The sequence below is a fragment of the Sceloporus occidentalis genome, unplaced genomic scaffold (assembly GCF_023333645.1).
Source record: "Sceloporus occidentalis isolate IW3139 unplaced genomic scaffold, rSceOcc1.0.p SCAF_2, whole genome shotgun sequence".
Taxonomy (NCBI): Eukaryota; Metazoa; Chordata; class Lepidosauria; order Squamata; family Phrynosomatidae; genus Sceloporus; species Sceloporus occidentalis.
Window position 1 is genome coordinate 159,570,956 of NW_028316982.1, and position 72,089 is coordinate 159,643,044.

The 72,089-nt window shown below is 40.8% G+C and overlaps 1 protein-coding gene across 1 annotated transcript; it reads right to left on the reverse strand.

The window, feature by feature from the left end:
• Nucleotides 1-15,545: 15,545 nt before the first annotated feature.
• Nucleotides 15,546-36,832, reverse strand: SLC10A2 (solute carrier family 10 member 2). The gene is made up of 6 exons (XM_089507989.1): nt 36,405-36,832; nt 26,438-26,556; nt 24,547-24,635; nt 23,937-24,112; nt 18,038-18,195; nt 15,546-15,712 (listed from the first exon to the last, which is right to left on the reverse strand). The coding sequence occupies exons 1-6, from the start codon at nt 36,830-36,832 to the stop codon at nt 15,546-15,548; spliced, it is 1,137 nt and encodes a 378-aa protein (XP_089364115.1).
• Between the last annotated feature and the right edge of the window lie 35,257 nt (nt 36,833-72,089).

A 72,089-nucleotide genomic window follows, 5' to 3' on the forward strand; every position in this document is an offset into this window, starting at 1 on the left:
CTTGCTAATGGATGTGCACAAATCAAAGGAGCTATAATCATAGAGCATCAGCAGCTGATATTACCATAATGCTGAAGATGGATGGAACAAGATTATGACTAAATCAGTGATAGCAATGGGTGATCTTGCTAATTCAGAGAAGGCTTGATGGGCTTAATAACATTTTAGGAGCATATTTCACGTTTCATGCTACTTATTAAGAAGTGTTTGGCTAATTTTGCTTTTTTAAAAAACTTTGTTTTATGCATGCATCCTTTTTGCACAATAGTTTGTAAAGTATTTTTTTTCTTTTACAAGTTTTTTTTTTAAACAGCAGGATACATAAAATGTCAAAGATCTGATGGGTAGAGTCTTCAGGAGCATGTGACAGTGTGATGGGATGTATGTATATGTGTGAAGTCTGGTGGATCTCACATTTTGTTAGGGTTCCACTAAGGAAGAATTGCAATAGACTGCCACCATCTGGGTTGAATCTAACCTGGAAAGCATGTATGTTGGGTGCTGAGGAGGTCAGATAAATTCTTCCAAGAAGAACTCTTCTGTTAAGATTGGTTTCAGAAAGAACTAAGCAGAGCTTTAGATCTACTTTCCCAAATTATAGAAGATACAATAACCTACCAAATCTCATAAAATATTTTTAGAACACAGGGAATAGCTGATTTAACTACAAATACAGAATATCAGTTTAATAGTCTAATTTAGCTAGTTAAATTTTACTTGCCTGAGTACAATGTTGGGTTCAGAGTTCCTTGCATAACAAAATATGATCTGAAACTATTGCATTTAGCTATCTGGTTTTTATTTTCATGGTTCAAGAGTGGATAAATAAGTAGGGTGGTCCACCACATATTTATGGGAGTTAGACATGGATGAGGAATAGCCTAGAACCTGAGATACAGTTTGAACCAGTGGTGGAATGAACTCCATCATTGATGAAAGTGGTCAAGATTGACACCATTTTAACTGCCATGGTTCAGTGCTATGGAATTCTGGGATTTGTAGTTTTGTGAGATATTTAAACTTCACTGCCAGAGAGCTCTGGTGCTACAACAAATTACAAATTTCAAGATTTTATGGGATGGAGCCATGACAGTTAAAATGGTGTCAAACTGCATTAATTCTTCAGTGTAGCCGCAGCATTAATTGGAGACAGAAAGTGAGTGTGTTGTGCATCTATCTATCTATCTATCTATCTATCTATCTATCTATCTAATCTATCCATCACCACCATAATCTAGCTTTCCTGCTTTTCTTCTGGCAAGATAATCTAAGGTTGCAGTTTACAGGGCTCATATCCTAATCTATCACTCCTGGGGAGAAAGATGAATGCAGAATGTTTATTCAGTGTGATTTGATGTCTCTGGGTTATTTTGGAGCATATGCATAACAATATTTGTAGTAGAAGGCTACAATTAAATCACAGTCTCAAACAGAGTTTGGAAGGGACCAAGAATATATATTTTTGCCCTTCTGGTGCAAAAACTCTCTCTTTTTCTCTCTGACTTCATTCTCTCTGAATGTGAACACCTTTTACTTTGGGTTAATTATTTTTATATCAACATATTATGTCCTTTTGGCAGTCTTTACATCATTATTCTAATTACCCCACAGTACATAAATTAATGCTTGAGATTTTAAAAAGAAAACAACAAGTGCCCATGCTAAAGAATGGGATAAACTGTGATATTGGCCTTCTGGAAGTGTGAACTCTGCAACAAGAGCCAAGTTGCTAAAGGGCACAACATTTGTGTATCCAAAGTAAATAAGGACCCAATTGGTGCTAACTTGCCTTTTGGAGCTCCTGAATGTAGACTAAGTGTGCCTTCAGGGGCAAGTTATTCTCAACCATGTCATATTTGATTTGGTTGTTTTAACAAGCCAGCTACTTTCTGCCCTGGCCACTGGTGTAGACATCACACTTTTAGGTAGTTGAAGTTGTGGGTAGCTTTTATTTTTGTACAGATCTAGGATGTTTGATTTAAGATTATTATGTCTGTGTTTTGGTGCATGCCCTGCATTCATTGAATAATTTTGTATGACACAGTATTCTTATAATCATTTGTCATTATTCTTATACCTGAGGAATTCTGTTGTTTGCAAAAACATGGCTCAAAAACAACGGACATTGGCTATTACTATAGGGAACAGGAAGGGATATCTAATTTATCACCTTCATAACAGTCAACAGACCATTAAGTAACACACCAAATACCTATCAGAACAATACAGTAAAAACAGTGGTATTAAATATAACTACTATCAGAGCAATTTAATACAATATAAAAATGCTGCATATTAAATATTTGAAATCTATTACCATTACCACTCGTTTTGCAGTTCTTAGCCTATATGTCAAAACCTATTGATTCAATATGTAGGTCTTATTAATGTTACACAAACAGCTTGGTGAGCACATATTTTGCATGCTGAGGTTCCCAGGTTCTGTTCCTGTATCTTTTGTTAAAAGGATAGGGTAGCAGGCAAAGGGGAAGCTATACCTTAGGCTCTAAAGAGTAGAGGATATTGAATTAGATGGACAAAAATTTGAGCTAGTATATAGAGAAGAGCGAGCATGGTGTAGTGGTTTGTAAGACTGTAAGGAAGATTGAATTGTTAGGTCAACTGGTTTCTCCACATAGCTTGGAAAAGTTACTTTTCTGGTGCCACAATTGCCAGTAGCCACACTAGCTGGGGTTCTGGGCACTGTAGTCTCCAGAGATAACTTTTCCAAGCAATGCTTCTGAGCTTGGAAGAGGAGGGTGCACCATCTGGTCTTTTGCCTCAGGAAGTAAATGTCTCGAGCCAACCCTTACTAAAAGAAAAAATTGAAGCGAGTTATGGTGTTGCCCTTGCTTCAGAGAGATCAAGGTTGCTTACTGGGCAAGAAGTCTAAAATTCAGTCTAATTGCACATTCATTGGCGTAACTTAGATGTTAATGGATGGAAAAATGAATAACTTGCATATGGCAGGCAATTAACAGGAAGGTGTAAGGTTTTTAGCATTCTTTCCTCAGGCTCGTTTCCATCACCTAAAGCTTTTAAAATATCCTTCCATCATGTTTTACAAATTTAGACTTTGATTTTAAAATATACTCCATCTAATGTGTTTGTGTTAAATCTGAAGTCAAGGCCACAGTCTATAGAACTCTTTTAAGAGTCCAGCTGATGATGATGGCAACGACGATGACAATGATTTTCTTTACCTTAATTCTTAGAATAGTGGCCACTCTTCAGCAGCATCTTTGCTACATCACATTGATCTTTATCATGGACAAAGGTTTTATTCACATAATGGCCCTGCAAGAGACACAACAGTAGTTATCCTGCTGATAATAAGCGGCGAGAGCTGACAACTCCTATCTTAATGTGAACAAAAACTGCTCCAGGTTTCAGTATGAATTTTCAAGGAGGTATCCAATGTGCTGAACCTATTTTGTGTAGGTTACTTTAAAGTTGGACTCCTTGAAATTTTATAATAAAACCTAAAGCTGATTCACTACCCCCCGGATATGAAAGCCACCAGTCACCACTGCCTTGCAGTCATCCTGTTGACTGAAGGTGCATCTACACTGTAAAAACAATGCAGTTTGACATTACCACCACCACCACCGATAATGTTCTTATGCATTTCTCCCCTAGGCTTGAGACAGGACACAACGTAGATTTATTTAAGTGCTGTTGCTCCATTGTATGGAATCCTGGGATTCGTAACTTTTTACAGAGTCTTTAGTCTTCTCTGCCAAAGGTTGTTGGTGTCCCACAAAATCGCAAATCCTAGGATTCTATAGGATGGCACAATGGCAGAAAGTGTCAAACTGCATTATTTCTACACTGTAGATGCACCCTTAGTATCAAGCAGTATCAAAAGTATCAAGCAGTATCAAAAGTTCTTCAGATGACTATCCCACAGTAGGAAAGCCAGCACACCAACTTTTCAGATTGGTACAAATTCCAGTATGTGTAGTGGTGGAGTTTGGTTTTGGTGTGGTGTTTCTCACATTTTCAGCATGTAAAGGGGACGTCTGCCATTTCCTAGGACTCTGAAAAGTCCTATGAGGAAGTGTCACAGATGTCCCTGACTCAAAAGGGATGCGTCATTTATTTCATACCTTATGTAACCAGCCCACGCACAATTATTTTTCCAGTTTATAATGGCAATTCAATTATACCTGATCTGCTAAATCATTAATCCGTACTAGAAAACTATGTTAATATGAGAGCCACTCTTTTATTTTTAGTTTTTTACTCCTTCTGTTTAAGGCATTTGTAGCCTCCTAAATTAGAACAGTTCTGAGAATGAGTGTACAGATTTTATTGGTTTGTTACTTGGCATGCGCCTTGGGAAGAAGACTAGGGAGGAAATAATTCCACAGTCCTGATAGCCTTCTTCATGTGATCTTCTGAAAGTTTGAGGGCTTAAACTCTTGTGCGCACTTGCCAAGCCCCCGCCCTTCGGGTTCAAGACAGCACAGTTGGACAATTGGGGGAGAAAGGATGCATGTAGAGATAGTGTGTGGGATAGTAGTGGTTGGTGGTTGTCATGTCAGTAAGATGGTGAATCTACTCTAGGCTCCAGACTTTAATAAAGGCTTCAGGGTGCTGAACCCCAACATCAAAAATAGATGCAGCACTTTGGACAGTTCCTTTAATGCAGTGCTTCTCAATTATTTTCTGTCATGCTCCCCTAGGAAAAAGAAAACATTTCGCGCCCCCCGCGCGACTGTAAATAGTATCATTTGTCTATAAAATTGTTATAAGTACACCTCTGCATAACAGAGCCTCGCGCCCCCTTTACGGAGCCTCGCGCCCCCCCTGGGGGGCCCGTTCCACTATTTGAGAAGTACTGCTTTAATGCTATCTGGAATGGATTCAGCCATGGTGGGGAAATGTGAACATGTCTGATCCCATCTTCAATTAAGCCCTCACACATTTAAGAGAATGAAGAAAGAAGGCTGCATTCTGGACTACAAAGGGCCCTTGGTATCTCCTGGGGTTTGGTTCAGCACTCCCCATGGATACCAAAATTGATGGGCACTCAAATATTATATACAATGGTGTAGTATAATGATAAAAGGGAAAGGTTTCCCCTTTGACGTGACTGTCTAGTCATGTCTGACTGTAGGGGGTGGTGCTCATCTCCATTGCTAAGATGAGGGAGCCTGTGTTGTCAAAGACGACTCCATGGTCATGTGGCCAGCATGACTAAACACTGAAGTGCATGGAATGCTGCTACCTTCCCACCAAAGTGGTAACTATTTATCTACTTGCACTTTTACATGCTTTTGAACTGCTAGGTTGGCAGACACTGGGACTAGTGATGGGAGCTCACTTCATCATGCAGCACTTGGGTCTCAAACTGCCGATCTCCCAACCTTGTGGTTGTCAGAGTTGGCATCTTAACTGCTAAGCCACTGCATCCGTTAGTATAATGATGCCCCTTATATAAAATGGCAAAAATCAAGGTTTGCTTTCTGGATTTTATTTTATTTTTGAATATTTTCAGTGGCTGAATCCATGGGTGCAGAATCTGTAGATATAGCGTGCAGACTGTATTTGTATTTGTTATGCATTGCAGTTCAGATAAAAATTTATCTAACATCTAAGAACCTCAGCAGAGGCCCTTCTTTGGTGTCCCTGCTGGCAAGGCTTATGTGGATAGCTACTGCAGAGGTGCACCAAATTTGTGAGCCTCTCCCTCTTCACAAAAGGTCAGTTTAGCAGGCACCTTCCCTATTTTCTTTCTTTCTCTGACAATGGTTGAATAGTTGAGCTTGCTTTGGTGTTGTCAGTACAGTACTGGAACTGTATTAAATCATGGTGATGTATTTCATCTGTCACCTGTACTGTGTCAATGCCTTTTCTTGCAGTTTGGTGCTTTTGTTTGTGTATTTGTTTTAAATGTTTTATTAGTAGCTGTCTAGTAGAGACCCTTCTTGGCAAGAAAGCCAGCAAGTCTAAATAAATAAACAAACACACATAACATTCACAGAAAAAATAAATCCCAGTCCTTATTTTCTTGACTGCATTTCTCTTACTAGGGTGGGAGATGGCCAGGTGACTGTTGGGTGACACCACTGATTAGGATTACCTTAGGCAGAATAGTCCGTCCAGAACTCTTCTGAAAGAACACAGATTCACCTTAAGACACTGGATGAAGATGCCAGTATCTAGCTCCTGTAGTTTCTACAATGGAGTAGTGAGCCTCTTTCAATTCTGCTTTTTGACACCTGCATTCCTGTAGGAGAAGAAGCAAAGCCAAAAGTGGACAAGCCAAAGCCACACTCTTCCCTAGTCACACACCTGCACACGCACACTCCTCTCCCATTAATATCCATCCACACTTTTTCTTCAGCTCTTTCTCTTATTCACGCCCAAACTGTTTCAATGCACTGTTGTTGTTGGGTGCCTTCAAGTCAGTTCCGACTGATGGTGACCCTAAGGTGATCCTATCATTGGGTATCCTCCGCAATATTTGTTCAAAGGGGGCTGGCCATTGTCTTCCTGTGTAGGTGAGAAAGTCTGACTTGCCTAACGTTACCCAGTGGGTTTCTATGGCTGAGTGGAGACAGGAATCCTGGACTCTTGGAGTTCAAGTTCAAAACTCACACCACCACACATGCTGGCTCTCATTTTAATGTACAAATGCTTCCTTTGTTTCCTTTTTGATTTAATGTGAAATAACTTTTCAACTATTAAACAACTCCCCCCTTTAACGGTACAATCTGGGAATGCCTACCCCACATGGGATTTTCAGAATAGGTAGTTAAGTTTTATGTCCTTATATGCTCCTCTTGAACATAAGATATGGTCCCAGTATTTTGAGATATTGGTTCAATTATGGTTTCTTCAGACAGAGTCGACAGGACCATCCCTCACACAGATCTATGGAGCTGAAGAGTAGCTGAGAAGCAGTGGACCTAGTGGAATGACAAATCACGGTCTGTGGGACAAATGAGGACTCCCAGAAAGAGATGGCTTTAGTGGGGATGCTAATAGTAGAGAAGCACCATTGATTTTGGTAGGGCTATTGGACATGAATACTTTGAAATGTGACCATGGAATTTGCCTGTGGGCTTCTTTCAGCGAACACATGCATATCAGAAACACGGCGTAAGTAAATGATTTCTACAGAACTTGAAAAATGATTACAAATGTAAATACAACTTCAGAGTACGTTTTTTCAGTATTGTGAGCAATGTTTCTAACCAGCTACTCTTAACAGAAAACTGTTGGTAAGTTTTATCTTATGGGAGTTACATAAAGCATAATAGCCAGCCAGTGCCTTTTGTGTTCAGTTGTGGCTTTAGTTCTGTGACAGAATTCAAGCATTTGTCCCATAAGCATGACTGATTTGTATCATCAGCATTTCCAAGCATGTAGTTTTTTAATTGTATAAATGTGAAGTTTGAAAAAGAAGCTATAGGAATTTCCTTAGCATTCTTTTCAGATGGAGAGCCAGTGCAATGTCCAGTGTATTTGAAATCCAGGTTTTATTCTCCACCAGGCCTTGGGACTCTCAGCCTTACCTACTTAACAGGGTTGTTGTGAGAATAAAGTGAGAAAACAAGGCCATGTACTCTGCTGAGCTCAGAGGGGGAATGGTGGGATATAAACATGACTAATAAAGAAATAAATAATAAAATGTGTCCTATGATGCAAACCATGGATGGGAGATGTGGCCCTCCAGATGATGTGGGACTATATTTCCTGTAAACTCTTGCCATTCACTGTGCTGGTTAAGGCTGATCTAGAGAGCCATATGTTCCCCACCCCAGCTGTAAATGAAAGATAAGACATCTAGATAGAAATCAAAGAGTACCTACCACTTCATTTGAAGCACACCTGTCCTTAACAACCTATCAGATAAGTAACATAGATAAGGAGATATGCACTTTGTATTATCAAAGGTACAGTAGGCACTTAATGCAGTGCCAAGATAGAGGAAGGTGTCTTGGTTTTAAACCTCCATACATAGCCATACATGGGAGGAGACCCTATGGCTGCATTCCGATGCAGGGTTACTTGGTCATAAGTGCCAGTGATCTCCGTGGGACTTATTCTGAGTAAATACACAGAGAGGTTGGGCTGTAAATATTTCTCTCTCTCTTTCTCTCTTTTCAAGAAGAAGTAGATGATTCTTCAACTTTGCAAACTCCATGCTGAGCAGATTTTGCCCTTCTGTGATGCCTTATTGCTCACTGAATAAATTGGCCCTCATCTAGAACACTGAGACAAGAAGCATGGATCAATTATAGATATGTTCCTCAGTTTTAATCTCATGCACAGTGATTCAGGAGTAAGTTGCTGTGTAAATCTGCAGTTGGTAACCAGGCAGTGTGATAGGTTGGAATTTGGTTTAAATGACCTTTCAGGAGTCCTTTGCATCACAGAACCTTTGCTTGCAAAGAGATTTGGGATATCCTCTGTCTATCATTCTTGACTGCTAATATTTCTTTATGGGTGCCTGGAGGTGACACCTCTTAAGACCTGACAAAGGGACAAGAAGGAACAAGTAAATTCTATCTGTGTGTAGAAGGTAGTCTGTATTGGAAAGGGGACTAAAAGGGAAGCAGAGAGCATTTCTTCTTGTATGAAATCTTACAATGTAGTGAGATCCTATAGACATCTAATGGGCAACATGAATCTGCTGTGGAGGGGGGGTGTCTAATGTCATTCATCCTGCATGTGTGCATAAATCATTGCATGGACCTCCCATGTAAGAAAAGTGATGCTCAAGATTTTAACAATAAAGACTTTTATCATATATAGACCAAGAAATTCCAGATGTCCAAGCTGGGTTGAGAAATGGAAGAGATATAAAGGATCACATTGCAAACATATGTTGGCAAATGGAGTGCACCAAAAAATTTCAAAGGAAAATCAACCTATGCTTTATAGATTATAGCAAAGCCTTTGGCTGTGTAGACCATGAAGAACTGTGCATGAATCTAAAAAAGAAAAGAAAAGAAAAACTACATTTGATTGTCTTGATATGTAATCAATATTCTGGATAAGAACGAGGGATAAGAATTGTCAGGAAGAATACAAAAAAAGTATCTTATGTAAATCAGGGTTAGACTAGGAGGAAGGAGGCATAAAAAATTGAGGGAAGGAACATCAATAGTTTTAAGATATGCAGATGATGCCATATTATTAACAGAAAATAGCAAAAATTTGGAATGGCTATTGAGGAATGGACAATGACTCTGGTTTGACTCCCCATTTGGTCTTGAACATGACTGGATGACCTTAGGCAAGTCGCATGCTCTTAGCCTCAGGGGAAGGTAATGGCAAGCCTCTTCTGAAAAAAATCTTGCTATGAAAACCTCATGATAGGTTTACCGTAGGGTTACCATAAGTTGGAAATGACTAGAAGACACACAACTGCAAACAAAAATCGAGGAAAGTCACAGAAAAAAGTAAAAAAGCAGGTTAACAGCTGAAGATTGTGAAAATAAAAATAATGACTTCATTTCGAGCATTGCCATAAGTTGAAGCTGACTTGATGGTAATTAACACTAGCCTATGAGTAAATAAACTTTATATCACAGCAATGGTGCCAGTGTCTGACAACTTGCTTCTGAGGAAACTCCCTGGGTAAGAGTTGGAAGTGCATCTTACTGCTTGGAAGTGGCGGGCCTTTCTGTCACTATAGCACTGTCCCAAGATCAGTAGTAGCTCGGAGCGTCTGTGTCAGTATGTGTAGGGTGACTCCCTTTCAGGTTTTATTGTGAAATTTAAATAAGTTATCCAAGGTGCTGAACCTATTTTGGAGTTCAAATTCAGCACTTTAGGAATCCCATTTAAAGTTTGGTCTAAAACCTAGAGTGAAGTCACTACTCCATGGACGTAGAAGCCAGCAGCTGCCAGTGACTTCTTCAAAATGAACTTATGGGGTTTCTCTTCCATTATTAACATCACTTTCTTGGCTCTTCAGGGGATGATCCCATTTGGTATACCACCACATCTGTTCATTGATATTTTGCTTATTGGAAGGAGTGGAGCCTCCTCTGTTCTGGTGTCATATGTTTTATCATGCATCTCTCTCTCTCTCTCTCTCTCTCTCTTTGTGTGTGTGTATATATGAATGTGAGAGTGCATGAGAAAGTGTGAATGTGTCCCTGATATCCACACATGGTCATGCAAAAATCAACCAGGTAGCCTTCAAGATGCTGCTTTTCCTTTTTATGCTGTGACAGACTATCTGTTTTTTTTGAACATTCTTGATATTGGTTTCTATTACCTATTTACAACCTAACTTGTTTCGTTGTGATGCCCCCTTCCAATCTGTTTTATTTGTGTGTTTGTGTGTGTGTGTGTGTGTATGTAATAGGTTCATCACTATATCAGTGCTATAAAGTCCCATATTAGTGGCACTTTACTGAATCCAAATAGAGGGCAATTCTCTGCTGCAAGGATGTAAAGTTTATGAAGGCACCATGTATTCAGTGGTATCCTTCAAATGGGTTTAGTACATTTGGACATTTCTTTTAAAGTTTGGACTAAAACCCAATGCAGATTAACTGTCTCACTGGCATGAGAGCAACCAGCCACCACTGAGTTGTAGGCTTTGTTTCATTATGAGCTGCTGTACGTGGAAGTAACCTTTAGGAGCCTGTATGTCAATTTGTTGTTGTTAACCACCCTCAAATCGATCTTGACTCATGGCAACCCTATGGATGAGACATTCCCGATACTTCCTATCCTCCCCTATTCTGGCAGATTCATACCCGTGACCCCGTTAATTGAGTCCCTTCATCTAGCATGTGGTCTTCCTTCCTTTCTATTTCCTTCCATCTTTCCTACCATTATTATCTTTTCTGATGATTCATGCCTTCTCACAATGTGGCCAAAGTATGACAGCCTTAGTTTAGTCAACTTGCCTCCAGAGAAATGTCAAGCTTGTTCTTTTTGCTGTCCATGGCATCCTCAGCACTCCTCTCCAGCACCACATCTCAAATGAATTTATTCTTTTTTTGTCCATACCTGTGGACAGCTCTTGCATCCATACATGGTAATGGGGATACAATTGCTTGTACAATTCTAACTTTTGTGCTTAGTTGTATATCTTTGCTCTTTAGGACTCTAGTTCTTTCATAGCTGCCCTCCCCATTCTGTTTTCTTCTGATTTCTTGATTGCAGTCCCTGTTCTGAACAATGTTTGATCCAAGGTATAGGAACAGATGGGGACAAATACAGTTGTGAGCGGAGCCAAAGCAATAAAAAAGAAAGAAAAAGGGGTACAATCTCCCTGAGCTAAATATCTTAAAAGTACAAGATCCTGACTGGTCTTCAAAGCTAAGCAGGTGAGCCCTGGTTAGTACTTGGATGGGAGATTGCCAGTGACTTACAGGTTCTGTAAGCTATGTTTCAGAGGAGGAAACTGAAGAAACCATCTCTGAATATCCCTTGCCCAATCCCCCCCCCATGAGATTCATGGAGTAACCATATGTTGACAGATGACTTGAAGGCACACATACACACACCCTCTCCCACCTTAACCCTACCCTCTAGAGAAGGGACAGACCACTTGATCACTCTGAATGGAATTTGAGAACCAAATAAGCTCCACAGACAATATTAATCTCAATTGACCAATAAATTCACAGCATATAAGGTAGTCTTGTATAATTATGTATGCTCTCAATTGGTTGAGTAATTTGTATGTGATATTTATGAAATCTTAAACCCATAAACAGAAATTGGAAAATATTTTAGATAGGTCTCTAAATATCCCAGCTAGCATTGTTGCAATTCATGCTAGCTGGGGGATTCTGGGCATTGTAGTCCCTCCAAAATAATATTTCTAATTTCTGTGTGTAACTATTCGAGGTCTAGGAAACATTTGGGGGTCTGTGAAAGCTCATTAGGAGTTACTCAGTGAGAAGATCAGTGAAGATGGGCAAAATTTCCTAAAATACTGTAAGAGCTTTGAAAATTTACTTTTTTGGATATAACTCCCAGGATGTTACAGTCAGCATGGTCAAAGTATATATAGCCATGGGGGAGTATTTGGGCGTGTGACATGTAGCAGTCTCTTGAGAGAACAGATTGAGCCACTTTAGAACGTGCCTTTGAATTCTATGTAAAGCACTGCAGTGCCATGGCAGATGGAAACCCTATGTCTTGAAACTGCCTCTGAAGCTAGTATAGCTTCCTACAACCTGGTGCCATCCATATATCTTCCTATTCAACAGCTATCATCCCAACCCACAAATGTGGAGAGCAGCAGGCAGGAGGAAGGCTTAGTGGGAGCGTCTTGAAAACACTATTATTCTTCATTCTGATAAAAAGTGGGGATTACTCTTGTGCCTTTAAATGTAGCACGACCTACACCCTGAAACTAGGCTGGTAGTCCAGATACCACAGGGAAAGGGGCGGGTGCAGCCCGCCCCAAACGGGTGGTCTGTAACCCGCCTAAATGAGTCCACATGAAAGCTGCAGTTAAGTATACATACTAGGATCTCTATGCATGGCTCTTGCTGTATAGGCTGATCAATTCCCCCCCCCCCCTCAGTTTCTTGACATTGCTGGTTATTGTTAGGTTTTTAAATATTTTTAATATAAAGAAACATTTAAAACATTGAAATAACCTATAAATATAGGTGGGAAAAAGTAAGAAAATATAGTCTAGAAAATATAGAATAACAAACAAATTAAAAAATCCCTTCAAACCCTCTCCCCAAATTACTTCCAATTTTCCTACCCATGGTTATTAAAAAAAACTTATATAATTTTACTTCTTCCATTTTTCCATAATTCATGCTGATATGACTTAGTTATTTCTAATAATTATCAAAACATATAGTTAATATTTTATCTTTAAATTCTTGTATGAAAACAATCAATGGCTACCAAACTTTCCTAAATGTTATCAAAGATTTCTCTCTTAACAAAGTAGATATTCTATCCATTTCTGCTAAGTCCATCAATTTTGTTAACTAATCTTCTTGTGATGGAATCTCTGCAATGTCCCATTTCTGTGCATATAACAGTTTTGCTGCCATAATCATGTAATTTTCTATGCTTCTTCTCTATTTAATAATCCAACAGTCCCAACAGAAACAATTTTGATTTCATCTGCAAATTCACTTTCAAAATCTTCAGAATTACTTATCTGTTGCCAATATTTTTTTGCTTTGTCACAAGTCTACCACATATGATAAAAAGCCCCCATTTGTTCGCATTTCCAATATAAACTCAACATGTCTTTATGCATTTTATTCATATTTTTTGGGAGGAAAATGCCAATGATTCATCGTGACATCAGTTGTTATTGTTAGAAGCCCAGGAAATTGGCAAGTTGTTGGATGAACACATAATAGGGAGTTGTTTTTCGCTCTAAAGAGTTCAAATGAGAATTAAAGTATGTAAGGCACTTCAAGCAAAGGTGGCTCTGTCATATCTTCTCCTTAAACTCTCCTAAAATCTACTGTACACCAGCAGTGTTTGCAGCTACAAGCTGGATGACTAAATACTGAAGTATGGGGTTGCTGAATCTTGGTTTTAGCCTAAGCTTTAAATTGTTGAACTTTATTCCACCAAATAGGTTCAAATTAAAGCCCAGGGAAAATTCATTGCCCTACTGACAGGGGAACCACTAGCCATCTTTGGGTTGTGCATGTGTGTGAGTGTATAGTGGCAACCAAGGTAGGAAAATCTCCAAAATCATCTGCAGAATCTACAGCTGCAAATTTATTTTCAAAGTTTGTCATGTTAGGTTTATAAAAGGGCTGGTGAATACCTGCCTTTCCAGGTATTGCTGGATATCCATTTCCAGCCAGTAGTATAAGTGGTGAGAGATTATGAGAGCTGTAGTTGAACAACATCTTGAGGCTGATATATACTCTAGCTCTGGTTTATAGGGCACAATCCAGCAGATGTTCATCATTACCATTAGAAATAGTGGCCCGTTACAAACGGGCAGGAAAGTACGCGCAGAGCGCGTACTAGGGTTAGAAAGGGGCGGTGCTTCCGCACCCCCTAACCCTAGTGTGCACTCTGCGCGCACAAAATGGCGGCAGCCGTTCCACACGGCCGCTGCCATGACGACATCACAACCGCGCCGCCTCTAACGTCCTCGCTCTGCGCCAGGGCACTTAGTGCGCCCTTAGCGCGGAGCAGGAAGGAGCTCCGTTTTGGAGCTCCTTCCTGGTTTGGTCCGCTGGGTGCAGCCTTCACACGGCTGCGCCCAGCGGACCAAAGGAGAAAGGGGCCAAGCAGCCCCTTTCTCCTCCTCCCCACCGCCACGGGGTGTCCTTGGGGCTTGAAGCCCCAAGGACACGCCTTTCCAGGCTGCTGGGAAGGGGCTTTTTGCCTCTTCTCCGCAGCCTGAAAAGCGGCGGATCGGGGCCTCAGCGGCTGCCGCTCTAAACACTGAGGCCCTGATACCACAGGGAAAGGGGCGGGTGCAGCCCGCCCCAAACGGGCGGTCTGTAACCCACCTAAATGAGTCCACATGAAAGCTGCAGTTAAGTATACACACTAGGATCTCTATGCATGGCAATTTACTTCCAAGCATATACAGTATATGCTTAGGTTTAGGCTATAAACCCTGCTTCATTTTTAAATGGGCATGCCTCCCATTTCTGTTCAGAAGCACCTCTCAGTTTGTTTGTTCTATACATTTTGTTTCCAGGTAAGTATACACAGAATTGCAGTGTCATTAATGACTAACCTTTTCATAATATGTACAGAGTAGGCATTGACCTGGTGAGCTGATTTCTCTTCAATGTGGACTACTATAGATATTTCAAGGGAGCAAATTATGTAGAGTCCTTTGTAGTAATTTGGGAATGAAGGTGGAAGGGTTTTTCACACTTTGGCATATGATGTAAAATACTTTTTTTTCTTTGAACATTTGGCAGACAAACACAATTCATCCTGCTCCACATTTGGCATAAACTTTTTATCCTTCATCATGGAAAAAATGTATGCCTGGTGCTTAGAATTCCTCATTCAAGTTGTATTTGCCAAGTGCTCTGTCTCCCCCTCCCTTTTAAATTATGCAAGAACATACCACATTAAGCTACGGCACCCAAAAATGGGATAATTGATTTTTCCATGTGTCGGAGATTTTACTAAAAACTACTCAGCCAAATATTCCCTTGTCTATTATGGATAAATTTCTTGCTGTAAAGGTCACAGATTTGCATGTATGATGAACTTGGTTGGGATTGATTAGCCACCATGTTTCTCTCTCTCTCTCTCTCTCTCTCTCACTCACACACACACCCCTCCATATCATAATTGAAAATGCAGCACAAACACAAATAGTGAAGAGTATTGATGTTTACATTAACTACTTTATTGTGGTATACATTCCTGTAATGGACAAAATATTAAATCAGAATCAATTAAACACAAAACAACCCTTGCCTTTCAGGTTTCATTCAAAAGTAAGAGAAAATGTCAAAGTCTCCTTTCTTAAATGAATAATTTACAAGTAACATACTTTCTGTAGAAAAGGACACTTCACTATGCAAAATATTTCCCTTTAAGCAACAGATTTTTTAGAAGTAAGAGTTCAATAAAATCCACGGTATTTATACTTTTCCTTTCACTGACCCAGGGGATTCTACTGCTTCTTCCTCCGGTGTAAATCCTCCATTCATAGTTGAGTATGTTGGTGCTGGGGTGGATTCAGATACATTTTCTTTTTCTGTTAAGTCTGTCTTTCGATCAGCAAAATACTTTTTGTGTACCTGGTAAACTAATAACATTGGAATGGCATGTCAATGGCTGGCATTGCAGTAGGCATCACTGAAGAAGCAAGTTACAGGAAAACATTTTGTTTCCTAACTTTGGCATTGCTAAAGAAAAGCTATCCTGTTGTGTCAAGAATCAGGGCATTCTTGTGGGACCTACTTTGGAACAGATGTGCACTTGCCACTTTTTGTTTTAGAGAATCATTTGCTAATAATGAAATGTGTTCCGAAGAGGGTGATCAGATCAAAAAGAGGATGGGGTTCTTGCTCCTTTAACAGTTGTGTAGAAAAGGGGGTTTCAGCAGGTGGAGCTTGTATGACATGCTACATTTGATGAAATTCCCTGTTCTGCACAACTATGAAAAAATACAGGAGCCCTGGCTTCTTTTGCATTTGGTTACCTTCATCCTGAGTTGATAGTACACCTGCAGGGTGGTTTTTGTTTGGCCTGCTGGAGAAAAGTAGGCAGTGCTGAAATTGGAACAGCATACAAGAAAGACAGTGGATTTGAAAGAAGAATCTATGCCACCAGTGTAGAACGCAGAAACCCACAGGCCAAAGGCAGCCTCCAGACTATTTTCCAGACTTCAGAGCCTCCTGAGCTTTACCCAATTTTCCAATTCTTTGTGTGTGCACAAGAAACTTGAAGAACCTTTCATCCAGAAGCCATCAGGAACACTATTCTCCTTCAAATCCTTACCACTTGTGTTAGCCAAGAAGTCTCTAGCGTGAAAACTTGAAACTGTTGTATCTACATTTCGCCAGGAGGGGCTTTTGGTTCAGGCCAATATTTTCTGAGGTTGCTTATCCCAATATATGATATTGTTGTTCTTGCTAAGTGGCAAGATTTGTTCAGAGAGTGTTTGCCTTTGCCTTCCTCTGAGACTGAGAAAATGTGACTGGTCCAACTCTGGTGTGTTTACATGACTGGATGGCGATTCAAACCCTGGTCTCCCAGAGTCCTAGTACTGCACTCAGACCACTACATTATACTGGCTTTCTTTATCTATGGTATAGGAAAGATGTATAATTCTGGAAGAAGGCAAACTGTTTGTTATGTGGGCCTAACCTTCTTCTCCAGGTTCAGTTTGTGCTTGGTCAACAAAGAGGTATTGCAGAGCTACTGTAGCTTTTTGGTACTCTCTCATTGCAAGGAAGGAGGAGTCATAAAAAGACTACCTCTGACATTTCCTACATCTCATGAAGCAGACTCTCTTTTTTTAAATTAAAAAGTAGATGTCAAAAGTTCATGCACCGATTTTTAATTTATCAGATGCTCTTCCTATGACATTTTAAGATGTTAAGTCCTTCTGTAATAATTTATGACTTTTAAAATAAGATTGAGACAGATATGTATGCTAATCATTGTTATTTGTGTTAATTCTCATGATACACCATTTAAAATATTCTTCTTGATGGGATAGCATCCTATGTTCAGAGTTTGACAAACTCTGCATCACATGATTGTGAGCCCTCAATGACTGGAGATTGGAGACTGATAAGATTGCCTCTTATCAGCGAAGGAATTGTTTAACAATTGGAGCTTAAGCTAGCACTCAAGGTACCCTGCTTTACCTTTACTGAAGTGAGATAGCCTGGGATTCAGACATGGATTATAAACATTCACTGCAGACACTATGTCTGCTGCCACACAGAATTAATGCAGTTTAACACCACTGTCATGGCTCCATCCTGTGCAATCCTGGGATTCCTAGTTTGTTGTGACAACAGAGCTTTGTGACAGAGAAGGCTAAATAGCTCACAAAATTACAAATCCCAGAATTCTATAGCATGGAGCCATGGCAGTTAAAACATTTTCAAATTGCATTAATTCTGCATTCCCAACACCACAAATTCCTCCTTTCCCCCCAAAACACATCTTTTTTTGCCCTAAAACAAGGTGTGCAGGGAGTGTGTATCTTGTTTTAAAAGAGAATCATGCCAGTTTATATTTTAGAATGTTGGATTTTTTAAGACTGGAATGCTTTTGTGAAGCATGAGGGCAGTAGCAGGGACTAGGAAGCACGAAGTCTGAGTTGGGTCACTATTGCTGCATGATCACAGTTTGCTTTTTTTGTTGCAAAGGAGTGATGTGAGTCCAATTTGTGGTCTAGCTGCTGTGTGTGTGTGTGTGTGTGTGTGTGTGTGTGTGTATACAGTCTATATACTCTAAAAAGCCTCAGGTTTGCTAGCTCAATTGTGATCAATATTGATCTATCTGGAGTTGTTGTTTTTCTTAGTGATAATTCTTTCTCATAAGTCAATGAAGAAAAACCTTTCAAACTCTTTCTGAAGGAGTTCAGAATAGTACATGCATAGGGTGGTCTTACCTCCCAAAATCATTGCTGCAAAGCCAAGCTGGAAAATACTATAGATGAGTGGGAAAGTGAACATCAGTGCCAGCTGCTCAGGGGAGAAAGAGAGTTGCACTATGGTTGTACAAAGCTGAGTGTTCTGCATCCCTGTTTCAAGAGCCACTGTACGACATCTGAAAAAAGGGTAGCAGAGGAAGGAGTTTGACAGATAGGTATATGCCTCATACACACCCTACACAACTGGCATCCTCATGCTCCTCTTCATTATTGCTCTCCTCATTATCCTATCACTTAATTTTAGCACTTGGAAAAACTCATTTGAATAACCAGATCTTTCATGACTCTTGTCCATGCTAGCCAGGGGATTCTGGGAGCTGTAGTCATAAAGAACAACCTTTGAACCCCTTGTTGTTTTTTAAAGTATAAATTGTCTACAGTTATGAGGTATTGTATCATAAATGGATAAAATAGCATTTTCGAGTTCCATGGTCTCCCAATCTGAAATAAACTGACACAATAGAAAGGATAGTGAAGGGGGAAATTTTTTTTCCAGAAAATCCAAGCATCTTTTCCTACTTCACCAAGAAATGTATTTTAGCATTGTATTCCTGTTCTCCCACACAAGACTCTACAACATAAGAGTGCCAGTGAAGATGAAGCCCCTCCTTTGCACACTTTATATAGGTTTTTCTTAAACTTTTGGACATGGAAAACCAAATGTACGTTAAAATTGCTAGAAGATGTTTTCAAAACTTTTGTGATAACATATAGCAAAGGTATGAGCAGAGACACTTAATACTGAACCATTTATCATGTACTAAAAGTAAGGCTAAGTCTAAATTCCATTCTTATGTTTATATTAGCACCAGTAGACAGAGAAAAAGGCTTCCATCAAGGATGGTATCTTTGCTAGATCTTTGTTGGAATTAACAACAGAGAAGTCATGATTTTCCTATAGCAAAGTGGATGAAAGTAGTGGTCCAATTTCATTATGCTTCCTTCCTCACTAACTAAAGAGTAACACTGAAATTGTTTAGAAGGCAGGCAGTGAACTGTATATTCTTTATGCATCCAGAGTGAACTTCCCCACTGAGCCACCTATCCTCCAGTTGTTCACCTGCATACTGAATGTACATGTTTGAATTGGCCATGGGCAGTTTCGCTGGCGCTGATCTGGAGCCAATTACACAATGCATGAATGTGTGACTAGTATCCGATTGCATCAATGTATTTTGTGTCAGTGTACATTGCAGAACGAGAGAAAGACAGATGCATTAAATTCCAAATACAGCACTAAGTGACCTTCCTGACTCTACCACAGAGTACACATTATGTTACTATTCCACACATATATCCTATGGGGCCTCTCACATGTATGCATATTGAGGCTTCTAATACACGGTGCTGAGTGCCATATGTATGTTGCTTGCATTTTAGTCCCTGATGCACTCAGTCAAGTTGGCTGGCTTTTGCAAATTTCTCTTTTACCATACAAAATATTGAAATGTCCTTGGGTAATCACTCAGTAGCTTTCCAGTAAAACTGGAGTGCAGATGCCATTAGTTACAGTAGCTCTCAGGAATGATAAGACAGATTTGTTGGTACATGGTAACAGACAGACAGATGAGTTTTATTTCCAAAATGTAGCTGTAATAGGAACACCTGATATTCTATTTAAAATAAAGTATCCAAATATGGGTGGATATTTTCTTCTGAGTGTTTCAAAAATTTGTCACAATTTTATACACATTACTGCATAGCCTTTCCTTTCCTGTGTATACTTGCATACACAAACTATGGAGATTATTGCACATCATTTTTTGCTTGACCTGGGCACGGCTAGGAATGGGCTTGAACAGGTGAGAACAATTGTTATTGCACAGGAAAATGGCGCTGATGCCACCGGGAGACTACAAGCCTTCTCCCAGCCGTGCTTTGCCTGCCAATTTTTGAAGGACGGAAGCTTTCATCCTCAAAATTGGCGTGCAAAGCGCAGCTGGGGATGGCTTGTAGTCTCCCAGTGGCATTGGCAGCATTGTCCTGTGTGATAACATCTGTTCTCACCTGTTCAAGCCTATTTCCAGCCTATTTACAGATCGGACGAAAAATGACACGTGATAATCTCCTATGTGTGGGGCAAACAGAAACCATTCCTTTCTCCTTTTATTCCACTTTGCCCCTCCCTGTTTGAATAGAAACAGATGTGTTACGATCCACTGAAATGACTAAAATGCATTTTAATGGTGGCAGAATTCAGAGATATAGCTGAGTTAGTCTGGAATAGCAGTATTCAAAGGGACCTTGTATCATCTTTGAGACTTAAGGGTAAAACAGATGGCATGAAGCCACCCTCAAAAGAGCCAGATTGGGGCTGTGGCAACTGCAAACCACAGCCCAAATCCAGCCAGCTTCCACCCCAAATAGGAGTGGAAAAGGTCTGCTCATATTTGGGGTGGAAAAAAGCTGCCCCTTTATCTCTAGAGCTGGGGATTTGCTGGCTCTGGGGAGAGTGGCATCTGCCCCCAAGACACCTGGAAGCTGGCCTCTGGGTGAGTCAGGGATATGGTGTGTCTAAATGCCACGCCCCCAAGCCAGCTAGACACTGGCTTTACTAGGTTGTCTGTTTTGGCCCTAAGTATGAAAAAGAACTTGTAGCATAAGCTTTTGTAGACTTGGTGTACTTCCTCAGATGCATGCATGCATGCATGGAGTGAACACATCTGAGGAAGCAGACCAAGGAGATTATCGCACTGCGTTCTGAGACCGTTCTCATCACGTGATGAGAACGGAACGCATTTGAGTATACCGCACGTATGTGTTCCAATCGGGTTCTCAGAACGCTTAAATGTGTTCCAAATGTGTTCCAGGAGGGTACAGATATGAATGTGTTCCCAGAGAGCTGAAACGTGATGAGAACGTTCCAACAGAAGTGTGTGCGATATTCTTATCTGTTCTCAAATCCGTTCTCTCATTCCTCCGTCTCCTGATTGGCTGAAAGAATGACAGGCAGGGAGGGAGGCAGGCAGGCGAGCGACTGCAGTGAGGGAAGGTGTGTGTGTGTGAGGGGGGAAAGAAGGAGGGAGGGAAGGGAGGAAAGTTGGGACAAGTGAGAGAAGAGGAAAGAAGGGAAAGAGAGAGAAAGAGAGAGGGAAACAGGGGGGCCAGAGCAGAGAGCAAGAGGGAAAGGGTCTGGCTGCTTCTGCGGGGGCCTCTAGTGTTATGTCCAGCGGGGCTCCTGTGCTGGCAGCCTGCAGGAGGCAAGGATGGCAGGGATGCCCAGGACCTTCTCCTCCTTCCCTCCAGGAAGGAACCCACAAAAGCTCCTCTGTTTGGAGCAACACACAAAAGCAAGCAAACAACTCCCAGAATTCCACAGCAAAGAGCCAGACAAGAATTAAAGCGGGGAGGGAAGCTCACAGGCCCCACCTGGAATATTGTGTCCAGTTCTGGGCACCACAATTCAAAAAGGAGCATGTCCAAAGGAGGGCGACTAAAATGGTGAAAGGTCTGGAAACCATGCCCTACAAGGAACGACTTAGGGAGCTGGGGATGTTTAGCCTGGAGAAGAGAAGATTAAGAGGTGATATGATAGCCCTGTTTAAATATTTGAAGGGATGTCACATTGATGAGGGAGCAAGCTTGGTTTCTGCTGCTCCAGAGACTAGGACCCGGAGCAATGGATGCAAGCTCCAGGAAAAGAGATCCCACTTCAATATTAGGAGGAACTTCCTGAGAGTAAGGGCTGTTCGACAGTGGAACACACTCTTTCCTCAGAGTGTAGTGGAGTCTCCTTCCTTGGAGGTCTTTAAGCAGAGGCTGGATGGCCATCTGTTGGGGATGCTTTGATTGTGATTTCCTGCATGGCAGAATGGGGTTGGACTGGATGGCCCTTGTGGTCTCTTCCAACTCTATGATTCTATGATTCTATGAAGGCACACATTACATGCGCACACACACAGGAGGCAAAAGGCTGACAAGCAGCCAAAATGGGGAATTGGGATGACAGCAGAGGACTCTTCTTTTCTAACCGGTTTAAAGAGCTGCTATGGCTGCCGGGGCTCTGCCCTTGGCCCAGTCCCCTCCCTGGCAACTTGCTTTTCTTTGGCTTGAAGAGACCTGCATGGAGCTCCTCCTTCTTCCCAGCCTTGCAAAGGAGGTTTGGGATGTAACTTGCAAGGCTCATCTCTCCCCATTTCTCTTTCTCCCTGCCTTCCTCCTGATCCCTCCTTCTTCCCTCCCTTCCCTCCCTCCTCCTTCCCCCCTCTCTCTCTCACACACACCCCTTCCCTCACTGCAGTCGCTCGCCTGCCTGCTTCACTGCCTCCCTGCCTGTCATTCTTTCAGCCAATCAGGAGACGGAGGCGGCCTTGGTGGAATATGTTCTCGGAACGGTTTCAGGAATCGCTGTGCGGTAAAATGCAGTTCTGATCACGTTCTGATCACTTTCTAGTTTACTAATGCAGTAATATCTGTTCCAGGAACGTTCTCATCACGTGATAATAGGAACGTTCTCAGAACACAGTGCGATAATCTCCCAAGTCTACAAAAGCTTATGCTACAGCTTCTTTTGCATCGTTAGTCTCAGTGGTGCTACAATAGTGGTGCTTTGAATAGTGATATTCCAATCTAACACAGTGGTGTCTCTCAATTCTACCCGCATTTAAAATGAAGTTATCAAACAGCCACTTTGGGTCCCATTTGAGGAGAAAAATGGGGTATAAATCAATTAAACAAATGAACAAAAAATCTGAACAGTTTTGAGACACTTAGAACAAAAATAAATGTGGGAACACTCAACATTTCCATACAAACAGGGTCATCAGAGTTAAAAAATGTTTTCTGTCTTCATACAGTTAATTGATTTATAACATAACTGATGTTTACAAAGATCCAACAAATGAAAGTTGTTCTATATTGGGGTACCTCCCTGGCCATCTATCCAATACTATGTGTTCCAGGTATGGACAATTTGTGGCCTATGGATAGATACATCTCATGGGATTTCACTTTCTGACTTGCCATATATAGCCCTATTCTCCCACTGCAGAACAACAAACTATAGTCTACTACTATAGTCTACTAAAGAAGAATGATAGCTCAGCAGTGGGGTGAAGGAAGCATGACTAAGTTCCACTAATGGTCCACAAGGAAGAGCTTGCTCTTTCCCTTCCTGGATGAATGTGTATGCTTTGACATTCTTGGCTTTTGGGGGAAATAGTTCCCCACCTTTGGTCTATTTTTTTTAGTAGTAGCAATGTTTTAAGGTCTCATGCACATCCCAATCCTTTCCTTTGAACATGCCAGGGACTGAACTGGAACTATCTACATACAAAGGAGGTGCTCTACCACTGAACTATGGCAACTTTAGAAGAATTACAAATCCAATGTAAGTCGGGATTTTGCGGGGCAGAGATGGAAGGATTCCCATTGCTCCTCAGTGATGATTCTGAATTCAACATGCAGACAAGGTTTTGGTATGTATTCTAAACCAGACTTTACCAACCTTATAATGTTGACGTCGGATGATGTGAATTGTAGTCCAACATCATCTGGTAACTGAAAGGATGGGAAAGGCTGACTAAATGACAGAGTTTTCTGACTAGGGAAAATATTTTATAAATTTCATGTAAGGATAGCATTGGGACTTAAGATTTGTAACTTTGGTTCTTTTCCAAACAAGGCACTGTAAATTTTGGAATTTAACAGACCACGAGAAATATTATCTGTGTTTTAAAAGCACCTAAGGGCCATAACTGTTTTGTCTCCAGAGAAAAACTGCACGTGACCTTTTTATGGTTAGTTCTAACAAGTTCATTGCAACTTGTTCATCTCTAATGTTGTTGTCTAAAAAAATTAATGATGCATGTGGCAGATGGAAGGAGAATGAAAATATAACAAGTGGAGCAAGTTTTACCTGTGCCAAGGCTGTCCAGCTACACGGGCTAGAAAAAAGCCTAGAGAATAACCAGCTGCTGGAAATATGGTTCCAACAATCCAAAGCTGAGGTGTGATTGTCCAGGACCCTTTGTACAATATCCCTCCAACCACAGCTATGATCACTATGAGAATTGCACCACTTATGGAGCCAACCTGGGGGCAAGCAAGAGAACAGAGAATGGCTTAATTGCACAGTAGTGAAAGTCCTTCACATTACACATTCCCAAACAGAGGTCAAGTTTCATACTTCATGTTCCACATGGTGGAGTCTCTGCAACCCCTATGTATCCTAGTGAAAGGATTGTGTTTTGGGATACCATTAAGGAAACAGAGTGGATTAAGTTGGCTGGGGCTTCAGGGAGCTAGAACTCAACAATATCTGGGGGCCCAGGCCAGGAACAACTGCTTCCCAGGGAATCAGAAATACTTTAATATCCCTACCACCAAGCCCTCCAGTTTAGATAGATGAAACATTCAGGCAGCTAACTGACTAAGTAAAGGAGTCAGCTTGAATTTTTATTGGATAGATATTCGGAAGGATATCTTGAATTTTCATTGGATAGATATTTGGAAACTTCCGAACTTACCTTTAATATGATTTTAGCTTTGGTGGGCCACCGATGCTTAAAAAATATCCCAACAGAAACAGGAACAACAAGGGCTACCAGTGAAATACCTGGGGGGGAGGAAGTAAGGTAAATTGGATGAAGAACTCCTAAGCCAGGAAGAATAGACTCTTAACAATGAGATTCTTGAGTAGACCAGTTTCTCTTCCCATTCTGACTTTTACACAAGTGTGCTATGTGTTTTGCAGGTTATTTATTTATGATCTTCTTTTTCTTTCAAGGAGCTGTGGCTGCCTCTGTGATATTCTAGTGAAAAGACAGTGACTGGCTCCATACAGTCACCCAGGGAGTGTCATGCCCGAGCAAGATCTCCCGGATCACAGTACCACTGTCTCAAAGCCCAGTTAGATAATCACAGCACTGTCTGCAGCTACTAGAAGTCATTTAGGTGGATAACAAAAATACAGCGTGCCCCATGATAATCATAGTCATTCTGAAGTTTTCTTTTTTATAATACTACTAAACATTGATTTTTTGCTGTTGATGCGTCTGTAGTAGGCACTAGCTTAAAGCTTCTTTCACACTTTGGCATTTTTTGGTTTAAATAATGATAATAATAACAATAACACACACTTTTTTTTGAGAAGTGGAAAAAGATCAAGAGCGAGAGGGAATGAGAAAATAAAATAGCATATTGTATGAGTATGACATGTTAAAAACTGAATGGTATCAATTTGAAGGCAATTTTGGACCTCAAAGCAACTCATGTTGACTAGAAGCCTAGAGTTGTAGAACTGCCAGGTCAGTTGAAATTGATAGGCGAAATTGCTTACAATCCATCCCCATTGTAGATTTTCTATCAACTTTCTTGTTATAACAGAATAAAATTTCTCAATCTGGATCCCTCTAGATATCCTTCACTGCAGAGCTAATCTTCTGCAGCTAGTGTGGTCAGGCTTTATTGGAATTGTGCTCTAGAACAGTGGTTCTTAACCTATGGTCTATGGATCCCTAGCAGTCCACAATGTCCTCACAAGAGGTCTTTGAAGGCTTGAAAGCTGCTCAGTGCACTTACTCCGTGTAACAGAGTGACCAGGTAACAGGAGCCAAGGCAAGACTGGCTGGCCCTGTATGTTACAGTTCCCTGTAGCTGAAAACTGGCAGGAAGATGCAGGGAAAGAAGTATTCCTTTCCCTCCAGTGCCTGTGATGGAAAGTTTAAAGGCTAGTGTAATTGTTAATGGTGCAGTGTTCAGATAGTTTTTTAAAATTATTATTATTATCATTATTATTATTATTAGGATTTTAAATCTTGAGTTAAGTCTTGGGGGTCTGCAGCAACCAAATATATTTAGAGGGTCCCTGGGAAAGAAAAGGTTAAGAACCACTGGTCTAAAACACTGGAAATGATCCAGGTTGGGAGCCCATTTACACCACACAGTTATAGTACTTTGTTCCACTTTTAACTGCCATGGTTCCATACTGTGTCATCGTGGGATCTGCATCTGGGAAAGGCATTCTTAGCCAGTGATCTCTACTGCCTCGTCAAACTGCAAACACTGGTATTCCATATTGCAGCTGGAATATAACGTTATAATTTCATGGTGTGAATGGCTCCCACTTCTAGAATCCTGTGCCCTTTTGGCTACTGGATGCTTAGTATCCAGTCTGTCAAGATTTTCATGCCTGCTTACTTTTGTATCAGACTGAGGGGCTCAGCTCATGGCCCCTAAGGCCCCTACCTGGAACAAGGAGTGCTGAAGTAGCACAACCCCAACCCCAAATTAGAACCAGGGTTGTGCTCTATATAGCAGCTTAATAATATATTTATATTGTAGATTTAAGTTGTCCAGATAGGTATCATCACTAGAGAATAAGCTGCTGTGAAGGAAAAAGATGAGGAGGTGACATACCAATACTATCATAGGGGATCAAGATGGAGTTGTAGTCTGTCCAAATTTTGGTATAAACAAGGAGACAAAGTGGCATCATTCCCAAGGCCAGCAAGGTTGAGCATGTTGTCATACTGATGCTGCAAGATAATCAAATTGATCATGGTTACTATTCATGTCACAATAATTGCAAAGACATTTTTATTGGGGGTAGAATTCAGAGACATAGCTGTGTTATTCTGGAATATCAGTATACAAAGATATCTTGTAGTACATTTCAGACTATGTGAAAGAGGTTATAGCATAAGCTTTCCTAGACTACGGTTCCATTCACGCAACAAAAATAATCTGGGATGAACCCAGGTAATTTCCTTGGTGCTTGAATGCACTTGGTGCACTTTGAGTGGGAGGCTATCCCAAAACCCAATTACCCTGGGCTGTTTGATACTGTTCCCCCCCACCTGAGTTTTCTTGAAATATCCATATTGATCTGCATCTTTGGCAGTGTAAATATGCTACCAAATCAATCAGGATTGGAGGGGCCAACCCCCCCTCCAGTCCCTCTGAGCCTTGTCTGGGGAGGGAAGAGGAGGAGTACTGGGAAGGGCTCCCAAGGCTCCTGGCCACCCTCCAGCTGGGGTGGAATATGTGTGAATAACATACAGGGTTAAAATGCCTTGGAGAGATTTGTAAATCCAAAACGTAAAGGGAATAATAATCCGGTATTACATAAGTGCAGCTATCCAAATGTCCTCAGGACAAAAAAAGTGATTGTGAATGGTCTACTTCCTTAGATGTATGGAGTGCATGACATGTTCACATCATCACCATACACACAAGTTTTGCATTTCTATGAATATTCATACTGTCTGATTATAAAGGACATTCCTGGGCATGACTTCACTCCATGCAGCTGAGAAAGCAGATCAGGTCTGTGAAAGCATGTGCTACAACTTCTTTTGCACAGTTAGTCTCAAAGGTGCTACAAGATTCCTTTGCATAAAAATTTTATTGGCAAAGTTGTGGTTTTCAAACTGAGATCCAGTACAGCCCTGTGATGGTTTCCACAGCAATGTGATGGGTCTGTAGGGATGATGTATCATGGTGGGAGAATGTGTTACTCTCTCTTCTTCTCCAATAATAGCAAAAGAAGGGACTTTTGCACCATAGTGGTGGTGGTATTTGGACAGTATAGGAGCCCTGAGAGGTAGCATTGGGTTGTTGACATTTTACTTCTCCTTTGGGTATTTATGTACAGTCTTAAGGCTACTGAAAATGGAACATAGACCCATAGCATCCTAATAGTCTCATAGCAGTTTAGAAATAGGAAGTCTAGGTTAAAAGGAAATAGACAGATTGAACAGAAAGAAGTTAATGTACTGAAAAATACAGCATAGATGTTGAACTGTGGCTGTAGTCTTGTACACAGTGTAATCTGCGGGGCTTGCTTTTTAGTAGATATGTGTAAGTTTGCACTTTAAGGCTGCAATTACAGCCACATTTCCATGTGAACAAACTCTACACATCTCCAAGTAAATACAGGGAAAGCCACTTTGGGCCCTGTGCTGGGAGAAAAGTGGAGTATAAACTGAATCAATAAAAAAACTAATAGCTTTGATAATTAAAATTTCACAAAATATTGATAGAGAAAGGCATCAATTATAAATTATCATTTCTGAGAGGGTTTGTTATTAGGAGTCACAAACTCTAATTTGTTAGAATCCCATTCCAACCAAGAATGGATTTAAGGGCGATTTAGGCATTAAATGTATTTGCTCTGAGTCTGTAATGTTTAGAACAGGGTTGGGCAACAAGCTAGGGCTAGAACGGCAATGGGCCCTCAGAACTCTCAAAGGCAACTAACTCTGGGAAATCCGAATTCTTTCCTTGATGTTCCCACCACAGTTATGCCCATGAAATTTGTTGCAACTGTAGTGGTATCCTATGGAGCAGGAGATTGTCAGAGTCCCCCCTCCTCATTATGTTAGTCTACAGAGCAAAGCATCTCATTCTCATTTTGAAGTAGTCATAAAATTCTCGGTTATTTTTGATGCAACTGCAACCTATTTTGGGGAGCACAGTTTAATAATAATAATAATAATAATAATAATAATAAATGATTTATTTGTATTCCACTCAATCACAAGGAATCCGGCCGGGTTCTGTTGGTGGCACTGTCAATGGCAAATCAGGAGCAACAGGACCCACAAAAACACCTTGGGGCAAAGCCATATGAAGCCAGAGGGTGCTGTGTAGCCCACCCTTTGTATACAGGCAGTAGTTCGCTATTGTGGAGCAGGTTGCTAGTATATACTGCCCCATACTTAATGGGTATTTTGAGGCAACAGATCATGCAATCCTAACTCAAATATGTGTGAGATGTAGGTATTTAGGAATTGGTATAAGGTTCTTTACCCACTGAACTGTACTCATGCCAGCAAACCCTTTCTGCTAGCTAATCTAAGAGATCAGTTTACTATCAGTTCAGCTGGCACGCAGCCATTGTTGAATTAAGACTGCACTTTATGAACTATTGGAGCCAATAGACTTTACATATCAGAAGACATATTTTCTTGCTTGGGATATGTAAACATTTTATTTAGCTTGGAAGTAAATCTGATTGATTTCACTTGGACCTCTAAACTGACATACAGTATGTAAGGTTGCACTGTAAAGGTTTTGACCGCAATTTTATAGTCACTCCTTCATATATGTAAATTTTTAATCCATGGATTTAAGCATCCATGGTTTGAAAATATTCCAAAAGGATATAAATTCTAAAAAGCAAAACTTGATTTTGCTATTTTATACAAGGGACCCCATTTTATTATGCCACTGCATTAATGGGACTTGAGTATCCATGGATTTTGGTATCCATGGGGGGGTCCTGGAACCAAGTCCCAGTGTATACAAAGGGCCCACTGTAGTTAATCAGCTCTAAAGTAGACCCAGTGGGCCATTGGGATTTAATTAAATGTTGACTAAGGGGCTAAATAGACCCCCCCCCCCCCTTGGAGTGGCCTGCTGCCACCCCTTTCAACACTAGATCGGGTCCATGGCAACTACATGCAGCAGCCCTGACACCTTTCCCTGACACTAAAAGGAATGGCAAAATACCACTCCTTTCGCACCAGGGAAAAAACACCTTTGCCACTGTGGCAGCATTTTCCGGTGCTCCTTTTGGCGCTGCGTCATCTGGACACAGCACCAAAGCAGTGCCATGATGCTGCTCAATATATGGTTGGGCACAGGCATGACGGTGGTGTCAGGGCAGTGCCAGGGTGTGTGTCATGCGGACACTACACTTCCATTCTGCCCTGAGGCCAGCGTATAACATCTACAGCCTCTCACTCCTCAACAATTGATTCAATGTGTTTTTCCCCTCATGTTTGAGCTGATCAATATGAAACAGGGCAAATGAAATATTTGCCAGAGTGTTTTTTTTAAAATAAGTTATTTCTGTTCTCAATTTACTCTAGGACAAGGTAGTGCTTTTATTAACATCAATGTCTATGATCCCAGAAAACTCGTATATCCTGGTTCAGAGAATACAGTTGGTGTGTTTGTGTGTGTGAAATATAAGGTGGCTTCTAACAATCTGTTATTTCAGGCATAATTCCATATGTTACTCCATATGCATCCCCATATGGATGTCTGTACACAGTTAAGTTGCTAAGCATTGCAGATCGCCTGTTAAATACCATGCAATCTCCCAGGGCTCTCTCCAGAATGGGATGAGCATGTGTACAGGAGAGTTTTTAAAAATGTCCCTTCTGAACTCAAGAAAGTTTCAAATGCCGTCTAAGAGTTCTGCAGTGGTGAAGTGAGAGAACAACTGTAAAATTAGGAATGAGACCTATCTTAAATTTCCTATGCAGAAAGGATGAGTTCCTTAGGACAGATTGTGATGCAAAACATCAGAGCTATCAGGGTGGATCAGGACAAGCCAGGTGGCTCTGGAAGCAACTGAGCTAGCTATGAAAGTGAGAGGCTTGCCCTGTGATTGGTCTCTGGGATTTGGTACTCAGATGTCTGGTACCTTTAAGGACTGAGGTTATATGTAATTTCTGGTGCAAGAGGAGAAACTGGGTTCTAGCCACTATTTGTCTACAGGGGCAGGAGAGATAGAGACTGGTAGGATGTCTTTGTGTCCTCTCTTGGCTACAGATTTTCATTTCTGATTTCATTTTCTCTTTTTGCAGTCTTTAGGCCCTTTCACACTACCCATTTACAGAACTAAGATGCCACTTTAACTGCCCTTACTGATTCTTATGGAGGCTTTAGGCTTGTAGTTTGGGGAGCTCTCTGGCTAAGAATTCCAAATATCCCTCTCTAAAGAACAATTGCTAGGATTCCATAGGATGTTGCCATGGCAGTTAAAGTGGCACCATCACTTTATAACTGTATAGTGTGAAGGGGCTCAAATTTATCTCAGTTGTACAGCTATAGACAGCAGCTCCAATCAGATACATAGTTTCCTTTATAATCTTTCTTTATGTAAGGTGGTTTATGAAACTTGATTCCAGGCAGCCAGCTTCCACACAGGTTGACATTTTTTTAATGGTGAATAATGATATCCTCTAGAAATTTGTGAAAGTTCTAATGTAAATGATCATAATGAGATGACATAGTTCAGAAGTGCCAAATCAATACTGTTCTTGTATTGTCCTTTTGCCTCAGGGTACAAGGTAAATGTCAGCTTGGGGGAATACCAAGACCAGGCAAATGGTGAATTACATTTCCCCCTCCCCCTAAATACTGGTGGTCATCCAGACTACCTAAATAAGTTGGGAATTTCCAAGTCGTTTTATTTCAAAACTAACCATACTCTTCTTCAACTTCTTAGGAGTGTGGTTAGTTCTAGCTATATTTTTCATTATCTCTCTACTTTTACTTTCTCCTCCTTTGTGTTCTTCCCCATCTTCCTCCTCCTCCTCAACATCTGTGTCTACATTTCATATCTAATCTCATGCTTCTTAAGTATTTGACGTGGGGGACTGAAATTGCTATTTCCCATGTGCCAGGGATTGTTGTTGTTGTTGTTCTTCTTCTTCTTCTTCTTCTTCTTAATTTATTTGTATAGGGCCATAAATTTACATGGCCCTTTCCAGAAACAAGTAACAGCAATAAAATCCTGCCAATGGTGTACAGTCTAAGGTGATATAATATAAGCTGCCAACAGTTATAATAAGTTAAGTAAAGAAAACAATAATATAAAACAGCTAAAATATAATCACATATAAAATTATCATATTATAAGACAATATCAGTCATTTTGAATCTTTGGTAAAAAGAAATGTCTTTAGCTTGGATTTAAAAGCAGTTAGTGAAGAGGAAGTCTGAAGATGTACTGGGAGGCTGTTCCAGGCAATGCGGCACGTGAAAATTGGACATAACCAAGCCAAGGAAGAGGAAACCCTTGGTTGGTGAGAAGCCCATTATTCCTGGAGTGAAGTTCATGAGCTGGCTTATAAAAAGAAGTATGGGCTGAGAAATAACGGGGGGGGGGGGGAGATTATGTAGAGCTTTAAATGTTAGAAAAAGAAACTTATACAAGATCCTAAATGGAACGGGCAACCAGTGAAGAGAGACCAATAATGGAGTAACATGGTCTAAGAGATGAGCCAGGAAGACAATCTTAGCAGCAGCGTGTTGGATAGAATCTAAAGGGCTAAGATGAGACAGTGGAAGACATTACAATAATAATTGGTTGACTGGCTGACTCCTCTTCACCTTGGAGAGAAGTGACCAGTGGGGTGCCACAAGATTCTGTCCTGGGCCCAGTGCTATTCAATATCTCTATCAATGACTTAGATGAAAGAATAGGGGGCATGCTTATCAAATTTGCAGATGACACCAAATTAGGAGGAATAACTAATATCCCAGAGGACAGAATCAAAATTCAAAATGACCTTAGTAGATTAGAAAGCTGGGCCAAAGATCACGAAATGAATTTCAACACAGAGAAATGTAAGCTACTGCACGTAGGGGGAAAAAAATGAAACACATAAATATAGGATGGGGGACACCTGGCTGAATGAGACGTCGAGTGAAAATGATTAGGAATCCTAATACGTGTGATACACGATAAGTTGAAGCCACAGTGTGATGCAGCAGCTAAAAAGGCCAATGTGATTCTAGGCTGCATTAATAGAAGTGTAGTGTCTAGATCAAGGGAAGTAATAGTGCCACTCTATTCTCTCTTGGTCAGGCCTCACCTAGAATACTATGTCCAGTTCTGGGTACCACAATTCAAAAAGAATATTGAGAAACTGGAGCGTGTCCAAAGAAGGGCGACAAAAACGATGAAGGGTCTTGAAACCATGCCCTATGAGGAGAGACTTAGGGAGCTGGGTGTGATTAGCCTGGAAAAGAGATGGTTAAGGGGTAATATGATATGATAACCCTCTTTAAGCATTTGAAGGGGTGTCACATTGAGGATGAAGCAAGCTTGTTTTCTGCTGCTCTCTCAGAGTGTGGTGGGGTCTCCTTCCTCTGAGGTCTTTAAACAGAGGCTGGATGGCCATCTGTCAGGGATGCTTTGATTGTGATTTCCTGCATGGCAGGGGGTTGGGGTGAATGATCCTTATGGTCTCTTCCAACTCTATGGTTCTATGATTCTATAATCAAGATGGGAAATAACCAAGTCATGAACTAAGGTCTTAGTGGAGGAAAGAAAATGTCTAATCTTAGCAATATTATAAAGAAAAAATCGATATGATTTATCTACAGTCTGGATCTGACGAACAAAAGACAATGAAGAATTAAAAATAAAGCCAAGGCTGTGTGCTTCTTCCATTGGATGGACAGTGACATCATTAACTAAAATAGTGGATGTGTATTGTGAAGAGGGTTTGGGTGGGAAAATAAGTAATTCTGTCTTGGCTATATTGAGTTTTAGATGCCAACGAACCATCCATGAAGAAATTGCCGAGATACACAATGTGACCTAATGTTCTATATCAGAAGAAAGTTCTGGGGTGAAAAAATATAGTTGAATATCATGGGCATAAAGATGATATTGAAAACCATAAGAAGTGATAAGATTCCCAAGAGATAAAATATATAGTGAAAATAACAATGGGCCCAGAATGGAGCCCTGGAGGACTCCAACTGAAAGTGGAAAGGAAAGGATTACCACTAAATTTGTGCCCATTAGGTACAATTGCTGCTTTATTCCTGGAAACTTAAGTGAACAGGCAGCCTGTAGCTTGCTGACCAACACCTATCCACAACTTACCACTTTGAGTAGCACTGCTTAAACCCTTAAAACTCAACATACTGAACAGGTTACTCAACATGTCACTGCAAAGTCATGGGAGGGACTACCAAATGAGAGGTGAAACCACCAGGACAGTAGAAACATGTAAGTTGCTGAGATCACTTTGTTTCAAACAGCATTAGGATTGAAAAACAACAACTCCCATCTGGGTAGGGGGTATAAAACATCTTGGGCTCTGTGTAAAGTTCAAGAGAAATGCATCAAGGCATATCAGAAATAACATCGGAGTGTTTTGCTGTTGTTAACTGCCTTTGAGTCAACATTGACTCATGCGACCCTGGAAATGAGCCATTTCTAAGACCCCCTGTCCTCAACCACTCTGCTCAGTTCCTTCAGGCTCAAGCCTATGCCCCCCAATTGAGTCTAACCATCTGGCATGTGGTCTTCCTCTCTTTCTACTGCCTTCCAACTTTCCTAGCATCATTGTCTTTTTTCAATGAGTTATGCCTTCACATGATGTGCCCAAAGTATGACAGCCTCAATTTAATCATCTTGGCTTCCAGGGAGAGTTCAAGCTTGACTTGTTCTAAGAACCGTTTGTTTGTCTTTTTAGCTGTCCACAGTATCCTCAGCACTCTTCTCCAGCATCACATCTCAAATGAGATGATTTTTTCCCCTGTCCACTTTATTCACTGTCCAGCTCTCACATTTGTATATGATGGTGACAGGGAATACAATGGATTGGGTGATTCTAACTTTAGTGCTCTATGGTATATCTTTACTCTTTAGGATCTTGTTTAGTTCTTTCATCACTGTCCTTTCCATTCCTAGACTTCATCTAATTTCTTGATTGCAGTCTCATACCAGATCAATGTTTGATACAAGGTATGGGAAATCTATTTGCTTTCTTTATGTTCAGTAACAAGTCTGCTTTTGCACTTTCTTCCTTGATCTTCCTTAGTATCTGTTCCTTCTCTGTTATGTTTTGTGCTACTATGGTGTCATCTGCATATCATAGACTACTACTGTTACTTCCTCCTATTTTCACTCCTCCTCTTTCTGAGTCTAGACATGCTCTTCATAAGATATTTTCTGCATAAAAGTTGAACAAATAGGGTGATAGAATGCAGCCTTGCCTGACCCCTTTGCAGATTGCGAACCATTCTGTTTTTCCATATTCAGTTCTGACTGTGGCAGCTTGTACTGATTACAGGTTCTGAATTCAGGACAATCTGGTGCAGGGACACAGCCATTCCTTTAATAGCATTCCATAGCTTTTTGTGATCTATGCAGTCAAAGGCTTTGGTGTAATCAATGAAGCACATGCTGATTTTCTTCTGAAATTCTCTGGTGCACTCCATTATCCATCATATGGTTGCAGTATTCTAAATAACAAATGCAGCACTTTCTGAGACTTTTAGCTCATCTAGAGGAGCCATTCCTCTCTAGTCCAAAAGAGAAGTTTGCAACACAGCATTATGGTCTGCTGTCCCATGGGGGGTGGGGGGGGGGGTGGGGAGAATCAGAAGTATGGTCTGCTGCTGGATGAACCCAAATGGGTCTCTAGATTGTTAGAGTTATGCCATCACATGTAGAAATCCCCCCTTTCAGTCTCATTGTTTTCTCCAAATCACACTGGTGGTGTGTGTGTGTGTGCATCCTGTCTTTGTTTTTTAAAATAAGGTTGCAACATTTTGTGTTGTCTTACTGTGCTGAAATTTACACACATTTCACACATTCATCCTAATGTGCACTGTTCAGTTTCTGCACAAATTGCACAATTTATGTATTTGCCTTCCATTGACTAAAAGATGTTTATCTCTCCAATTCTGTACATTTGAATCATTCACACTTTAAAATAGGCATATTGTCTTGTATGCACTTGATGTCTTATCCTATAAAGTTCATAAGTATACCCACTGAAATGTATTTACATCCCTATCCATAACAGATGATTTCTAATTCATTTACTGTGAGGTAAGTGCTACACCTCAGGAAGATATTTTGATAAGATACCTTACTGTGTGATCCAGTGCATGTCTCCTCAGAAGTAAGTGATATTGACTTTAGTGCAGCTTACTTCCAAGTATGCTTTCATAGGATTACAACTTCAATAGCTGTCTCTTTTCCAACTGATGGCAAACCCTGTCAGGAAAAATAACAGACCAGCAGGACTTTTATGCAATTTTTTCCTTGACCCAAGGCATTGTAGAGGAATTATTCCACAAAGACACACATGTTTTTTTTGTTGATTTTCTTTTGTAAAACCCCTGTTTTGCATACAGAAAATGTATTGCCTGCATGGGAAAAATTATTTTATGTGTGAAATATTTGTTTGCTATGCAGACAACAGGGATTTTCTTTGCACAATAATTCCTCTGAAACACCAGGATGTCTGAATATTGTGAGAGTGCCAATGTTGTTGTGTGACTTTAAACCCTTTCCAAATTATGATGACACTAAGACAAACTTATCATGGGTTTTTCTTAACAAGATATGTCCGGTGGGGTTTTGCTTTTGTCTTCCTTTGGGGCTAAGGTAATGCAACTTGTCATTGGTTACACTGTGAGTTTCCACAGTTTAGTGGGTATTTTGAACCCTGGTCTTCCACTCAAACCAATACACCATGCTGGAAGAATACTGAGAAGGAATATTTATTTTATCTTGCAACGGGGAAAAAACACACTATTGTAATTATTCATCCTCATATGTGATTATGAAATAGCTGAGAATATACATCCCTAGACACAAACAGGTTTCTCTTACCTTAGATCCATGTCGCCATCTACCCAGTAAGCTAAAATATTAGAAGCAGTTCCACCAGGACAGCATCCCATGATGATCACAACAACAGCTTGGATTGGAAGCACATTGAAGGCATATGACAGCACGAAGCCAGTGAGAGGCATAATTCCAAACTGGCAGAGAAAACCCACCATTATGCCCCATGGCCTTCTGATGTGTCCTAAGAATTTTTTTAGCTCCACATTGCAGCCCATGGAAAACATCACCAATGCCAACATGACTGTGAGTACAGTACTCAAAATTAAGTTCAGAATTCTGTTGAACTCATCATTAGTAGGGAGTAGACAGGATGTGCCATTGCAGATGGTAGCATTTTCAGAACAGTATGAAAAATTCAGGCCTGGCTGTGCTGTCAAAAACTTGTTTGTTTCTGAAAGGTGCTCCTGCATTTTTAAGGTCAAGAAACAGTCCACCCAGCTCTGCAGTTCTATATGGATGCTTGTCTCTCCCAGTATCTCATTTTAAATGACAAAGGGCAATAAAGAGCAAGATAAGATTTGAACTTGGCAACTGTCAAGATTTAGAGTTAAGGACAGTTGCTGAGTCACACCATTTTGCTGGTACAAATGTATACATGCTCTTTGAATCAATCATTTATTCACCAGAAAAGGTGAGGTTTCACACCAAATTAATATTTAAACATCAAAAAATTAATATTTAAACTCATCAAAAGAAGAGTGAAAACATTAAAATGAGTGTCCCAAGAGTTACTTCACAGTTAAGGTGTAATCTTTTATATTTATCTGTTTGCCTTTTTAAAAAAAATTCTGAGTCAGAAAATTTAATGCCATCTACCAAAGCTTAAAGCATATTCAATGTCAGCAGTGTTCCCAAGCCTAGTCCCAATATTTCTAATTTAAAAATACCATGGTAGCTGGCAGGGGTCGCCTTGTTTTCTACTGAAAGGTTGCATTGCCATATTTGCTTCATTTTTCACTTGTTTTAAAGGAGTATGTGAGGTTGTGCACACAATGTTTATTATTGCAATTATCTTATCTGAAAAACCATATGATTTTGCTCTGCTGGATAAAGGAAAGGATAACGTGTTGGAATTAATGATACTCTGCTTGACTACCTGAGAAAAATTGTGATATCATTTGACTTTCGAAGAAAAGCCAAGGTGCACTTTTTGCATGGTGGTTTGTAAAACAAACAACTAAAAAGAAACTCATGGACACAGTGCTAAGATTCCTTGTGATTACCTCTATACCAAGTATGCCTATTGGGTAATGAGAATATGTACAGGAATATGTACATTAGGAATATGTACATTAAGATCAGGACTAACTGTGAATGGGTGAGATATACTGGAGGTAAAGAAATTTGTAACTAAACTTGCACAAATAACTATGGGGCTTGACAGACCACCCTGAAAGGGCGGCCTGGAGCCCCCTGTTTTTACTCTTGACAGACTCTGCAGCAAGCAAATGGTGCGTGGTGGGCGCCAGTCTGTCTGACAGGCACCATGAGTGTGCCAATATGTGGCACGGTGATGTTTAGATGCTGTACCATGCTTGCGTCATCATGGCGGCTCCCATGTGGACAGGACTGAGCCATAATGGTGCCGCTGGCGCGTGGTAGGGCTTGGGAGCATGCGGTCACTCCACACTCCCAAGCCCTAAAATTGGCCCCTCCACTTTCCGGAAGTCTGTACTGGGCCTATGTCTCTGGGGCAATGGCACTAAATACAAGTAGCTGGGATTCTCTGGTGTGTTCTTTGTATTGTCTGGTCTGTTGCTTCCCCAGCAATAGATTGGTGCTGTCAGGCTTGACCCTACTTTCTATCACACATACCTTTTCCAATCTCTTTCTCTCTTTGTCATGTAGCCAGTACTGTCAGACCCTGTTTCCTCTCTCTCTCTCTCAAACATTGCTGGCATGAGTTTCTTTTCCCAGGTAGCTTTGGCTGCATCTACACTATAGAAATAATGAAGTTTGACTCCACTTTACGTGCTGTAGTTCCATCTTATGGAATCCTGGGATTTGCAGCTTTACAAGGTTTTTAGCCTTCTCTGCCAAAGAGTAATAGTGCCTCACAAAACTACAAATCCCAGAATTCTGTAGGATGAAGGCACGGCAGTTAAAGTGGTGTCAAACTGCATCATTTCTACACTGTAAATGCACTCTTTGTTCCACATTCTTTTCTCTTGGTTCCTGTCTTGTCCTTGCTTCAGCCCTGGGAACCCTTAGCTCTGTCTGCTGTACAATCTGTATCCTTACCACACCTGTCTTCTCTTTGAGGGTAAACACCTCAGCAAATCTACACCATCATTTTTTTTTTTTACTCCTGCATGTTTTAAACCATATTTGCCTGATGAAGATGCCAATGGACTTTGAAAGCTAGCATGATATATTTACCACCATTTAACTGTCCTAATAAAAGCATCACCACAGTGTATATTTTTGGTTTTGTTTTATGGTCAACATGGCTACCCTTGCATCTTTTTTTGGGGGGGCGGGGGCGGGGAAGGATGCTGAATGAAGCTGCTAAATGAAGCTGCTGAATAAAGCTGCTAAATGGTGGAATCCTAACTTTGGCCCTTTACAGACTGGCCTAAAAGGTTGGCCTGGGGACAGAGTCAGATCGCAGCATCCTGATGATGCATGCCCAACTCTGCCCCCCAGGGTGCTCCAGACAATGTACAGCATATCTTGGCGCTGCATCCAGATGATGCAGCACTGAAGGGGCGCCATACAGCCATGCCACTGCGGCTGTGGCACCCTTTCAAGGGCACAAAAAGGAGCCGCTATTTGAGGCTCCTTTTTGTGCCCTTGAAAAGTTGGATTGGGGCTGCTGCATGAGGTTGCCATGGCCCCGATCCTGCACAAAAAGGGGTGACTGCAGTCTGTAGAGCCCCTTTGACAGAGCAAACTGAGTGGGATGATTTTGATATTTTCCTCTTCAAAATAAGTTTCTATTGACATGCTCTTCCTGTTACTACAACAACATTTATCTCCAAAACTGATGGTACAGAAGCTTCTGAGAGACTGACTATATTCTGCCTAAGAAGTGGTTTGGAGCCTCACACAGGATATGAGGAAACTCTCTTTTCAACTGGAGGTGCCTTGTTGTTGCCAATTAAGAATTTGTTAAATATTCCATTTCTTTCACTGCCTTTGTCCCCAGTTATCTCATAGCCACAAAAGTGCTTGGTTTTCTGTTTGCATGACCACTTTAAACACCAGTTTAAGCAAATACTTCAAGCAACGCACAGATCTGTGACTCTAATATAATAATTTATCTTCCTCTGCATCATTTTTCAGCCATCTTTGCCTGATGGGGAAGTGGTTATCAAAAACTAGTGTGATGTATTTTGTAGCTTTTGGTTGCCCAATGAAGCTTTCATCTGCTTAAACTGCTTAACAAGGTAAAACAAATAATTTAAACAGCTTAAAACTAGGCACATGCATAGATCAATCTAAAATCTGAGAGGGCCCAAAAGGCTTTGGTAAAAAGCCAGGGCTAGCATTCTACAATAGCTACTTAGAGGCTGTATAGACAGCCCCGTAGGGGCGGCTTCCAGCTGCCCCTTTTACAGCCAGATTGGGGGCATGGCAACCGCACGCCACGGCCCCGATCTGGCCTTTCCAGGGCACAAAAAGGAGCTGCAAAAAGTGACTCCTTTTTGTGTCCTTGAAAGGGCGTGATAGCTATAGTGCTGCAGCTTTACGGCATTCTCCCCCCGCAAAGATCAAATTTTTCCATGGCATTTTATCTCATTGCCAAGTGTGAACAGGAATCAGGATAAAATACCACTGAGAGAGTCGATTGTGGCAAACCAATGCCACAGAGAGATTTGATCATGGCAAATCATGGAAATAGCCTGGTTTACACGCCCGGTTATTTCTTAGTGTGAATGTAAAATCCCCAGTTCCAACAGAACTGGGTTAAATATGTTTTTTGCCAGCCCCGCCCCGCCCCGCCCCGCCCCGCCCCGCAAACTGCACTGAGTCTACTCAGTGACAGTGTGAATGACCCTGAAATAACCCGTTTCCACATGGGGTTATTTCATAGTGTGAATGACTCCTAGGTTGCAATATGTGACTGAATGAAATGATCCTGCAAAGAATAATCCTGCAAAGAGTAAGAAAGGGGTTAAAGTTTTCTACCAGACTTTCAGACATTTTAATTCATTGATATAAAACACAAACATATGTTCAAAAGCACTAAAAGAAATTGCACTGCAACATCTGCAGCTGCTCTTAATCAAACTGAACTGATAAGAATATCAAATTTGTGAAAGAACTGTGTGTGGTATAACATTTTTATTGTGTTTTTTTTCAAATGCAGCAGCCAAAAACACATTAAAAATAGCTGCAACCTTGAAAAAAGTTTTTTCATCCTAGGCCTGTGTTATCTTATAGGTTTTTTCCCCAACCAGTTTTGTGTGGCACCTGTCTTTTCTGACCTGTCTTCACCTCTCTGTCCTCTTTCCATAACCACTAGCTATTTTCCTCAAGTGCTTTTGTGATGAGATTTTAATATTAACTGTGGGGAAAAATATTTTAATATAGTCAGAAATAGTACAAGAAAATACAAAAGGTGAAGACCTACATAAGTTGCTGTTTCTTTAAACACAGTTTGCTCCTGTACATGAGTGACACCTGAAGGGGACTAATCTACCTATTATGAAACACACAAAATAACCACTGCAAATGTGATTTTTCACCTTGTGGAAAATGAAGTGCCAAAGTGACCTCAGAGTTTATTGGTCAAAGAGCCATAAGGTACGTAATTCAGTACTGTCGAAGTGAACAAAATATGATGCATGTCATAATGTTTTCAGACCCTTTTATTGAACGAGAATACTTTAATGAAAGTAGGCATTTCTTTTCTTTCCCTTTCAGAAGTGTCAACCTTGGACTTTAATACATTATGCAAATTAACACAATCATTGCTTTGAAAAGTTATAGTTTTACTTCCAAGGGAAAATTCACCTCAGAGCCAAATTTTAGAACTTCCCATGAGATTCCACTGAAAGGTGTGTGTCCTTGTTGTATATCTTATAGCTTTGTTCCTATCAGAACATCTGAGCATCTTAATATCTGCAGTTATTTCTTAGAAAATATTTTGTGAGTCAGCGTGAATATACAGAAAAGTATGGCCATTGCTCTCTAGAATGTGCTTCATTGTGTAATTTTGATTCTTGGTAGATAATTGACGTGTTCCTTCACTAAGAAACACACTAACTGGCATGTTTCTTCTCACCTTGCATGACTGATCACTTGATTCACATGGGACTTACTTGGTAGCACAGTACAGTATGAATGCCTATGGACATTTTTAACTGCCAGAGATTCTGTCCATCATCACACTGTCTAAGTTGAGAATGTTCACAGTGCAAGGTGTAAAACAGGGTCGGGAAAATCCACAGACCTTCAGATACTCTTCAACTCTAATTACAATTAAGCCTGCTTGTCTGGTAAGGAATAATGTGAGTTGTAGTTCATCAATATGGAAGGTCATAAATCTCTCAGCCCTGGTGTATATTGACCAACCAAGCATTGTAGCAGCATCTTGGTACTACATGAGCTTAGAGAAAGCGTATTATCTGGAAGATCACCAAGGCTTCTGGCAACAACTCATTACTTTGATGACCGGTCCTGTTTTATAGAATAGGAAAGTGGGGCATTTGCCATGTTGACCCAAAACATCCTGCTGTCCGATGAGAATGAATTTTTGTCTTCCTGTTCTATTTAGAGAAACAATAAGACTAGCAGTTAAATCTTAATTCAACATTTGCAATGAGACAATATCCTCTACTTTACCTGAGAATAGCAGTTTAGCTGCTGATTACTGACAGGTTACTAATTAAGACCAGCTTTATTGGCAGTACCTGAAGGAACTGTATTTTGGGAGTACTAATTTTTGACAACAAAAGATCATGTGACCTTGTGGCTTTAGCAAGTTTTTGGATACTTTTGGCTGGCTCACCTTCTTCTTGGAAAGGTATCTGGTCACATACATTGGTAACTTCCCATGTAAATTACTGGAGTGTTTCTGTATAGGGCTGCTTTGGTGGAGAACATGGAAGTGGCAGGTCAGGCAAAACGTGGCAACAAGATTGCTGTCCGGAACACCACATAACACAAGATTACAAAGGGACAGGATGATACTAAAAGTGAATGACTGGCCATGGAGAGGTTTGGCTTCTGGGACCACTTCCTAGACAGAGGACTGCTAGCTACAGATGGGCTGCACCTCATGAAGACTGGGAAGAAAGTCTTTGGAAGTAGTATGGCAAGTTTGATCAAGAGGGCTTTAAACTAAATCCTTGGTGGGTTGCAGATGATAGCTCAAACATTAGCCCAAAGGCAAGCTCTAAACACAAGAATTCTAGATGAAAAGCTGAAGGAGAGAATGTGATCCACAGAAAAACTGAGAGTAAATTAACAGATGAGAATAAATAAAGCTTCAGATGTCTGTGCAGCAATGTACAAAGTCTGGGAAACAAACAAGATGAGCTTGAAGTCCTAGTGCAGAGGGGTAAATACGACTTTACAGGCATAATGGAGACCTTGTGCAATGACTCTCATGACTGGAATTTTACTATTGAAGGCTATCACCTATTTAGAGAATAAATATGGGAAGAAAAGGAGGGAGAGTAGCAGTATATGTCAAAGACAAATTCACTTGTATAGAAATCCATGAGAGTGATCGGTGACCACTTGAGAGAATTTGCATACCTATAAATTGTGAAATTAATAACAGCAACATTGTGGTAGGAGTTTACTATTGGCCATCAAATGAAGAAGAGGTAATAGACTATGTTTTTCAGAAACAAATATCAGAAATTTCAAAGATGTAAGAATTAGTAGCTATGGGGTACTTCAATTACCCTAATGACCTCTTGGAGAATAAGCATAGGTGTCCAACAAATTCCTGATGTGCCTTACAGATAATTTTTTTCTAAAGCTAGAAGAAAGAACAAGGGGATTAGAAATCCTCGACTTGATCCTAAACAATAGGGAGCAGTTGGTCACTGGCATAAAAGTTGGGCACTTTGAAGGGAAGTGGCCATGTAATGCTAGGATTCACAGTTGTGGGACAGGGTAAAGAAGTGTATAGTTAGACTTAGAGGATCCAGGAAGGTAACAGTTCCTGTGTCGATAGTTTTTTGTGGGTTTTTGGGCTATGTGGCTGATGGTTTGCCTGCATCTGTGGCTTCTCTGAAGAACAAAACCACATAGCCCGAAAAGCTCACAAAAAACTATGGAAGCTGGCCATGAAAACCTTCAGCTTCACAGTTCCTGTGTCTGTTTGCTTGTAGAAACAAAGTCAGATGCTGCCTGGCTCCCCTTTGACCATTTAATGGACAAAGAGGTGGCATACCAGCATCAGGAAAGTAAGCTACATGTGAGCAGAGCATAGAGGAGATGGAAGTATACCTGGTGGAGCATTATACTGATCCAAGATCTTGATCACTGTTTTAATATATGCTTTAGATTGTAACCCACCTTGAGATCTTCCAATACATGGCAGCATACAAGTATTTTATTAAATTAAATTAAATTGATCACATTGAGAGAGAGTGACTGGCTGGAGAGTCACCAAATGAGTTTCATGGCTGAGTGGGTTTACTTACCATCTTAAACTGCATCAGTAATTCAAATAAATTCATCATGCCAGTTCCAAGTTCCCATTGCTATTTAATCTTAGTCACAAGCTTCAGTTAGATCTTATTGATGCCTTGTATTTCAACAGATATATTGCCTTGTATTGTATATGCCAAACATGGGATAATTGTACGTTAAGACCTTGATTTTGTTATTTTGCAAGGTAGTCTGAAACTAATTGCATATAATCTCTCCAAAATTCAATTAGAGGTAAGTCTTCTTCATTCAAGTCTTTAATCACAAAGACAATAATTTAATTCTACAAAGTTGTGTGTGTGTGTGTATGTGAACTGATAAGCAAAAAGTAATAGAGAAACTGTATGCTTTCTGAAAAGAGAAGGAAGGTGGTGGTGGGTAGGGCAATGAAAACAAAATGCAGACCTGCTATGTTATGTTTCTTCTTGACCACTAGGTAGTAACATTATTCATGAGTGGTATTTGTGGGGGAGCTGTTCCCTCATTCAATTGCGAATTGATTTTTATTTTAAAAGATTATGAATTGGGAGGAAATAAGTAAACCTCCCCTCCCCATGCACTGTGGTTCCAGTGAAGGTCTCCACACACCCTATTATTATTATTATTATTATTATTATTATTATTATTATTATTATTATTATTATTATTCCTTCACCCTTGGTTCAACTTATTCATTGAGCACCTGATCATATTTAGTTATTTCCTTAGTGAATAATGGTCAGCATATCTTTGTGAAGCCTCTCCTCAAAATGATCACTTCCAGATGTTTTGATCTATAATTCCTGGTAATCCTGACCATTATTTGGCTAGAAAAAAATGGAAAATATCTGGAGGGCACCAGGCTGGATAAAGCTGCACCTGAATAAAACCACACATATCTTATATTGACTAAACCATATTTAAATTAATTTAAGCAATTAAAAATTGAGAAACAACTTTCACAACTATCTGAAATCATTCCTATCAATAGTAACATTAAAATTAGTTTCCAAGGAAATGTTTTCATTCATGACAGGACAACCAATATGTAGGACAATGCCTATTGAAACCGCAGGTCTTGGCTCTTCAGCAGATACTAGAACTTTGCCTGCTTGGTGCAACCTTCAGCAGAAAACAAATTCTGATTATAATGGACAATAGACTTTGTGTTCTTGAAAGAAACATTTGGAGCCCTGTAAGCCTTTCAGCAAATGGGAAACTCCTGGCATTAGTTCAGAGGGAATTCCAGGGGTTGTTGATCTTTAATTAAAAAGTAATATGATCACACGGCATAAAGAATATAAGTTTTGAACCACTGCACAAATGTACACATAATGTTATGGTTAAAAGGACCTCCAGTAGCTATGCAAGGAGAGACCATAAACTGGGATCATCTTAGAAAGCCATGGCAATTTAGCTGATGAAAATGAGTTCCATGATCTAGCTTAATGTAATTGAGGCCTGGTACACATGGTGCTAAAGCGCCATGCTGGTGGCGTAATAGGATTAAGGGACCATGTGGCAACTGCACGGTCCCTAACCCTAGTATGGCGCAGCGCTGTAACAATGGCAGCGCTCCATGTATACGGGTGCTGCCATTGTTACATGATGGATGCATAGTGTCTGCACGTCACACCGCGCTTGTGACACCACGAGTGTGCCATTGATGCACTCGGACGTCACGATGGTAGTGCAAAAAGAACCCGCTTTTCGCGTTTTTTTCCTCTGCAGGGAAGCTGTGCGGTTTGGTGGCTATGGCTTCCCTATAGGGGGAAAAAAGGCGCCGGCAGGCCTCCCTTTTGGGGAGGTCTGTACCGCGCCTTAGATTAATAAAGCGCCTGAACAGACAGGCCAAAATAAAGCTGCTTTGGGTCACTTTGGAAGTGTGCTGTTTAAATGACACACGCATTTTAAGAAGCCAGAACCTGCACTAAAGCTGGTTTTGGCACGGCTTCTGGCCTCTTAGGAAGCATGCAGCATTTAAATAGTATACCTCCAAAGTGACTCGAAGCAGCTTTATTTTGTCCTGTCCATTTGGGCCTATAGTCATAGATGTTGAATAGTACAGATATTATTATTGCCTGAAAACAAGGGACAGTGAACTGTGGATTGGAGTCCATTGAAGGCATGTACTGAGGCAGAACAACAAACATTGCCCCTTTCCTTTCAGGTCAAGAAGCACTGGACTCAAGGCCAGCCAAGTTATTTAGGCACCTGAAAGCACAGCACCCCACAAATGTCTACCCTACCATGGCAGATGGTAGGGTAGCAGTAATGGCAGTAATGATAAACCTAAAAGTTTTTGAATGACATACCAGATCAGCAGCCTATGAGACAAGCAGGCCAGTGTGTCTAATAGTAGAGCTGGACCTGATCTCTTGATGTTTCTCTTGTAATTACACTGGCTTTGATACAAAAGCCTATGTATTCACATGGATCTCCATTAGCAGATACTGCTAATTAGCAGATACCTCCATTAGCTGGTACTGAGTAGCAAAAAAATCTCAGTATGATTTCTTCATTCTTCAGACCTGGAAGTAGGAAAGCTGTCATCACATGTGTCTTCCTATTTTCCTGAAAGCAGTCATTATTTATATATTTTTTATCAATAATAATGTCCTATCAAAACAACATCACTCTCTTTGGATGGATGGCAAATTTTTCAGAAAGTGAATGGGATCCCAAGACAGTGTGGTGTAGTGGCTGGACTGCAATTCCAGGAGACCAGGGTTCAAATCTTCACTTTGCCATGGAAGCCCGCAGAGTGACCCTGGGTGAGTCACACACTCTCAGCCTCAGAGAAAGGCAATGGCAAAACCTCTGTGAACAAGTCTTGTGAAGAAAAAGCCATAATAGTTTCACCTTAGGGTTGCAATACGTTGGAAATAACTTGAAGGAAAATATCTACAACAAATGTCATCCCACTGTTGTGGTTACCTAATTTTAGACTCAATGGTAAGTGTGTATGTGGCTTCAAATTGTGATGGCTGAGATCCTACATCATGGCTGCATTGACTATATATCTCCATGTAGTGTTGTGCATTGAGTGTGGCATGGAATCTTTGTGTTGAAGGACAAAGTTGAGCACCCAAATGTGCAATGGAATCTGCAAGCAAATCCGCATGTGCACACTCATGTGAGTATGTGCCTTTTTGTGTGCATGCAATCTGCACATCCAGTGTCACCACATGTGCAATACTACTTCTGTAGCACTAAACTCAATACAGACATTTCTCATCAGACACAAATATCCAACAACTTCCATAAGTGAATTTAGGTGCATGTAGTACACCAACAGGATTTTGGCCAAGGTGTTTTACTTAACTTTAAGAAGTAGTAAGCTGGCACTGTTGTGTTTGGAGGTCTCCTGCCCATTCTGTTGTGTAGGATGAGCCCCATGACACACTGATGCCTCCATTCTGTGATTCAAAAGCTGCATTAACTCCTAGGCAACCAGCTCTCAGTGTGATCTTACATTGCAGCATCAATCTTACACTGTGGTGGTAAGGTAAGGGACTAAGGAACTTGCTGTTGCATTTGTGGCTACCCGATAACCTGTTGTGGGATATTCTGAGGTTTATTGAAAACTGCAGAAGTGCAATGGAATCTGTGAACATGACTGACTGTAATATTAGCAGCTTAGCACAGTATAGATCATCTTGGTAAAAAAGCATCTGTGTAAAATGGTTGGTAATCATCCTTCACCTTTGTTTGCTAAGCTTTTGGAATGCTCTGTAGAGAAAGTATGTGTATACATTCCTGTTTTGAAAAAAAAGTGGAAGAAAAACTCAAGAGCAAATTAAAGCTTAAGATAAACTGTGACATTTTTGAGAGACATTCACATTCATAAGAGTAAAATTGTTGTGGTTCAAAATCTGACCTCAAAATGTCTGTATATCATGATCAATTCCCTCGCTAACATATTTTAATAGAAAAGCATTGCTATCACATGGCCAGTGATTACCATATGGAATGTGGTTTGTATAAATCGCGTCTTCTGAGTGGGATGCTTTCAGAAATAGAAGATCCCATAAGCTTTAATTCAGAAATGCTTCTGCTGTTTCTGACTCCCCAAGAGTCAGCCTTTTGGAAAAGTTTCTCTGTATGGATGAACAGTTCTGCCAGGTGGCCAGTTTGTTAATAACACAAGTGTATTCATTTATGATTTCCTTCACAGCATATGTTCTGGGTCACTCATCTGTAAAGTCGTTGCAGAAGTTTAGCTGCAGAACTAAAGCAAAAATCTGAATAAAGAAAAACCATCCAAAAAAGACCTGAGGATTAAGAAAAACCATTCTGAAATAACAATTATTGTAATTTTATTCATTTTTAAAATCCATTTATTAGGCATCTTGAAACATCATAGTATTACCAAGATAGTTTACAGTATAAAAAACATATATATTTATCAAATCATATTAAATATATACAAATTAAATTAAAACCAACTGAAGTAAAATAAATGTAAAAATATGCACCTGCTGGTGTGAATGTATTTTATTTTATCTATATCTCATCTTTTCCCCAATACACCATGGTTTACAACATAAATTAAAATTTTATCATTAGTCTCTGTGAAACAATCTGAGTAAAGTGAAGGTGTAGCAAAGAACTGAGTCTATAAATTCCTGCATGAAGCCGATCATTTGATGTGACAATCTCCTATATCTCACTGTAGCTCACCTGTGCCCCCTAGAGCATCTGGTACATCCTGACTAATCACACATCCTATGCTTTGTCTCAATACACATCCTTAGTGTAAGCTTTCTTTTCAGACTATGCCTTATGGACCCCAACTTGCCAGTTCTTTCATGTTGCATGTTTATGATTATTAAGAAGATGAGTTCAGCCATTACATTTTGGCCATGTAATGGCTGAACCCATTAGATATAGAAGATATTATATGACTGGGCAATACAATAGTCAGTCTCTACAAATGAATCAGATTCTCATAAAAGTAAGAATTTCAAACTCTTCAAATGTCATGCTAATAACTTCTGACAGGAGGCCAAGATGCTCTCTTTCTCAGACCATCCTCTATGCAATGAACTTAAGAAAAATGCTTCTCAAAATATCTGAAGTGGCAGATCAGTGCTTCCCCTCCTCCTCCTGATGTACCCAAGACTAGTACCATATTTGTACCATATTATTTTGATATTCATATAGTTTCCTGGAAACTTACTACAGACAGACAACCAATGTCTCATGGACCATCACTTTGAGTATCATTGTCTAGAGCCTAAGACTACTCAATGGTGAACATATTACTAGCTAACATATTGACTTTGTTTAGAATTCTCTGTGTGTGATTGTTTTCTTTTTTTCTTCACCTCCTTCTCCCTTCCATAAACTCATTTTTTCCTATTCAAACATTTGCAGAGGGGGAAGGATCAATTGTTTTAGGAGTTTATAACATTGGCTTTGCTCCTGCTATAGATGCAGGCAGATCTTATGCAGCCTGTTTCAAACCTGGGCTTCTGCCTCATCTTTTCAAAAGCGGGAAAGTCCTGTTCTTGAAAAGATGCAGGAGGAGCCTGGAGAAGCCCAGGTTGCAACTGGGTTGGAAACCACTGGTGTATGGGATCACACAACCTTTAGCCCACACCCCACTCATGTTTCCAATCACTATTTCTTGAAAGGTGATTTCTGCTTACGCAAATCTGTTCATTCTTTAAAACCAAATGTTGTACCTCAATGGCACAATGGCATGTGCCTTCTGGGGCACAGATGCTGGCAAAACACAAGAGGACATTCTCTGTGGTGTCTCCTTCAATGGAGTTTATCACATGGGGGAGAAAGTGTCATGCTCCCGTTTTTTTTCTGTTACCATTGTGGATTTGTGAAATTGCACAATAGCAATGAAAAAATAACACGAGATGATCACACCTAAACCAAAAACGATGCAGTTCCACTTTAATTACAGAAGAACAGTACTTTTAGTGTACATACCTGAAGTGTTATGGTTCCATTTTTGTAGTCTCTGCACAGGCGCAGAAGAGATATCCTGGTCGTTCAGGAAGTAATATTGCCGGATAGCAAGCTGGGAATGAAATCGCAATTGCAGAAATGCACAATTGCACAATTGGAGTGCTTTGTAAGTACACACTTGTGGCAATAATATTTATATTGCGCTTTTGAGATGTTATTAATGATTTAAATCGCTAATACAATGTGACGGGAATATGACACTTTGATAATTTGTGGGCAACGTGATCATCCCGATGTCGTGTGATCATCTTCGCAATTGCGCAATGGTAACAGATGCATTCTCTCCTGTGTGATAAACTCCTATGTGGAACTTGCTGCTTCAAGAAGTTAAGTCATCTATCTTGCTGTGATATTGCTCCAGTTGAAGACATTTCTCTTTAAATGCAAGAGTGCTGAAAAGCTGCTTCAGCAGCGGAAAGGGTGCCCTTTGCTGTGGCAGGGAAGTGTCATGACAAGGACTGCAAACACCCAAATTGGCAGAGAAAAAGGCCACAACTTTATTGACTACAGAAAATAAGAAGGGTTGGCCTGAGAAGCATAAGGTCTGGATCTGTCATCCACCAAACCTTGTTGGTCAATGAACCAAAATGCCTGGTCACAGCCAAGTTTTGGGATGACAGAGGGGTAACCGACTGATCACACACTTGCATGTGCACATCTCTACCCCTTGTCACTGGGGGATGCTGATCCGGTGTTGCCTCTGCATTGGCAACACTGGGACACTCTCAGCACCCCTGGGTCTCTGGTGAACTCCTGATCCAGTGCTCCGCAGCACCAGAAACCATGTCCACCAGATCTGAGACCTATGCTACTGCCTTGAAAGTTGTGACAGCACATCTATAACCTTAAACAGAGGGTGGGAGGATGAGGAGAGGGGAAAGCAAATGGCGCCAGCCAGAGGTGCTGCATGGTCCTAAATAGGCTGGCCAGCCAATCAAAACCCAGGACGCCAGGAGGTCCCCACCCCTTCTGGCATCCCCAACCAATCCTGGTGCTTACAGCCCCATCACCGGCCAATGATGCGGCACTTCTGGTCCCAGAGCAGGTTGGGAGTTGTAGTCCCTCCCAGATGGAAGTGCTGCTTGTTCCCATTCCCAGCAGCCTATCTGGGCTCTGGCAGCCTGCGCCATGGCCTGCTGGGGGATGGCTGGGGCCAGCGGACCATCCTGGCATGATGCCTTCCCTCCTCAGCATTGATCATGGTATCTTATGGAACTGGTGCCACTGGATGGGAATAGGTGTCCCTGACTTGCAGTGTTTCCATGTCTTGTTGTGGGGCTGGTTTCAAAGACCAGCAGGTTATTTGTTTTTATTTGTACTTGGATATTCATTATGTACAGTGCTGTACAAATTTACAGATCTATAGAAATAAACTTTAATAATAATAATAAGGACAAGCACTGGGGGATTCCTGTTTATCCCCATGGTCATTAAGTCCCCCAACCTAGAAGGCTAAATGTCTCCCTATTCTGAAGTTATTAGTTGAAGGCATAAGGGAGATGGGATGGGGTGGGGTGCCATCAGTATGCTGATGAAACTCAGCTCTACTTTTCCTTATCAGTGGAATCAGCCGAAACTGTGCTGGTGCTGGATGAGTACCTGGATGCTGTACTGAACTGGATGAGAGCCAATAAACAGTAGCTGAATCTTGATAAAATGGAGGCTATGTGGACTGGTGGTTCTCATGTTGAAGAATTGGGTAAGCTACCTGCCCTTGGTAGAGTTGCACTCTCCCAGAAGAGCAGATGTGTAGTTTGGGATTACTCTTAGAGCCATTTTTTCCACTGGGAAACCAAGTGGACTCCATAGCTCAAAGTGCTTCGGACCAGTTTAGACTGGTTTGCCACCTACAGCCTTTTCTGGACAAGGAGAACTTAGCCACAGTAGTCCATACACTAGTACAGTGATGGCGAACCTATGGCACGCGTGCCAGAGGTGGCACTCAGAGCCCTCTCTGTGGGCACATGTGCCATTGCCCCAGTATAGAGTTTGCCACAGTTTGTTACTAGAAAGCCAGAGGGACATGGCACTTTGCAATAAATAAGTGGCTTTTGGGTTGCAGTTTGGGCACTCGGCCTCAAAAAGGTTCACCATCACTGCACTAGTAACTTCCCAACTAGACTACTATACTGCATGCTATGTGGGGCAGCCATTGACGATGACTCAGTTGCAAACTGCAACAGGTAGATTGCTTACAAAAATGTAATACAAAATCCATATAACATGAATTACACTGGCTGCCAATCCATGTCCAGGCTGAATTCAATCTGCAGGTAAGGATATTTAAAACTCTAAAGGGCTTGGTCCCTCAATGCTTGAAAAAGTGGCTCTCATATATACACCTGCCCAAAAGTCAACGTGTATCTAAAGGTCCCTCTTCCATGTCCCATCAGTCAGAGCAATATGCTACGCAAGGACATAGGAAAGAGACTGCTCTGCAGTGGCTGCCCGGTTCTGGAACAACTTCCCCTTGGAGGCTGAATTGGTGTCAAGTAAAAATGTAGGGGCTTGATAGACTGTCCCAAAAGGGCAGGCTGTAGCCGCCCATTTTTGCTTCCGAGGGAGTCCGCGTGGTTTGTGGGTTCTTTTTGGTGTGTGTGTGTACCGCCATCAGTGCACCATTAGCGCAGTGACGTGTCGATGCAAGAACAGCATCCCGACGTGCGGATGCTGCGCCATGCTTGCGTTATCATGGCAGCCCCTGTGTGGATGGGTGGCTGCCATGATGGTGGTGCTGCCACACACTAGGCTTCAGGAGTGTGTGGACATAGTTGTTTATGAAAGCTTTTGGCATCTAATTGATTTTACAAAACCCCTCCTGTGCACAAAGCATTCAGTTAATTTTAAACCATTTTAAGTTATTTTAACCTTTTAAATCTGTCTTTTAACCCGGTTATCATTTGATATGCTTTTTGCATTTAAAAACCATTTTAATTATTCTATTTTAAATTTGTTAGACTGGTTTTATTGTATGCCACCCTGTGATCTATGGATAAAAGGTGACATATAAGTATTTAAATAAATAAATAGATAAATAAGTGTGTGCGCATGTGCATGTGCATGTGTCATACTTTCTGTCTCAGAGTGTAGCAGAGTCTTCTTTTTTGGAAGTTTGTAAACAGAGGCTGGATGGTCATCTGTTGGGAGTGCTTTGTGAATTCCTGAACAGCAGGGAATTGGTCTTGATGGCCCCTTGTAGTTTCTTCCGACTCTACAATTCTATAATTCTATGACTCTTCTTGATAGCTACTGCAACCCTGGAGTGAGTTGATATGTATTTCTGCTTCTTTACTCAGCAGCACCTCACCCTGACATGGGGATTTAGGATGACCAAATGCAAAAGAGAACAGGGAATTTCAGCAGGTGTAGCTCTGTCATGCATAATGATGTATGAATCAAACATAATCTGCCTTGCAGTATTTTTCAGCACACCAGGTGCTCTCATTGAACCATCATCCACAGAGAGCTCTTTCCAAAATTTCATGGTACAGATTGAATATCCCTTATCCAAAAATGCAACATCTGAAACACTCCAAATGCACATTTTTTTTCATGGGTGGCTGAAATAATGACACCTTTGCTTTCTAATTGTTTAATGTACACAAACTTTGTTTCATGCACAAAATTATTAAAAATATTGTTTAAAATTGCCTTCAGGCTATATGTATATGGTATATGTGAACATAAAAGAATTATAAACTGCCTAGGGAGTGCTTGAGTGCACTGATATGCAGTAAAGAAATGTCCTTGCTATTGCTATAATGCTATTCATGTTTAGAATTGGGTCCCCTCTCTAAGATACCTCATTATGTATATGCAAATATTCCAAGGCTGCTGCTGCACTGCAGATTTATTGCAGTTTGACACCACTTTAACTGTCATGGCTTCATCCTATGGAATCGTAGAATCTGTAGTTTATTGTGGTACCAGAGTCCCCCAACCCAGAAGGCTAAATATCTCACAAAACTACACATCCCATAATTCCATCGCATTGAGCCAGTTAAAGTGATGTCAAACTGCATTAAATCTGCAGTGTGACAGCAACTCTAGAAACAAGTCTGCATTGGGATATTTAGAAACACATCCCTGATTTCAACAGATCTACTTGATATACTCTAGTCTAGAAATGTAAGTCAAAAAATTGACCTAAAAATTTTTGGTTGACTTATCCACAGGTCAGTGTAAGTATTGCACTTTAATTCTTTTTTCTTTTTTTAAACAGGAACTATCCCCTGGTGAAAGGCAAGAGTGTTATCTGTCCTGGAAGCACTGACCTCTCTCTACGCTCTTATCCACCCACCCCTTATGTGAGCACAAACAGTAATGCCTGCTGGAATGTTGTAAGTCTTTGACATTGTTTTCATTTGCTTCATCCTTTAGATCCTTTGTTACATGCCCCTAAGTTTTACCTTTGACTTACCCATGGGTCATATCAAAATCCATAATTTTGCCCCCAAAGTTGCCCTTGACTTATACATGAGGTTGACTTATAGTTGAGTATATACAGTAACTCCTAAAGCAATCTGCAGAATTTGCCGTGGCACCACCTTGTATACGCATGGCTATATGAACCCAGATGGCTAGTGGGAGAAAGATGACGAGTGATCTATGTGCTCAAGGAACTGGAGAATCCATTTTATTTGGTGGTGGAAGTAGGGTGGAATGGTAGGCACCAGGAGAAAATGGTTGGATGCTGTTTCTCTTGTTTTGTGCTCCTGTTCTCTTTATGTCATAAACAGATGCCAATTCTCACAGTATTTTTTTAAAATAAAAATACATGAATTCCATGCTTTCTTTTCTCAAAGACAAATTACTTAGCACCTAGCACTAGGTGTTTTAATAGACATATTAAGTTGTGCAGATAATTGAACAATAAAGTCACACTCTCTAGAAAAAACATCTGTTACAACATATCGCAGCCTGTGTGGAAAGGTAGCAAATGCTAATGGGTGGAAATTTTGAAAAATAGATTTGTAATGAACCAGAGATATAAACATATAAAAAAGAAACACTTATACTTGAGACTTCAGAAGATATACAAAATTCTGAAAGGTGTGTTAAGAGCTTTCTTCTGGGGTGGGGTGTGGGTGGGGAAAGAGGGCAAGTAGAATGTGAGATAGAAACGTAACAAATAATGCTGAGTTTATGTCAAAATCTATGTTTGAATTGCTTAGCTGCTTTCCTGTTCTTATCGGTGTAGGCCGAAGACCTCAAATCCACTTGAAAATTTGAAACTATCAATCACTGTAGCAGTAACTGATTGTAAAAAACATGATTTCAGAAGCAATTTGTCATAGTCCAATATGGATTTGCTGCTTGATCAGTTTTAGCATTTCTCATTTGCTAAGTGCAGGTATGCCACAGTAATCTCTTGGTGCTTCGTTTATGAAAAAAGACACTGGTATGCAGATAGGTTTCTGAGTTTGGAATGGATATGGAATTTCCTGCTAGTGGTTTTACCTCCATCATTTATCTAGTCCTATGAAATGTATATGCTCACCAATCATTACAATAAGATTCTTTAAATGATCTGTTCTCATATATATATGATTATCCCAGGAGATAAGTATAGCTGTAAGTGTGTGTGTGTGTGTGTGTGTGTGTGTATACACACACACATATATATCTGGGCTGGGGTGTGGGGAGTAGGAATCCATATTTTAAGTTTCGGCAATAGGTCTTGTTCATAGCAGAGGAGGGACTTGGCCAAGTTACCCTCAGTGGGCCCACTCTTTCTGAGTGGGCCCACCTCTTCTAGGACAATTTATCTTACATGGCATATTTAATGGATGGGAGATGAACTAAAATTGTTACTTTTTAATTGCTTTTTAAAATGCCCAAATGTAGAAGACTTGGTTCTGTGGTACAAATATATTCTCCTTACAAGTAAGTAGTTATAAAATAATTACAATAATTATAAAATAATGACATCATTATTTTCTATACCTTGGCTCAAGCATAAATCAAAATGCAGACTGGATAAGGAACCAGAAAAAGGGTACAGCTAGGAAGGGCAACTATGAAGGAACTAGGTTAGATTCTTAAGTACAAAGATATATAATTGATCACCAAAGTCAGAATTATTCATATCATAGTATTTCCAGTTTTCATGTATAGATATGAAAGCTAGACAGTGAAAATAAACCTCAAACCAACCCCAAAACTAATAAGAAAAACATTAAACCCTCTGAAATGTGATGCAGAAGGAGAGTTCTACAGACACCAGGGACTGCAAGAAAGAAAAAAGCCCCAGAGAGCAAATTAAGCTTGAGCTGTCACTAAAAACCAAAGTGACAAAACTGAGGCTATCATAATTTGGACATATCATGAAACAGCAAGACAATAAGGCTGAGTAAAGTCAAAGGCAGTAAGAAAAAAGAGGAAGTCCATGTTATAGGGAGATTGACTCAACCAAGAAAGCCATGAACAGAGGTCTTATTAGGTTTTCCTTGAGGTTCCTCCAAGAGTTGAAGCCTGTAACTAATAACTATAGCTAATCACATATAACAAATAGTTACTTGTAACTAGTTACTTCTAAGCTCTGATATACAGCTCTCTGTTCAAGTGCTAATGGCTGATGGGCAATTTCAGGAACTCTTTTTTTAATCTTTCAACTAGATTTGGACAGGAGAGAACCTCAGAGAATACCCTTAAATACAGAAGTGATCGTTCAAAGACAAAACCATGTTAGTCTGGATCAGTATACAAAGGGATCTTAGGGAACCTTTGAGACTGATCCAGAAGAAGTTGGTAGCATAAGCTTTTGTAGACTTAAATCTACTTTATGCATGAAGTGCCTAGAAACAGATCTTCATAGCCATGAATGTGCTGAGTGCATGTGTGAATAGCAATAGAAAGAAAAACCTGTGGGAATGGTGATGATACAAGTTCAGTTTTAATGGTGGTCATGGGGGGGGGGGGGGGAATAAAGGCAGGAGGAAAGATGTTGCCTAAAGCCAAGGTGCATAGATAACTCTGTGATGAAACAGATGGGTAAAATGAAGTGGCTTCCAGCTGCTTTAAAAGTGGGGCTTTTAAAAGATGGATATGTCTAAAGTAGGTGGAAACCAAAATGAAGCTGTGCTCCAGGACTACAAGCAGGAGCAAAAAGAAGCCAGGATATTCCAGCTTAGCTTGGAAAATGTGCATCTTCATGCCTGCATATAAAAAGTCTAGAGCTAATGCAGGTCTGTGGTAAAGCAAAAAAATGAAACTTAAATTAATGTAATTACAACATACACAAACCAGACAGTCCAACAAGGGGGCATGGGGTGAAGGGGGCCCCATTTGGTTAGCCATGATCTGGGGGAGAAAGGGGAAGCCTCTGTCTGCCCCTCCCCTCCCCTGCCCTCCTCTGTACAGGCCCATAGATTCCCTAAGACCAAGTTACCCTGGTCATTCCATATCTCTCTATTTGAGATAAGTATAAATTCCCCTAAATAAATTGTTCTTGGAGTGTCCTCCCTGGATATATCCGCATTGAGGGTAACATTGGAATGTCGTGTGATGTTGGCTGGGAACCAGGTTAAGAGAGTCCTCCTGTGGTTGAGGTGTTAATAGTGTTACTATATGCGTAATGTAAGAGGAAACCGTTCTCTCTGTTCAGTCCACTGTTGATGTACAGGAGTTTATATATTCCAGTTCTGCTGTTTCTCATTATTATTATTATTATTATTATTATTATTATTATTATTATTAACCTTTATTTATGAAGCGCTGTAAATTTACACAGCGCTGTACATGCAATCTTTTTAGTTAGACGGTTCCCTGACCTCGGGCTTACAATCTAAAAAGACATGACACAGAAGGAGAAGGGAGTATTCTTTTGGTCAAGGACTGCTGTTCTGAGATCTGAAGTGACCTTTGATAGCCTTTCAGATTGAGGGGCATTCTTGGTAAAGGAGACTACCTTTAAGAGCTATCAATGTAAGTGCAATGGTAACCAAACTGCTGTAAGGGCCTTGAAACTACAAATGAAACTACTTTTAAAAACTAACTTTCTGAACTCAGCAATGTCCTCTTTTATCCCCTTTTTTGTGATGCATTTCATCTCTTTTGGAACTATATAACTATCAACCCTGTTTGCCCTCTCCTTCTTGGCTCCTTCTGCAGAAACATCGAGAAGCAGAGCCACAAAGCAGGTGGAAGATGTTGTTCCATCTTATTACTGTTTATATGCTCAGTCAGGACAGGTGAATAGGCAGCAATGACCGGAATGAGAAGAGGGAAAAGTGAACGTTATGAGGCTCCTTGTGGCATTGACCATGGATGCCGACCCTGCACAGTGCTTTATTTTGTTTTCATGATCTCCTGTGAGGTAAATAGAAAAGCCAGAGACAGGCAACCTTTTCAACACTAAGCCCCCAAGAATCTCAGCAGCTGCATACATGAAGGGATCACCTTTTTGGTTCTCTGCAGGACTATAACATGACAAACTGCACAAACTGTAACTCCTGTTGTAAAATACAACTGTGAAAAGTTATACTGACTTTAAAGGGTTCACATGAGGATTCTGGCAAGGAGAGCATTGCCTGAATCTACACTTTGAACAGGGGCATATAGAGCTATTTTGGAGCCCGAGGGAGAAATGTTTTGACTTCTTCTATCCAAGTCAAGGTTTACATAATAGCCAAAAACAGTTATTTTGGCATGTGGGACAGAAAATTCCATAAACACCTTACTCTATGTCTCAGATGGTTAAAACACACACTCCATATTAGCAAAGTAAATACCTAACATTTTACCTCCCTTTTGTTGTCATGTGCCTTCAAGTCATTTTCAATTTATGATGACCCTAAGGTGAACCTTTCATGAAGTTTTTTGGGGGGCTGAGAGTGTGTGACTCACCCAAGGTCAACCAGTGAGTTTCCATGGATGAATGGGAAACTAAACCCTGTTTTCCAGGGTACTAGTCCAATGTTCAAACCATTACACTATGCTGGCTCTTGCTTCCATTTTATGACACCGAAAATATGCTCCCTGAGCTGGTTGATCCAGTAGCCCAGATGCTTATTCTGTAGAACTAAGTCTTGAGTCAGCCCAGAGATACATTAGGAATTGTCAGATCATGCAGTTAAACAGGATCATATAGCAAAGTCTCACAGTATCTGGTACAGGTTCTTAAAGCTTTTTGGAAGCTTTTATTCCCATACAACCATCACATTTTATTTGACTATGTCTAGGGCACCCTCAACAGAGCAGTCAGGATGGTATGGAGTAAGTTTTAAAAGAAATTAAAAATAGTAAAAAAAACACTGATAAAACTGAAACTGCATGAAAACATTTCAGAAATGAAATAGATTAAATCTAGTGCACCTTGAACATCTGAGAAAATTACATCAAGGTAAGTGCCTGGAGAGCCTCTCTGGAGAAGATGTTTTATGATTCTGTTATTACCACCAAAAAAGATAAAAACAGCAGAAATGGCTCTGAAGTAGATCTTCAGCATTGTCAGGAGAGGAGGCAGTTCCTAGGGTGGAAGGTGATAGTAGAGGAAATGGGATGGTTTTGAAGATCCTAAAAGGGATTGAAAAAAAAGAGAGTGGGTTGGTTAGGCCTGTCTATCTGAAAAAAAGATAAAATGGGTCCAAGGAGATTATTGCATGTGCCTCATCTCGTCTTTTCCCCAAGGTGATACATGTGCGTTTAACTATCAAAGATGGGTCTTATCGCATTTTCCCATGGCTGAGTGTATGCAGCCCATATACAACCTGGGTTTATCCCACAGCTTTTCAAGGATGCGAAAATCCTGTCCTTGAAATGCCATGGTATAAACCCAGGTTGCATACAGGCTGCATATGGGCTGAATACGTTTGGCCACAGGAGAATGCAGTAAGACCCATCTTTGACAGTTAAATATGCATGTATCCCATTGGGAAAAGATGGGAAAAGGCATGTGCAATAATCTAACAAAACACACTGCAGAAATAATCCAGTTCAAGACTGCTTTAACTGCCCTGTCTCAGTGCTAGGGAATCTTAGGAATTGTAATTTATTGTGGCACTAGAACTCTCTGATAGAGAAGGCTAAATGTCTCACAAAACTATAGTTCCCAGAATTCCCTAGCAATGTGCCAGGGCAGTTAAAGTGGTTTCAATCTGGATTATTTCTGCAGTGTGTTTTGTATGATAGGGCTGAAACAGACATCCCTGAAGGGGCAGATTCAAGCTACCCTGGAGAAAGCTGTATTGGTGTCATGGCAACCTGATGCTATGGCCCTGATCTGGCTTTTTGCAGCACAAAAAGAGGTGGCAAAATGACGCTCCTTTTTGAGCTGGTAAAAAGCCAGCTTTTGCCATGCCACCACAGCTTTGCGGTGCTCAGGTGGCATGCAGTGTCTAAATGCCATGCTGCCGGAGCGCTGTGAAGCTGGCCCATGTATGGGCAGGCGGGTGACTTCCGGGCAGCATTGGGGCACGCATCATGCATATGCCACACCAGCAAATCAGCTTTTAGCGCAGGTCTGTATCAGCCCAAAGTATACCTGAAAAGAAGTAGGATCTTCTTTTCCCACTTATCCTATTGTGAGCATTGAAGATCATTCAGGTGCATATTGGCAAACAGGAGAACAGAAATTCACCCTTCTTCTCCCATTTATTATATCTTTCTATCTTTTTTGCCTTTTACTTTTAAAAATTTGATTATTAGAGTAATAATCCTGAGAGCAGAAAGAGTGGTGAGGGATGGATCTCCTAAGGCAAAAAAATCCATGAGGATCAGGGCCAGCCCAAGACATTTTGCCTAGTTCACAAGGTAAAGAAGAGGCTATGCAACACACATATTTGTACCCTAGCAGAGAGGAATGGCCAAAGGGTTCATGAGGAATATCTGGTAGGCTGCTACTGTACACACAGGCAAAAACTTTCTTCCCCCTGGCCTGATGTTGTCCTGTTTACACGATGCAGACCAATAGCTGGGACTGGCCAGACTAGATTCTGATCTGGTGGATTTGGCCTGACACTGACCCAACTGGCCCTTATTCTGGTCCAAAAAGACTGGCTGCAACAGTTGGCACACTGAAGACCCTGACCTACCACCACTGATCACTCTGCTATGGCCTGTGATGTTGGAAAGCAGTGCTTAGCCACATAGTGAACCCTTATGAGCCACATTGGGTGCCAGCGGTGGCAGGTAAGAAAGCATGGTAGTGACAGCTCCATGGAGTGGTGGCAGGAGGACATTTGAACACCTATCCATTATCTGAGATGGGAACACACTGGATCTGCAGGTAGGATACCACAGGGTTAGCCCACAGTAAAAATAAAACCCACAGTCCTGTCTCAGTGCTAGGGAATCCTGGGGACTGTAGTAGCACCAGAGCTCTCTGACAGAGAAGGCTAAAAGTTTCACAAAACTACAATTCCCAGAATTTCCTAGAATTGAGCCAGGGCAGTTCAAGTGGTCTCAAACTGGATTACTTCTGCATTGTGTTTTGGACCTCAGCTTCATGCTTTCGCTCCTATGGAGCGAAAGGCATGGCCAAAGGGGACACTAAAGCAGGGGAGAAGAATATAGTACAAATATGTTTTATGATACTATTTAGGGATGAACTGAAGGAAAAAACTGTTAACACAAAAAGTGGTATGAAAAAGTTGTAAATTTGTGGAGTTTATGAATCTGAGGACTTGTTCTCTCAGTGAATGCATACTTCATATAAGAACTTAACACCTTCCATTTCACAGCTCCCTATTACTTTCTAGTGGACCTGTTTTCTTGAACCAAACAGAGAGAGTCCTTTGAGAAAAAAAGTAACTAATGCTTCTTATAGATAACATCATTCTCTGATTGGTTATAATTAATTATTTTGTAGCTAACATATTTGCTTAATAGACTGTAGAAAAAGGAGAATCAAGGTTTAATTATATTACTAGTTTTTATTTTGTTTCAGACCAAATAGCAATTTGACGTAATTAGAAACACTTTTCTGTCCTCCATGTATGGTGGTGCCAGTCTTTGAAACATGTTTTTAAAAAATTATCTGGGATGCCATAATTTTCACTTGGCTTTCCACTTGTAAAGAGGACTATGATAGGAACTTCACGAGGTAAGTAAAACGAAGTCTTAGAGATATCTACTTCACCAGGATGTAACTTCAATTACTCTTTCATTCATTAAGATGTTTTTCCCGCAGTTTTTCTTGATAACATTTTGACGTCAAGTGGAGAAGTTATCTGTGGTAGTGTGGATATAGGCCTTTTAATCCCATCACACATGGAGACAAAAATACCTATATTGGAGACATCTTTTATATCTTGTCATTGATCATCTGGTACAGACTTACATATCTTGGATCCTTCTCATTTTGTACATGTTGCTGTCCTGTGTTCCTGGAGCGTTTTTGATGTTGACAGTTGCTGACTTTTAGGGCCAAACCTAGATATTTTAGAGGCAGCCTTAGCTGTTTATTTATAGCCTGTGTCAGCAGAGTGTGTTTCTTTTCCTTTTTGAAGAAGGGTATTTCTTGTCTTTGATGGGATTAAAATAGTTTAAGAGTTCTCTGCTAGGAAAGAAGACTAGAAACATTTTACATGAGTGAAGGAAGATGAATTCTTGCCTGATCTCCTCTATTTTTCAATATATCTCAAAAATTTATCAGAATTATTATTATGATCTCTGGCTACCAGTTGTCTGTTTTCATCTTCTGATAAAAGCACTAGATTCAAGGAGAAAAATCAATGTATATTGCAGGAAGGTAAAATAAAACCAGCATTTAGCTCCTTTCACCCATACATGTCTTTACATTAAAGGATAGATTACTCCACTTGATATATGAATAGGGAAGAGAAGTGAAGAAGAAATATGTGTGTTCCTTTGCATTCAGTCTGCTTGAGCAACATTATTTGCTACAAATTGACATGAATAAATCTCAAATGAGTCCACCTTTTTGTACTTCTACTATATACAACTACAGGCAGATAGTTAAACAGCCTCCAGGGTAGGGATGGAAAGAATATTTGAAAATATTTGCAAAATGGTCAAGAACATGTTTTTTTTTTAAAGTTTAGAAATGTTGAGGAGAGGAATTATGATAATCTTCACAGTTCAGGACTTGTTCTTCCAAATTCATACACAATGGTCTAACTCAAAAAAGAGCATTTTTGTGCAGAAAATAGTATTTCTATGCAGATATTTCCTGCATAGAAAATGCTGTTTCCTACGCAGAGGAATATAGTTGGGCATTCATTCTGCATAAAATTTGCATATGCTTGGTTTACTTAGCAAACAACATCCTCTGTACAGAAAATCACATTTTCTGCACAGGAACTAACATTTCTGTGTGGAAATTTGTTTTCTGTGCAGAAAACAATGTTTCTTGCATGGATAATGCAGTTTTCTGTGAAAAACAGCTGTGTGAATTGCAGGTAGGATTCAAGAACTGTGTGTTTTTCAAAGACTTTCTGATAACATGAAGAACAATGTTAAAATTACTTGTTCCTTCCTTTGAAGAGAACCTTAGGCACTGTGCAGACCAGCAAGAAAAGCCAGCCAAGGGGCAGAGTTGTGGCACTGCGGCTATTGCACACTTTACAGAGCGCAAAAAGGAGCTGCTTTTTGTGGCTCCTTTTTGAGCCCTGCAAAGGCCAGATCGGGGCCATGCTGTGTGGTTGCTGCATCCCCAGTCTGACTGTAAAAGGGGCGGCTGGGGACTGTCCCTTAGGGTTTGTCTGCACAGCCCCTTAATAAAGAATTATATCCCTACTTCAGTGAAGAGAATTTAGCTTTGAAATATGCTGAGAAATTTAAATAATAATAATAAAAAGGGTAGAAACAGGATGCTGTTAAATCTTTTTTTTAAATCAATGTTTTGATTTAATAATTGTTGTTTTAATTTGAATAATGTCATGAATAGCTGTCTTGATTATTACTTTTTGGGTGAAAGACAGGCTATAAATTTAATTCATTAAAATAAATAAATGTTAGAAGAAGGGAGGAAGGTACAACTACATGAAAGGAGGAAAACAGACTCTATATGAAGACAAGTTGGGTTCATTGTGGGCTGGATATAAGACCTTAGTTTACTGATAGATGCTGATGATTGTGTTTCAGGTGCTGTACAATAAACAAATGGTTTCTGTTCCAAATTCAAGAAATACTATTTAAAAAGGAAGAACACGGTTCTAGGTAGAAACAGAGAATGACAAAAATATACTCAGCTGACAGAGAGGGTAATGATCTCTGGTTACCAGCTGTCTATTTCAACAACATGTTTGACTTTAACTGCTTATTATGTGATAGCTAAGTACCTGCTTTACAGAGATGAAAAATGTGGAACATTCACTTCGTCAAACATAGATTTTTGAAATGCAAAATTCACACTATTTCAACTCCATCATATTTAATCTGTTTGGCAGTCACCTTTGGAAATGAAAGTTGACATGCTATGAGATAACTTCACTATGGTGATGGGAATATTACCTGTGTAAATGTATTTATTTTCTCTGCTCTTCCTTGTGTACAAATTAATTTAGTCATTGTTTTTCCCCCCATGTCATATTAAATGGTTTTATCTGTTTATTAGGACAAAATACTTTTCACATAAAGTATATATAGTTGCCTAGATATTAATGCCAAATGGTATGTAAGAATGTTTCTAGCTATGGAGGCCATCAGAGAAATCTATCATTGGTTGAACATCTGTTTTCAGGTCATCTCTTTTGATATTACAATAATTTACATGTATATAATGAATATCAAGTCATGTCTGATGGACAATTTCATCTTTGTGATTCAATTTCTGCCACCTCTCTGAATGGTATATACTGAAGGTGATCTGTAGTTAATTAATGATTTTAATCTTAATAAATCTAAGGGGCTGAACAGACCGCCTCTTTCAGTGCTGAGTTGGGGCTGCGGCAACTGCATGCTGTGGCCCCAATCTGGTATTTCCATGGCGCAAAAAGGAGCTGCAAAAAGCAGCTCCTCTTTGTGCTGTGGAATGGTGCCTTTGCTGCTGTTGTGGCACCTTCTGGCATTCCTTCCAAAGGAAATAAAGTTTACAGGAAATGAAGTACTATATATACTCATATACTTATGAGTTGAAGGCAGATTTTGGAGCCAAAAGTATGGATTGTGATATAAACCATGGATAAGGTTGAAACCTACGAGCATGCAACAAAAGATGTAAAAGATGAAGCAAAAGAAAATGATGCCAAAGAACTTTAAAAATTCCAAGAGATAACTGTGTGTGCTCTCCCTAAAGGCTGGATGGATGAGGAAGGAACTATGGTAAATGGTGGATATGCGATGTGTGGGGCAGATGCAGGTGGAGCTAGGAAAATACATACATGTCAAAAAGGATTTAAAGGCAAGAGCTAAGCTACAGTATTAATTCTTATATAAAAAAGAAATCATCCCCTACACTGAGTATAGTGACGAAAGCTGAGAGCTTAGTCTATCTCAGGAGAACCTAAAATCAGCACAACACCCCACTTTTTCATTGGTCCTTTAAGAAGAAGCTCCAAAGAGTTACTGCTGAAACTGCCATCTTCCCACCAGGCATTCAAAAAAGAAAAAGAGGAGGAGGAGGAGGAGGAAACAGCAGCAGCAGCAGCCACCACTACCAGAAGTGGCACCATGGGGTTGGTCTTTCTTTTAGATCCTCTCAGGACATAACGCTTGCCTTTCACCACTCTACTCACAGAAGGGGAAAAGTTATTTTTTAAAATAAGAGTTAATGTACAGTATTTACTTACAATGACCCATGAATAAGTCAAGCCAGACTTTTAGGCTCAGTTTTTTTTTGGCTAACATTTCTATACTTATACAAAAATTATCCATAGGATTGCCATCTGCGGTTGTCACCAATGGTGGTGCATGCATGAGGCCGCATCACCATTAACTACTAATCATGCCTGCAGGGGTACCAGCTCCATCGCCACCCTCTCGGGTGGCTGAAGGAACTCCTGTCAATTCGGGGTACAGCTGACTGAGAGTGGGCAGTCCTCCTCCTAGAAAGCCAGGTCCTACCCAGTACTATTGTAGCTGCTGCGTCACCACCTTCCTCCTCCCCCTTCTCCCCATCCTAGCAGGCCTTGTCGTCATTGTCCTCCTCCTCCTTGCAATTGCTCCTGCCATTCAAGTAGAGCAGCTTTTGCTGGCCCCTGACAGCCTCGGGGCAGCTGCCCCATTCCAGCAGAAGCTGCTTTTTTCAGGCAGTGGGAGCAATTGCAAGGAGGAGGAGGAAGAGGACGATGATGAGGAGGACTGCTAGGAGGGGAGGAAGAGGAGAAGGAAGGGAGCCATGGTGGCAGCCGCAACAGCACTGGTAGGGCTTGGTTTTCTAGGAGGGGGCTCCCCATTCTTGGTCAGCTGCACTCTAGCCTGACGGAAGCCCCCTCAGCTGCCTGAGGGGGTGGTGATGGAGCTGGGACCCCTGCAGCCATGCCTGGGCTTCTGGGGGCAGAAGGGGGCAACTTCTGGGAAGAAGAGGGCTTCAGATCCTCATCCCCCATCAAATCTCCTGGTGCCTACTTCATGAAGTCCCGTTGTCCCTAATGGTGGCACAGCCATGTGTACATGCTGCCAATGGGACTTGCGGATCTGCAGATTTTAGTATCTGCTGGTGGGGGTCTGGGATGGATCCTCCATGGATACCAAGGTCCCACTGTACAGTAAGCCAAGGATGAAGTGGGAAAGTGGAAGTAGGGAGAGAAACTGGGACATATTAAAAGCAACTGAGAAAGTGGGACAGCAGAGGGTTCACTGAGGCAGCTGGAGGGTAAGAGTAAACAGTTTGCAAATGACATAAGTTTAGTTTATATAGGTTGTCATAATTAGCTCACTGTAGGTCTCAATAAGAGTTGCATGCAGTGTGGAAGAATACATTCATTAGTGTTTAATGTACTTCCCAAGGTTATAAAGATTAATGAGAAATTAATGAGACTGCTAGTACTACTGATTAAGTATATCCATCATGTTGTGGACATGGCTAGCAATGCTTTGCAATGTTTAAATTGGAATGAAGCTAAGTCCTAATATGTGATTGTCTCATGTCATTAGTCATAGACATCATGGGCATTGTGATGACTACATTCTTACATTTTGAGTAGCTTTGCATCTATTTATATTGATCTGCTGAACCAAACAGTCATTAATCAGTCAGTTCAAGTAACTGAGCTACTTTGTTGGTTAACTGATTAAGCCAATCACATCCACAAGTAATGGCTTTTTTTGATTACAATACTTGCATCTTACGTTAGGCTTATTACAGAACTGTACAATCTATGATTCACCAAACTGAAAATAGCTCACCAGCCACATAGTGTAACCTGTAAGGTTCTTGTCCATTGAGTTGGTATACTTGGCTGATAAGCTTAGTTGGGTAGTTTGCAAATTGTGTAGGCTTGGTTTATATGCTCTATTTCTTTTTTCAAACACAGAATTTATTTTTCTCAAAGACATATTCAAACAAACACTCCTGCCTCCAACAGCCACACTTCCTAAACCTACAAGCATGGGCTAGAATTCTCTATAAGCTACTTAGTTATATAACCACCTTAGTTATGTAGCTAAGCAGTATTTCCCAGCCTGCCTCCACCAATTTTCACTTACTGTGCAGCAGCTGCTACACACAGCAAGAGACTATTTCCATGTTAGTCAAGAAGCAGCTGGCTGACATTTTCAGGTGCTCCTGTGAGTAGTGCAACAGCCAGAGGCATGGTTTCTGTTGTAATTCCTCCTTCCACTAGAGATTACTTGCAAGATAAGATGGTGGAGACAGCACTCAATGGCTTCCTGGCTGACAGGGGGACAGATCCCTGTCACTTATAGTGGCTGGTGCCCAAAAGGTCAGGATTGGGGAACTTTCATGGTTCCTACATATTCCCTAAAGCAGTGAACATAGGGATCATGAATATGAACCAGTTACAAATGTGTATCTCTAGGTTATTTGTTTGTAACTCTCTTAAGAGATTTTTTTGGGTTACCTTTGCTCCTGGCATAGATGTGGGATTTAACTTTAAGAAGACGGGTCTTATTGCATTCACCCGTCACTGGGCAGCAGGAAACCCATTTGCAATCCAGGCTTCTCTTGCATGTTTTCATGAACAACATTTTCCCATTCTTGAAAAGGTGTGGCAGAAGCCTGGCTTGCAAATGGGTTGCCTGTTGTCCGGCAACGGGTGAATGGGATAAGAGTCGTCTTCTGAAAGTTATATCCCACATCTATGCTGGGAGCAAAGGTAATGCGATAATCTCCTTAGTGAATCATGGCCATGGTGTTTTTCATTGCAATTAACATCAGAACCTATGGAGAGCAGCTGCCAGAGAAAACGGAAGTGCTCATGATAGGTTCCCCGGGCCCAGGGTACTTGGAGGACGGCCTCTCCCCATATAATCCACCCTGCACTCTCAGATCGGCCAGGAAGCACTTGTTAAGGGTTACTAAGTCAAAATACACCTTGACTGCACAAAGGGCGTTTTCCATCTTGGTCCCACAGCTTTGGAACTCTCTTCCCAATGAGCTCCGCTCCGTCACCTCTCTTGATTTCTTTAGGAAGGAACTAAAGACCTTTTTCTTCCGACAAGCTTTCCCCCATGTGTCCTGACTTCATGCTGTTCTCCCCTGTTATACAATGGTCTCATTCAGCTAGTTTGTTTTTTCTGGTTTTTTTATGCTGTTCGTATTTTTATAGTGTTTTAACGTAATGAGCTGTTTTTATGATGTTTATATTGTATGTTTTGTATTCTGTTTTGTATTCCCTTTTGCTTTGTTGTAACCTGCTTTGATCTACCCTGGAAAAGCGGGCTATAAATAATAATAATAATAATAATAATAATAATAATAATAATTAGGATCTGTCTCTCACCATCTTGCTGGGTGAACCACTGAATTGTAGCTTTCAACTTTCTCAGCAAAAAATAAAAAAGGAAAAAATAAAAATTAAAAAATCAGTACCTGCTCCACTCAGGCTGGCTACCAGGTTTTTCTAGGCAGGAAAGACTATGAAGGGCTTCCTGTCGCAGCTAAGCTTTGTGTGAATGTAGGTTTCCTGAACCCCATCATGTTCCTTTGTCTTTGGTTATCTTTTGATTTTGACTTCTGTTTGGTCCTAGATCCTACTTCCTAGTTTGTCCTTTGATTCTATCAAGTTGTCTTGTTCTTATCTGCTTGCCTCACATTTTCTGAGCCACCCTGAATTCTTGGCCATGACATAGCCCTGACACCAGAAAATCTGAATGGAGATGCAGTGTGAGGCATTTTAGGGCTCAGATCCAGTAGGCATTTAATCAGGGCTACTCCTGACCTCCAGGTGTTGGCAACTTGGCCAGTCTTTGTCCCTGTGATCACTGTGAGTTCACTGGTGCATCTACAGCCCCAAATTGGCTAAATCTGTGACTTGGGAAGTGACCAGTAGTACATTTCTGATTCTGCTCCCCCCCTCCTTTTCCCACTCAGTATCCTCATTCCCCCCCCCCCAGTTTGTTTTGGGGAGTGTTGTGTTTTGATGAATAATGCCACTGCAGGCAGCGATTTGTTATATTTGATGCATGGACGTTCAACCTTCCCTGGTTTTTTGGGGGGTGATTTGTGGTTTTAGAGGTTACAGCGGGGCTTGGGGATGGCACAAAAAAGAGGTGGCATCCACATGCAGCCTATGGTTACATTTCCCCAACCCTTGCCCTATTTCTTGTGCCTTAGGAGGCAACTACGGGTAGTTTATGAGTGTGAGCAGGATAGTATGAATTTTTGAAAGCAGAATCAGCTAGCGGCAGGCTTATTTTTTTCCTCATTCCTTCCACTACACCAAGCTCAAAGATCTCTTGAAACTTACTTTGGGGCAAGGAAAAGACAACAGCTTTGGGGCATAGCATTGGTTTATTGGGACTATTAGCCTCAGCATCCTTTGTGTGGAACAGAGGGGCTGGGCATACTGTCCCGAAAGGGTGGGCTGGAGCCGCCTGTTTTTGTTCCTGAGGAATGCTGCAGCAGCCAAACTGCACAGTGTCCCTCCTTCTACCATTTCACTATGACTCCACTTTAACTGTCATGGGTGTGTTGTAAGGAATCCTGGGATTGACAGTTTAGGGAGGGGCTGTCAGCCAGAGAACCTTTGTTCCTTACCAAACTACAGACCCCAGGGTTGCATAAGATGCCGCCATAGCAGTTAAAATGGAATAATAGTACTCCATCTCGCTGTTGCATAGCATCCTGTCTTCATAATGGTTAGGTAAGGCCAAATCAATGTCTACTTCTGTTAAGCCCCCAAATCTGGCAATTTCTCTCTTACAACACCAAGAGATAAAAGAAGCTGTGTGTACTCACTGACTTATCTGCCTGCCTTGTTCCAGGTATTTGCCAACACTTAACCTGAGTGCACAACATGTACTAAGTAAATTAAGAAATTGCACACATCCGCCAGTGATGTGGATAAGCTAGTGGAATAATTCTTAATTAAGCAATTACCACTTCCTCATAGAACTTGGAAATACACATTTATACTGGGATGTTTATGCTCCTTTATGGATGCTTAATTTTTTCAGGAAGACAAAAATAAAATTATTGCTTATGGAGACTAATTTAGCACAAAGTCTGGAACAAACAGGTTTTTTTTTCATGGCTCCCCTGTGTTTGTTTATATAAATACAGCTTTAACATAAAAGGAAATAAAAAAAAACATTTTAATCATGGATCAGAGCAAGCAAGTATATCTTCAGTGATAGAGCAGCATACTGACAGAGAGGCAACTGAATGCATTACAGTCTGTTGCCTTGATTCAGATTGAGCAACAGCCTGTTGTTAGGTACATTGAAATGGATTTCTGCATATGGATCTTCCAAGTAAAACTGCCCAGCCAAAAGCACTGGGGAGTTGCAGAGATGGGAACTGATATTCAGTGTCTTGGGAAGAGGAGAATATGTATGCACCATTGATTATGCATCAATGAATAAGCAATGCATTTACCATCAGTAAATCCCCGGGGTCGGATGCTGACTGAATCAGATATACTGTAAAAATGTAAGTTCTGATTATTGCAAGAACAGTAGTGGATCAATTGGAGCAGATCTTGGAATGTGTCAAGTGCTATCCCTAGAAAGGTTTGGTACACCTTCATGTAGTCACCAGCTGTCTCAGAATGGTTCTAGAAAAGGTTTTAATCATGTAACTCCTAATGTAATTCTAGGCTGCAGGAGTATAGTGCTCAGGGCCTCATTCCCTGTTTTAAAAAGACTGGTTTAAAAGATCATGGTTCCAACTTAATTCGAATCGCTGAAGCAATTCGGAAAGGGAGGGCATGCTTTTGACCCATTTAACCTGCGTCAAAAAGATACTGATTTTTTTCGCTTCTTTTGCGATGAATCAATTTATTTTGAAATATCCTGACATTATCCTGTCTGGAATTGATTCAGCCTAAGTGGGAACCATGTGGATTCAAATCTTCTCCTGATGGGGGGCAGCTGCAATAGTCCCGGCCTTCTCCTGTCTCTGGTCTCTCTGTCCCTTGCCTCTACATCCCTGGCCTTCTGCTGCCTTTTCCCATCACTTGCCTCTCCTCAGTTCTCCTGGACTGCCTCTCCATCCTCCAGTCTGCCTCTCCATTATCTGTCCTGCCTATCCTTCCTCTCCATCCTCAGACCTGCTTCTCCATCCTCCCTGGCCTACCTCTCTGTCCTCCGGTCTGCCTTTCCATCCTCCAGCCTGCCTCTCCATCCTCCCCGGCCTGCCTCCTCTGGCCCAAATAATAATGTGAACCATGCTCTGCTGTTGAACCGATTCATGGGGCCTGAAGAGATAGGCCAAAATAGAGCTGCTTCAGGTCACTTTGGAGGTATGCTGTTTAAATGCTGCATGCTTCCTAAGAGGCTGGAAGCCATGGCAAAGCCATGCTCCAGCCCTAAGGACTAGAGTGCAGCTTTGGCACAGCTTCTCGCCTCTTAAGATGTGTGTATTGGGGTTAGACAGAGCAATTGTCTGACTCAGTATAAGTCACTTTCCTAAACTGTTCTGTAACTGGCTTGCCAACAGCCCGAGGATAGGAGTCTTTGGGGTTGTTCCCACTTAAGATTTGAAACAATTTAAAATATAACGTTTTTAATAAAATCGATTCAAAATAACACTGTTCTTATCCCGCTATCCGAATCGCTTTG

Bases quoted from the DNA above. Each gene is read 5' to 3' on its own strand.
- SLC10A2 (XM_089507989.1), bottom strand. From the start codon at position 36,832: ATGCAGGAGCACCTTTCAGAAACAAACAAGTTTTTGACAGCACAGCCA. The intron at 24,636-26,437 runs GTATGTCACCTC...CCTCCCCCCCAG, and splicing joins GATCCCCTATGATAGTATTG to GTATTTCACTGGTAGCCCTT. The intron at 24,113-24,546 runs GTAAGTTCGGAA...GCTTGCCCCCAG, and splicing joins AAGCTAAAATCATATTAAAG to GTTGGCTCCATAAGTGGTGC.